This window comes from Sphaeramia orbicularis, chromosome 11 (assembly GCF_902148855.1).
Source record: "Sphaeramia orbicularis chromosome 11, fSphaOr1.1, whole genome shotgun sequence".
Lineage (NCBI taxonomy): Eukaryota > Metazoa > Chordata > Actinopteri > Kurtiformes > Apogonidae > Sphaeramia > Sphaeramia orbicularis.
In genome coordinates, this window is record NC_043967.1 from 2678714 (window position 1) to 2750802 (window position 72089).

General features: G+C 39.8%; 1 protein-coding gene across 1 annotated transcript; it reads left to right on the forward strand.

The window, feature by feature from the left end:
- The first annotated feature begins 8918 nt into the window (after nt 1–8918).
- LOC115427973 (transcriptional repressor scratch 1-like) lies at nt 8919–18472 on the forward strand. The gene is made up of 2 exons (XM_030146734.1): nt 8919–9640; nt 17564–18472. The coding sequence occupies exons 1-2, from the start codon at nt 9517–9519 to the stop codon at nt 18328–18330; spliced, it is 891 nt and encodes a 296-aa protein (XP_030002594.1). The 5' UTR covers nt 8919–9516; the 3' UTR covers nt 18331–18472.
- Nucleotides 18473–72089: the final 53617 nt, after the last annotated feature.

Genomic DNA, 72089 nt, shown 5'->3' on the forward strand with positions numbered 1-72089 from the left:
GATGATATAAACAAGGACACAAACATGATGGTGCATCTGTATTCTGCTTCATGACAAAATGCAGAATTATAACTGGGCCAAACACCTCAAACTGTCCTTCTGTTCATGTTAGATCTTCTCTGGTGACATTAAAATTTGTTAGTCTGTGTATAGATAATAGATAAGTTAATTGTTTATTCAACTTATCCATGATCTATAATTAAAGAAATCAGAAGTAAATAGCAGATGGCTTTTATTCACTTCATTGCAGAGTGAAAAATTCTTTACATCGAGTATTTCATTGGTGTTATATTGGTGTTTCATTGGTATTGTATTGGAATTTCATTGGTGTTTCATTGGCATAGAAACTCAAACTATAATGTTGTTGTTCCTGTTACAGACTTCACTGTTTATATTTAATTATCAAATGTTCTCTTATATGATTAATCACAGATGTCTGTATTGATTTTTAAAAGTGATTAGAAAATGTACTTTTTTCTTTTTTTTGCAAATCCACATGCTTGCATAATTTCAAACTGCAGCATCACAGAAACTCATTGGTGGATAACATTTCTATAACAAACTGTATCTCCATTGTATGTGCAGACAGAAGTGTTTTTGGATTTCTTTACCCACAGATATTTCCTTGTTCAGGGTCACCTGCACACTGGTGGTGATGTAAAGGTCTTCCTCGTGGACATTAGCTCAGTGTGTACTGTCTCCATCTTGTTGACACCATTACCACATCAGTCCAGTTGGTCCACATCACTTAGACTTTTTCTTGTCATAGCTTCTGCTCAATAAAATGGAAATTCCATGAAGTAATGGTCGGGGTGCAGGAGTCTTGGGGAGGGTACCAGGTGCTTTGTGAAGCTTGATCTTAATGAGCCACATGTGACCAGTTAAAAAGGACCCATCTGATGTAACGCTCGCCTCATTACCACCCAATACATATTAATGTCCAGGGTCACATTTTATACATACAACATCCATATTCATAGCACACATGCAGGCTCATATATGTGCTTTAATGACATGGACATGATGGCTTTACTTGGGATCTTCTTTCATGCTCTGCTTTGTTTGACCTGCTCTCCACTTACCTTTTACACTCTCATTGTATTGTGCATTTCTCTCTTTTTTGTCCTGTGTCTGTTAATGCACTGCCTACTACACTTCATCAAACATGTAACAGTCATTTTACCGTCTGATTGGAACTTAATAATCACAACTACAACTGAGCTGTGCACCAGAAAAAAATAACTTTCACTTAGTAAACAGTGTTATGGACGACCACAGGACTTATTAGATGGTCCAAATAAAACACATGAATCTGGAATGACTCCTGGAGGAAAAAAAAGAAGAAAAAAGATGGACTCCACAACTGTCATCTTAGAACCAGTGATGGTGGTCAGCTTTGTTCTGCTGGAGGACATTTCCATACAGACTCCTGGTACAAGTTGTGGTCTTTGCTCATTGGGTCTCCTTCCTGTCCCTACCTGTCCCAGACTTCCTCATCCATAGTTGTCTGTTTGATTCCTAGAAGGATCCATCTTCTGGTTCCATATACTGATCTCGTCCAACTCTCTAAATCTCCAGATGTGGAACTCAGCTCTATTTGACATCACCTTCAACCACCAATATTTCCTCAAAATCCCATCAAAGCTCTGATGCACTTGGATCCACTTCTTCATCATTCATGCATGTAATACTGAAACAGTGCCTTTAATCCTTATCCAGCTCCATAGAATGACCAAACATGACCTTTGACCTGAACTCATTTGAATATCATGGTGGAAAATCCAGTCAAATCAGTAGATTGGAGTTTTCAAATCTAACAGAACATTCTGGTCCACCTTGGAGATTCTATTTGTGTAAATCTGTTCAACACACTATATTTATCCATCAAATATATGAGCTGTAGAATCTATGAGGAGGGACACATGTTCAATTTGAAGGACAACTGAGAAGGTTGAACACTGATCCATTCCATGTAGAAGTGAATGGAACATCTGATCACCTAAGCATGTCTGATTTACTCCTGTTTGTTGTTCTTCTGATCAGATGTTAGAACCAGAGACACAAGACTTGGACCCAAATGCACAACCCACAGACAGGAATACAGTTAATGAGTGTTTATTCAACACGGACAGGAAAAACAGTTCACAAAAAGGCTTTTTGAATGAATCCTCGCTGGTTAGTCTGTGTGGATTCGTCACGACGTCCGAATCCAGTAAAGGGAGCTCTCTGCCCGGGTCGGGAGCACACGAGGGGAACCCGACTAGAAACAAGCAGAGAAGTGTCAGGGGACAGACCAGGTCATACACGGGAAGTCCAAAAAACAGGCAACGGTACATGGGGGAAAAGCAAAAAGCACTAACCGTGAGTCCAGGCAAAAGTCGAAAACCAGTGAGGCAGAATCAGGCAGAGGTACAGGCAGGGATCAGGCAGGCTCAGAAGTCGGGGAACAAACCGGGTCAGGAACGAACAGACAGGCAGACGAACAGGTTCAGAGAAACGCTGGTAAGTATACACAACACAAGGAAGGAATACAAACTGGCACAGGACAGGGGAAAACACAGGGCTTATATACACAGAAGGGAGGGAAGACAATGAGACACAGGTGGAACAAATCAGGGCGGAGACAGGTAATCAACACAGGTGAAACAATCAGGGAGAGGAAGCAAAGACACCAGACATGACACAAGAGGAGGATTAACAAAATAAAACAGGAAATGACACACAAGACAGACAAAACATACAAGAGTCCAAGTACTGATATGACATCAGAAGCATTTGCTGCTTTAATGGAACTCCTTTCCAGCTGAGTCGATCATGTCCCTATGAATCCAACAGAGTTCCAGACTTAGTTTTGCAGACACTATCAGGATAAAGGATCCATTTGGAGATGATGGATCTGCCTGTTTTGAGTCATGCATCACTGAACATGGACCAGAAGGGTTTTCTAGATGCAGTTATGCATTTGAGTCACACACACCTATTTTTAAAATAAATCCAAAGTGGGTCAAACAGACAGGAGACCACAGCATACCTTATCTTTACTAAAGTATGTTCACATTATAGTGAAAGGACAGAAAATAACATTCAAAGTTATATGGTGCCACTGACATGGTACCACATGAAATGGAATGTTCCACTAAGTTAACTTTCTCAACGTGAATATTGTCAGAGACCTCTGGTATTTTATTTCGTTTTATTTTTCGAGCCTTTAGATTCTTAGTCTTATCCCTCCATCCTCCTGAAATGTATTTTCTCTGAAATCCTTGATGCAGTGTGACCTCTTAGTAAATGAAATGTAATATGGAATAAAATGTAAACCTCCACAGTGATCAGATTTGTTTTGTGGTCTGTATTTTGATGGCATTTGTTAAAGGTGCGGGGAACTTTTGTGACGAGTTTTTCATCAAATCTGTCAAACCTCAGTCATATCCTGAGTATCATGAATCCATAAGTCTTTCTGTGATTACTCACCTGAATCTCTTGCATTACTGTGAACAATTTCGAAGTACCATCCACTGGAAACAAACCATGTGTTTACAAACATCTTCGGAATTTTGTCGCAACGTGCATTGTGGGAAGCGGAGGCTCGCGCAGCCGCCTGACAGCAGCAGCTGTAAAGACATGATGCGGAAACGGCAGCAGCTCCCTTCCCTCTGTGCATATTCCTCCAGCCGTTTCTGCGTTTCAGCCGTTTCCATGTCATGTGTGTTTCATCCATATCATATCATATGGTTGCGCTGCTGCTGCTGTCAGGCGGCTGCGCGAGCCTCCGTTTCCAACAATCCACATCACGACAAACTTCCGAAGATGCCCGAGTTCCCTCCCGGCTCTGAATGTAAACACATGGTTTGTTTCTGGTGGATGGAACTAAGAAACTGTTCACTGTAACGCAAGAGATTCAGCTGAGGAATGACAGACCGACGAACAGATTCATGATACTGAGGATGTGACTGAGGTTTGACAGATCTGATGAAAAATTGGTCACAAAAGTTCCCTGCACCTTTAAGTAAAAGTAAAAACTGGGTTAGTTACAGTCACTGACCGGGTCACCTGGGTCAGCCATAACACCAGATGAGTTCTGCTTCTGTTTCCCCAAATAAAAGCCACTTTCACCTTCAGTTTGTCCTTCATAAGTGTTTTATTTCCTTAATTTTCTCTCCTCCTCCATCGTCTCTTTCATCTGGGTGTTGTTTTATACATAAAACCCTTCTATTTGAGTTGATTTGTATGTAAAACCCCATCATTTCACTGGTTGTGTAACAGACAGACGCTTCCTGACCGGACTCACACACTCATCCAAACACACATGCTTACACACCGCCTGTCTGTCCACATGCATCCAGGTCTATTATTATGCTAATGAGTCTCCAGTGTCCACATGTCCCCACAGCTTGTGCACACACACTAACACACACACATTTATCTGAGCTCAGCAGTATAGCTGCTCTCTGTGGTTAGTAGGAAAAGAACTGAAGAGCAGACACTTGGACCGTCATCAGGATGGAGTCAACAGAATGGGTGTATCTGTTAGTGTCGTAGATCTGACAGATGCAGGACACTCAGAGTACAGGTATGTCAGCTCCTTTCATGTATGTATGTATCTTTATTTAAGCGGGACAGTGCACATTAATGAACACATTTATGCATTCCATTTCAGTATAAACATGTAAATATGCCGGAGTTAGCGCCAATGCTAATTTTCAGCAGCAGTCCCCACTTAATAAATAACAGAGATCTGTGCAATACAAAACAAAACAAAACAAAACAAAACAGAGTAATAAGTGCAGTATAGAGCAAGACAGTGCAATACACTGGAAAACAGTACAGTTCAATACACTACAATATAGTACGTGTCAAGAACTAAAATAAACATTTACTACTTAAAGGACAATACACTACGCATCAGAGATTAAAATAAACATTCAGATATCTCTTTAAAGTACTAGTGTTCACATGTTTGGTTGTTTCTTAGCCATACTTTAATCTGGCTTTTCAGTTCCTTTCCTCTGAACGGAGGTTTTTAGTCCCAGGTGCAGGACACAGCGTTATAAAAACAGCTGTGTTCCTGTCGCCGTCACTGAGCTGAAGAAGAAATAGTGATATTGCACTTTATTCACTTATCTTAGTTATTTATCCTATTTCTTTGCTCTATTTATTATTATTGTGACTTCTAATTTTTTAATTTCATGTTCTTATCCTGGTTTTTATCCCAGAGACTGTTTTTATCTTCTTGAAGTTTATATTGTGTTTTATTGCATCTTGTTTTGATTTATTTGATCTTATTTATTTATTTATTTTATCCTTTTACTTATCCATGCTGCTGTACTGTTGAATGGTGGAACACTGAGCACTTTTTATATTGTCTTGGCACTCGATCAAGTACCTGCCGAACAGGTTGAATGTATGTTTTGTTGTAATTCCAAAAGCAATCCCTATGTCTGCAAAAAACAAATCTACACACAGGTACAAATAAAGGAACCTTGAACCTTGAACCAGATTCAGTCAGATCCCCTCACTCTGTTGATCTCCCCCATTGTTCTGTCTCCATTTGGATCTATCTGCATTCAAAAAAAAAAACCATCAAGGCAAAAATATTTATCCTGAAAACCAAACACATGCCCCATGCCAGAAGGATTTTTAACTCTGGTAGTTCTGCTTTTCACTGCTGTATTATATTTGCATTTATTTCATAACTTATTTTTGAAAACTGATGGAATTTTTGAATTTCCCTCCTGGATGAATTATGTATCAATCTTTCTATCTATTTACAAAAAATAAATCTAGACTTTTATATAGGATAATACTTCCCTTCAGGTGCAAAATATGATTGATGTATCTTCTGTAAATATTCACATAAAAGAAACAGTTATTTTCAGATCAGCTGTAACATATGTGGAGTCGCTCTCACACTTTTTGTGATATTCACACAGAAAGTGCTTCATATTCTCTGAACAAGGTGTCTCAGTTGATCCTAAGGAGGTTTCTGCAGTTATTCATTGACCTGCTAAATATAACCACCGTCTGCTCCAGGTTCATCACAGACCTGCTCATCTCTGAACTGGTGCATAAACTCACCTGAAAACACACCGGGTGCAGGGCAGGACCACGTCATTAGTGATACAGCAATGTTAGGTTTTACCCAGGCAGGGTAAAGGTGCAATCCTCTGACAACAGATTCATGTGCACAAGATAGAAATGTGTGCATATTAGTTTATAGTTGTGCAAAAAATAAATATATGTAAACTCTGGAATGAGTGAAATCCAACTGTACGATTGTTCTTTCTCCATCATGAATACACATTCACCAACGTGACTGTACTGTTGTAAATCTGTCCCCACTTCACAGAAGCAGAGGAGCCACAGATTCACAGACTGACCAAGTATCTATCTATCTATCTATCTATCTATCTATCTATCTATCTATCTATCTATCTATCTATCTATCTATCTATCTATCTATCTATCTATCTATCTATCTATCTATCTATCTATCTATCTATCTATCTATCTATCTATCTATCTATCTATCTATCTATCTATCTATCTATCTATCTATCTATCTATCTATCATCCTAAGAGCCAGAATGGTGATGGTCTAGTTTGTCCATGGAGGACATCAGGGCTCTTCCTGAGGCAGTACCAGAGTTTGTTTTCCACATGTTGATTGTAAAGCAGAAGCAGCAGAATGGAGTTGTCTAGGATGTCAGGCTGCCACGACAATTGCACACAGCAGCATTAAAGGTATCAGTTTAGGCTGAACTGAACACATACAAGCAGTGAAGTGCCACTGGTTCCCATACAGGGAACCGCACTGGTCCAGGAGGAGCACTGGTCTGGATAAAGGGAACTCAGGTTGACTGCAGTGGAAAAACAGTGGATTCCAGTGGCAGGTTTCATGGTCGTCAGTCCCTCAAGAACACAAATATTCACAGTTCTTTTCTTTTCTTTTCTTTTCTTTTCTTTTCTTTTCTTTTCTTTTCTCTTGGCATAAAGCCTACAGATTAACATAAGTAATAAATTAACTGGTTTATTTAATTGTGTCATTAGGATGGCCAGTGCTTAGGCCTACATTTAACAGGTAAATGGTCAGTAGCACTGTTCCATCTTGTTATGGCCTCACATTCACCCTTTTACACACACATTCATACACCAGTAGGCGGCTGCTGCCATGCAGGGCGGTGCCAGGCCCTGCTGGGAGACATTTAGAGTTCAGTGTCTTGCCCAAGGACACTTTGACATGTGGACAGTTGGAGGCAGGATTTGAACCCCTAACCCTTTGGTCATTGGAAGAACCACTCTACCAACTGAGCCACAACCGCCCCCACATTTAAGACAGCAAAACAACTGCAGTTTCATAAATTCATAGGTTTTTCTTGTCTCTACATGTGCTGCTATAGTGACTGAATAATATGGTCCCCTGTAGGTAAAATAAAACCTATAAAACAAGAATGTACATTTCTTTAATTGTAGCCTTATCAAAGATATCATTGCTCAATAAATGTCTGATTATGGATTTTCCAAATAGTTGCTTAACCCTTTCATGCATAGTGGTCACTACAGTGGACAGCTATTCAAAGCAGTTCTCTTGTATATTCACAGGTTTTGTTGTTTTAGTTCCATATCAGCCAACACAGTGGACGCTTGTGCATCATTCCATACACAGCAGTTCAAACCATTACTGGAACTTTGCTGTTCTTGATAAACCTGATCTGCACAAACATCTTTGGGTGTAAATCAGTTGCTAATTGTTATTAGACTGTAATTAACAGAGTTTTTTTTGAACAATAAGTTGTTTTTTTGTTGCATATTATCTGCGTAATAACTATTATTATAGTATGTTAAAAATGTGAGAAAACATCAGATTAGCTGCATTTAAGAAATATAGTTTTTACATAGTTTGTCAGTAAATACATGTTTCTTTGCTTCAAAAATTAAACACATGGTGTCCAGCTGTGTGGACAGTTTTGTAACTCCATGAAAAATAGGTTCCTAAAAAAAATTTCAATCATATTGTCTTTTTCATACCTATAAAGAAATAAAAACAGTGAAAAAAAAAAAAAAAAAAAAGACTTGATTAAGGTTCTCATAATTCATGCATGAAAGGGTTAAATAAATAATTGTTAACTGTTCGTCACAGCTCTAATGAAGTAAAGTTAAAAAGCAGGCTTTAATGTCTGCCTTTTCATACAATCACATCACAAAGTGCTTCACGAGCGCAGACAAACAACGTACAAGGTCACATGATCACACAGTGGCGGACAGATCAGAAACGGCTCAAAATGCGACCATAAAAGGCTGATAGTTTAGATGCTCCAGAGTCATGTCTGAGGCTCCTTTGTTAAACCTCACTGGTTCATTATGTAATAAACACAAAGGTTCCAACAGCCCAGGTCTACTCCCATCACCGCTGCTGCTCCAACAACATGCGCCTTTTCCTCCGTCAATAAATTAACCTCTCTCTCTCTCTCTCTCTCTCTCTCTCTCTCTCCCTCTCTCTCTCTCTCTCTCTCTCTCTCTCTCTCTCTCTCTCTCTCTGTATAAAACTGCAACAGCTGATCTCGTGCCTCACAGACCCCCGCAGCTCCACACAGCTCCACCTCACGGAGGACACAACCACAGTGGGTTTGAACCAGGACACACCAGTCCTCCTGAGTCTCGGATCGGTTTTTTGAAGGAGCTCTGATGTTCTGTGGCTTAAATGTGCTCTCCAGGATTAGCCGCTGTCTTTTCAAACCCATTTAAACCAAACTGGGCTTTCTTTGACCGCTACCTTTGAAACTTTGCTGTCCCCAGTCCGTGTGTCCACTGGACTGGACCTCCTGTTCCTGTCCCAGTTTGTCCACTGGACTGGACCTCCTGTTCCTGTCCCAGTTTGTCCACTGGACTGGACCTCCTGTTCCGTCCATGTCTGTTCATGTCCAGTCTCCAGTTCTTCGGTCGCTGTTCTTTTCCTGGTGGTGCTGAACTGAGCGGCGCTGTCCGGTGCTGAAATCCGACACTGCTCCAGGAGCTGTCCGGTACAGGAGACCACCACCGGGATACGGATTTGATGCATCGGAATAAAAACAGCCAACTTAAACGCAGAAGGATACTGTTTTTTTTTTTTTTTTTTTTACAGGATATTGCACGTGCATGTGCAACATCCAAACAGGAACCTCTAACCTAGGGAAAGGCTTTACAGTAATATTTCTTTTGGACCTTTCAGAGCTCCACAGTTCTGCCAGCAGCCCCAGAATTCTCTCAGGACAAACAATCAACCACACAGAAAGTCAAAAACGTGAAGAAAAAAAAAAAAAAAAGCACAAGTAGATGGAAAGTGTTGCGTGTGTCTGACTCTTTAAAGTCATGTCTCCTTTAAATGTCCGAGGATAGTTGATGGGAAGGAAGCAACTTCAGCAGCGGAAAGCAGTGATTTGAAATCAAACGGGTGATTCATCAAGACGATTTAGGTCAGGTTGGGTGTCATAGAAGTGTGTGAGTGTTGTATATGTGTAAGAACACAACTACCGTCCCATCATGCCTCGGTCTTTCTTGGTAAAGAAAGTCAAACTGGATGATTTTTCCGCCGCAGAGCTGGAGAGCTCATACCAGCACAGCCGAAGAGAGGAACTGAGTCTGCGATTCCATCACCATGACAAAGGTTAGTCACCTCCCACGTGTACAAGCACACACACACGCACGCACGCACACACACACACACACACACACACATAGAGCCTGCCTGCCAGGCAGCACCACGGACTTTTATCCACAGATTTAAACCATCAGACATGACTGTTTCAGAAGGAGGAGGAAAAAGGGTTTACAGGGTCACGCTCCGGTCACATAATGGATATCACTGGCACTCATTGAAATTCTATTCACTGAGATGTTCCTTTACTTACAGAAGTGATTACCACACCATCTTGAATCTTTTAATGCAGCATTATGCAGACACGCATCAGAGAGATGAAAGGAAATGATAACAGCCTAGTGAACAGCCTCAGGGCTTCAGAGAAACACATTAAGTAGATCAAATCTAATGAGTGTGTATTACATCCTTCCAAAATATGGTAAAGGTCAGAGAAGAGCGCATAGTTTTCCTCCACAAAAACAGCAGAGGAGGATGGATTCATGAAGGTTCAGTAGTTCACAATATTCAATCCATATGTAAATATGAGAAGGATTATGTAAGACTGAGATTTGCAAGACTCAGCTGTACAGTGTTCGATATGCAAGAACCTTCCAGTATTTTCTGAGTACAAACACATAGTTTATATATTCTAGTATATTCAAGTAAGTTCTCTATGGTTAATGATGTTTGAGTTCAAAACTGAGTGAAAGTACGTCTGTGAATTTTTATATTTTTCATGACAAACAAAAAACAACAGACAATGAAAGAAAGAAAGAAAGAAAGAAAGAAAGAAAGAAAGAAAGAAAGAAAGAAAATGTGACAGTAAATGGTCCCTAGATTTTAAGGAAGTCGTTTTGGGTTTAAACATTTGTTAAAGGTACAAACTGAAATAGTGTCATTCAGCCTTTTTTAAACTGATCTGCACTCTGTCACATCAATGTCCCAAAAGGAATTCGTTACTTCTGCAAAATAATAACTACTTATTCAGTATCATTCAGACAGGATAAGTTCCACAGTGGTCAGAAACATCAGGTGGACACCAGCAGAGCTAGAAGGACAGTAACTGTTCCAGCGGTCATGTGACTGGACACACAACTCTGTTTGGGTCATGTGACAGCTGGATGTTTGTTTCCATCTGTAAAAGAACATTTAGACGTAAAGGTGTTATAGACAAAGTTAGTTTATGTACGTTTTTGAACGGTTGTCAGGTGGTTTTACAGTGTCTCTGCCTCCCTGTGGACAAAAGGAAAACTGTGTCACAAACGTGTCAAACTGGAAACAAACTGGTGTTTTCACATTGAACCAAGGTCAGTGCCCCCCCCTCCACACACACACACACACACACACACACACACACACACACACACACACACACACACACACACACACACACACACACACACACACACACACACAAGCACACACAAAGCTAGAGAGAGAGAGAGAGAGAGAGAGAGATAGATATACATACATACATACACTGTAAAAAATCTGTAATTTAACTGAATTTCACTGTTTATTTTACAGATTTTTCCTGTATTTTTAAGATACAGGAAAATATCAATGAAATGACAAAAACAGACTGTGATTTTACATGTCAAATGTAAAATAACACGAAAAAACTGTAACTGTGAATGACCATTAAATTTCTATTTTTTAAATGAATTTTTTTTCTTTTCCACAGAAAAATACAGTTTAAATACATTTGTAAATGTATCATAATTTCACAAATATTTCTTCTCTATTTATGAGATTAAACTGTTAATTTAAAGTTTAATACTGTAAAAAAAAAAAAAATAAAAAAAATAAAACAAGATAAAATTACTGACAATTAACCGTTAAAGAAGTATTTGTTCTGTAAATTTAACCAGAGTTGTTTGTTAATTGACAAATATCTTGTGTAATTACAGGAGGTTTCACAACAAAAATGTTGAATAAATGTATTTTTGTGAATGTATAACATGTATAAGCACTGATAAACTGTCCAAATACAGTTTTTATCAGTGGATTGGACAACTGAGTCTCACTGAAAATTATATATATATATATATATATATATATATATATATATATATATATATATATATATATATATATATATATATATATATGTACAGGTAATTTGATTGTTTTAATACATGAAAATATTCTTTATTAAACATTAAAAAGTCAAAAAAATATGCAAAATCTCATGTAAAGTTAGGGCAAAAAACTGTATTTTTTTATTATGGAAAATTACCGCATTTTTATGAGATGGTTATTTTCTGTTATTTTACAGTATTTTTTGGCACCCCTGCTGCCGGAATATTACTGTTTTTTTCACTGTTTTTTTTAAAAAATTTTTTAACAGTGTACATACATACATACATAAATACATACATACAGACATACAGTACACCCACCAGTGTGTTTCTGTCCAGTCGGCACATTTGTGCTTTAACAGCTGAGTTCACAACATCACGCACATACTGATGGTGCGTTCACTGACCTACAAATGTCCAGAGAAAACATCAGTGCTTTAGTATCTGCTGATTTAGTTGTGAAATTTAACTGTACCATGTAGAATTGTCTCTTTTTCTGCTTCTTTTCTTTGTAACTGTGTTAGGTTTGTATGCATTAGTTCATCAGAGGCAGATGTTTGGATTTACTTTAATGTTTCATCAGGTCATAGAGCAGCCGTCAGCTGGAAACTAATACAGAGTGAACATATGGAGGCAGAGGACACAGGTTTTATGGTTCAAAACAAGAACAATCTGCACCAGATATGCTGAGGTTCACACTGTGGAATCCAACATGAAATATATTTACATATTTATTTGTCATTGTTTATTTTTCATTGATTTTCTTTGTTTTTTGCCTGAGACCTAGATTTGATATGAAGTCCTCTGGGAAATAAGTGAATTATCAAAGCTCCGAATTTAAAGATCTGAGTTTGACGTCGGTGTTGACAGAGAATAAAAGTGTTCCAAATGAACACTTGGTCCAGCTCAGGTTGTCAGAACACAGACTCAGTCCCTCATTTGAACACAGAGGAACTTATTCACATGTTGTCCTCTGGTTGTGAGTTCAGTCCAGAACTACACACACTGTGATTATTCACATGTTGTCCTCTGGTTGTGAGTTCAGTCCAGAACTACACACACTGTGATTATTCACATGTTGTCCTCTGGTTGTGAGTTCAGTCCAGAACTACACACACTGTGATTATTCACATGTTGTCCTCTGGTGGAATTTTTCTGCAACAAGCTGAAATATTTAACTGTCATAATTCCGTTAATATGCTTCAAACTTATGTGCAAATAAGTGTATCTTCATCATATGGTGCATGTGTCTAATTAAACTATGATTAAACTTCATGGAGGTCACAGGTGACACAAAGCAGACAGAAGATTTAATAATAAACGCCTTAATGACAGAAGACGGTGGGACTCAAATGGTGATGTTCCCTCTGCACGGTGACAATAAATGAATATTCATCCAATATACGGCTTCATCTACTCCATCCTCCTTCTTTCTTTCTTTCTTTCTTTCTTTCTTTCTTTCTTTCTTTCTTTCTTTCTTTCTTTCTTTCTTTCTTTCTTCTTTCTTTCTTTCTTTCTTTCTGTCTTTCTTTCTTCCTTCCTTTCTTTCTTTCTTTCTTTCTTCCTTCCTTTCCTTCCTTTCCTTCCTTTCCTTCTTTCTTTCTTTCTTTCTCCTCTTTGCCTCTTCTTCTCCTTGTGCATTATCGACCCGTTCGGAGCCTTTCTCAGAAGTGCACTATAAAATCATATTAGCAGTATCAGTATCTCCTCTGCTGCCTGTGTGTAAATGCTCAGCCAGTGCTAATTGAAATGGAGACGTATTGATCGCTATAGATCCTCCTGAGTCGTGGCGGTGGGGTTTTACCTACCAGCGTGTCCTTGTGTCTGTTTGCTTATTGAGTGTTGATGCCAATAAAAGAAATAATCAAGCAGCTGAAATCATAACATGGCAACAAATACAAGATTTGATAGAAGTTGTGTGAATATATGTGTGGAAGCTGAGAGGAACAGGTAAATGTGTTTAGAAAGTGAAGAAAATGTAGAAAGGTAATGCTCAAAATATGTTTAACTCATACAGACCCACTGCTACTTTTGTGGCACTTCTCAAAGGTTTTTTTTTTCTCTATTTTAAACCTTTCTTGAGTGATTTATCACCATGTACTCTAATATTATGCTCTGTATTTTGCATTTTTAAGTGAAAATCAGGTATTTTCCTACATTTAATGTAACTGATTATGTAGATGTCCATTAAAACTCAGATTAAAGTTGAGGTTTATTATATCCAAAACAGAGAAAACTACAGAAAATTATGTTTTTTCTGCAAAATATGTTGTAAACTAAAGATGAAATAAGTGTGTCCATCCACTGTCACTGATCCAACTCCATGGGTTTTACTGGTGAATCGATGTTGTAGAAGATGACAGTGTTTCCATGGTAACTACAGAGCCTCTGAACATCCAAATATGGTCACATCTGATGACCATGAAAAGATGAAGAACTGTATTTTACACCAATTATTGACATGGATTGATAGGATTAAAGGATCAACAGGTATTAAACAGTTTAGATCAGTAGATGGTTTAGGTTGAAGGTGGACATTTGGATCTTTAAGGGTTAAAGGTGGATGTTTGGGTCTGTAAGGGTTAAAGGTGGACGTTTGGGTCTGTAAGGGTTAAAGGTGGATGTTTGGGTCTGTAAGGGTTAAAGGTGGACGTTTGGGTCTGTAAGGGTTAAAGGTGGACGTTTGGGTCTGTAAGGGTTAAAGGTGGATGTTTGGGTCTGTAAGGGTTAAAGGTGGATGTTTGGGTCTGTAAGGGTTAAAGGTGGACGTTTGGGTCTGTAAGGGTTAAAGGTGGATGTTTGGGTCTGTAAGGGTTAAAGGTGGATGTTTGGGTCTGTAAGGGTTAAAGGTGGATGTTTGGGTCTGTAAGAATTAAAGGTGGATGTTTGGGTGTTTAGAGTTAAAGGTGGACGTTTGGGTCTGTAAGGGTTAAAGGTGGACGTTGGGTCTGTAAGGGTTAAAGGTGGACGTTGGGTCTGTAAGGGTTAAAGGTGGACGTTGGGTCTGTAAGGGTTAAAGGTGGACGTTGGGTCTGTAAGGGTTAAAGGTGGACGTTTGGGTCTTTATGGTTAAAGGTGGACGTTGGGTCTGTAAGGGTTAAAGGTGGATGTTTGGGTCTGTAAGAATTAAAGGTGGATGTTTGGGTGTTTAGAGTTAAAGGTGGACGTTTGGGTCTGTAAGGGTTAAAGGTGGATGTTTGGGTGTTTAGAGTTAAAGGTGGACGTTTGGGTCTGTAAGGGTTAAAGGTGGACGTTTGGGTCTGTAAGGGTTAAAGGTGGACGTTGGGTCTGTAAGGGTTAAAGGTGGACGTTTGGGTCTTTATGGTTAAAGGTGGACGTTGGGTCTGTAAGGGTTAAAGGTGGATGTTTGGGTCTGTAAGAATTAAAGGTGGATGTTTGGGTGTTTAGAGTTAAAGGTGGACGTTTGGGTCTGTAAGGGTTAAAGGTGGACGTTGGGTCTGTAAGGGTTAAAGGTGGACGTTTCGGTCTTTAGTGTTAAAGGTGGACGTTGGGTCTGTAAGGGTTAAAGGTGGATGTTGGGTCTGTAAGGGTTAAAGGAGGACGTTTGGGTCTGTAAGGGTTAAAGGTGGATGTTTCGGTCTTTAGGGTTAAAGGAGGACGTTTGGGTCTGTAAGGGTTAAAGGTGGATGTTTCGGTCTTTAGGGTTAAAGGTGGATGTTTCGGTCTTTAGGGTTAAAGGTGGACGTTTGGGTCTGTAAGGGTTAAAGGTGGATGTTTCGGTCTTTAGGGTTAAAGGAGGACGTTTGGGTCTGTAAGGGTTAAAGGTGGATGTTTCGGTCTTTAGGGTTAAAGGTGGATGTTTCGGTCTTTAGGGTTAAAGGTGGACGTTGGGTCTTTATGGTTAAAGGTGGACGTTGGGTCTGTAAGGGTTAAAGGTGGATGTTTCGGTCTTTAGGGTTAAAGGTGGACGTTTGGGTCTTTCGGGTTAAATCACAGTCAATAACCTGAAAGTAAAGTATCAGATCCTCACAATGTTGAACAGAGATGCTGTGTTTGACATCAATAGCAGCTTCAGGAACTGGAGATCTGTTGGAAAAAGCGCAGCTGATGAACAGCATGTGTGAACCCTGCACTGAAAAATAAAAACGTCCCTCTGTGAGCAAAGTAAAAACATGACCAGTGTAACAGTCAAAATGGTCGAACCCTTAAAGACCCAAACATCCACTGTGCACCTAAACCATCTACTGATCTAAACAGTTTAATACCTGTTCATCCACTAATCCTACCAATACATGTAAGTAAGTGGTGTAAAATACAGTTGTTCATCTTTTCCTGGTCATCAGATATGACCATATTTGGACGTTCAGAGGCTCTGTTCGGTACTTCATGGTACTAAACAGAGCAGTTACACTCACTGTTCATGCAGAGGTGGACCTTGTAGACCACATTTGACCTGAGATTGTTGCTTGACTGTCCTCACTGTAACTGTTGATGTCACTGACTTGTAATTTGTAAATTACCAAAAATAGTCACTTGTCCAATGAAGGGTTAATGAGAGATTTGACTGAAAAAGTCACGTTTTCTTTAGTTTTCTCTATTTCTGATATAATAACCCTCAACTTTAACCTGAGCTTTAAACATCTACATGATCAATAAATTAAATATAGGAAAACACGTGGTTTTCAGCCCAAAAAAGGCAAAATGCAGAGGATAATATTATAATAAATGATGATGCATCACTTGAGAAAGGTTAACCCTATAACGCCAGATGTATCATATTTGATACATGAGTTTTGAAGCCCTCTACATGATCAGAGGGATTTTTTTTCTCGTAAAACCTGATGTGTACAATTAGATACATGCAATACACAGATAATCCACCAGGGGGAGGAGTTCATTCACCAGAGGCCTTTCCAGTGACACTACAAGACTGTCATTAATGAGGAAGGAGGAAGAACTGGGACCATTTACAAAAGGAGTTAACTATTTGTTAGACATGTTTGTGTTGTATGAAGTTTTTGTTTGTTCTCTTTGTTCTACTGTAAAAAAGTAAAATTACTTCAAAATATTTCCATTTATAAATTATGCTTTTACACAAAATGTAGACAAAGAGAGCAGCTTTAACCCTTAAAGACCCAAACATCCACCAACGACCAAAATCATTCACTGATATAAAATGGTAAATACTTGTTGATCCACTAATCCTATCAATCCATGTCAATAATTGGTGTAAAATACAGTTCTTCATCTTTTCATGGTCATCAGATATGACCCATGTGGATGTTCAGAGGCTCTGTAGTTACTGTGGAAACATCATCTTCTACAACACTGATTCAGCATGACAGTGGATGGACACACTTATTTTATGTTTAGTTTACAATGTATTTTGCAGAAAAAAAAACATAATTTTCTTTAGTTTTCTCTGTTTTGATTATAATAAACCTTAACTTTAATCTGAGTTTTAATGGACATCTACATAATCACTTATATTAAATGTAGGAAAATACCTGATTTTCACTTAAAATGCAAAATACAGAGCATAATATTAGAGCAAATGGTGATAAATCACTCAAGAAAGGTTTAAGATAGAGAAAAAAGTCATTTGAGAAGTGCCACAAAAGCATCACTGGGTGTTCATGGGTTAAAAAGAGCCGCTCGAGTATTTGATACATTTGGTTGGTTCTTCTTCTTTCGGTTCTTCTCTGTGTTGACTTCATATTCTTTTTAGAATCGATTTTTAAGGTTTTAATAATGCCTTACAGCCTCCTCTCTGGCTGTTCTAAAGTCATGTCTCATTCATTTTATTAATTTAATCCATTATTTGACTTAAACTGTACTTTGCCTCTCTTGTTTTGCAGTTGTATCTTTCTCCCACTGTTACCTGATTGTTTGGGTTTCTTCTCTCCAGGCTTCGTCAACGATTATCTGAGTCCATCTCCTTATGGTGATGTGGTGCGAAGTGACTCATCCGTCATTTCCAAAGTAGCGTCTCCGGGGCATCCCTCCATCATTTACAGCCACATCGATGACACTTACACCGGCGACATCCACGGTGACTCAGATCAGCCCGACAGCCCACGGTCCGAAATTTCATCGTCGGCCGGAGGGTACATCAACGGGGACGCAGCCGTCAGCGAAGGGTACACCGTGGATGCGTTTTTCATCATGGACGGGCGATCGAGAAGGAAAACGACAGAAAACCCCAGAGGCAGCGTCCAGAGACACACCTGCAGCGAATGTGGCAAAACCTACGCCACATCCTCCAACCTCAGCCGGCATAAACAGACGCACAGGAGCATAGACAGTAAAATGGCCAAGAAATGTCCCACGTGCGGTAAAGTCTATGTTTCCATGCCTGCGATGGCCATGCATCTGCTGACCCACGACCTCAAGCACAAGTGCGATGTTTGCGGGAAAGCGTTCAGTCGACCGTGGCTGCTGCAAGGCCACAAACGCTCACACACGGGGGAGAAACCGTTCGGCTGCACACACTGTGGGAAAGCCTTCGCCGACCGCTCCAACCTACGCGCTCATATGCAGACACACTCGGCCTTTAAGCACTACAAATGTAAACGCTGTAACAAGACATTTGCACTCAAGAGTTACCTGAACAAGCATTATGAGTCAGCCTGCTTCAAGGGGACCTTCTCCCCCCTGAGTTCACTGGGGGAATGACGGACTGGAAAGGACTGACTGGAGTTTGTGTTCTTTAGTTCGGTCTGATTTTACATGATTCATTACCTACTTCCTTATGGGGTAAGGAAGCTGTCCAAATATTCATGTGCATAAGACATATATGTGCGCATAACAGCCTATAGTTGTGCAAAAACAAATATAGTTGTGCAAAAAACATAAACATAAATCTGTGTAAACTCTTGAATGAGTTCAATCGTACATAAATTGTATTGTGTGTATTTTATCAGAATATGAATGAATAAGTTTAGACAAGAATTACAAACACACAACTGTACGATTGTTCTTTTTCCATCACAAATACGAATTCACCAACATGACTCTACTGCTGTAAATCTGTCCCCACTTCACAGACATTATTTCTGGAGTAGAGGATCCATGGATTCACAGACTGAACATGAGTTCAGCTCAAGGTTATCGTTAACGAAAACTAATGAAATGATGAAAACTAGAATTGAAAACACATTTTTGTTAACTGAAATAAATAAAAACTATAATTAAAAGAAAAAAACGATAACTAACTGAAACTGTATTGAGTGTTTACAAAACTAACTAAAACAGATAAAAATTATGGATAAAATTAACTTCGCTTTCGTTTTTGTCAACGTCGGATTGATATGAAATAGATTTATTTCACTCTAGCAATTTTAGCTAGCGGCACCATACGACACTTCAGGGTCCGTCACTTGTGTTCACTTGTGGTTTCCAGTCGTCTTCTGGTCCCCACTCTACCTGGAAACATGGAGACTATAGTTGGGAGAAAGCAGCAGAGTCCTGTCTGGGACTGATTTGAATACGACGACAGAGAAGAAGAGAAAAGAGACGACTAAACTAAAATTAATACTAAAACTAAACTGAAACTAAGCATTTAGAAAAAAAACCCTAAAACTAACAAAAACTATTAAACCTGCTCCAAAAATGAATGAAAACAAACTGAATTAGAGAAAAAAAAGTCAAAACTAAATAAAACTAAACTATAATGAAAAATCCAAAACTATTAGAACCTTGGTTCAGGTTCCAGATCAGGTCCAGATCAGATCCAGATCAGATCCAGATCAGGCAGGATCACTGTCCCAGATGGACGACCAAGTCCCAGAACCAAACCAGGTCCAATCCAGTCATTAGTCCAGTGTTCTGTTCAACTGTAGAAGGACCTGGACTCATGTTCAGTCTGTGAATCCATGGATCCTCTGCTCCAGACATAATGTCTGTGAAGTGGGGACGCATTTACAACAGTAGAGTCACGTTGGTGAATTCGTATTTGTGATGGAGAAAGCACATCGTGAAGTTACATTTTGTGTTTGTAATTCTTGATGCGAATGAAAGTTGTTCATTCATATTTTGATAAAACACATTCATTCATTTTATGTACGACTGAACTCATACAAGAGTTTACACAGATTTATTGTTTGCACATCTATAAACTAATATGCACACATATCTGTCTAATGCACATGAATATTTTGACACCAACCTTACCCCATACTTCTCCTTCTTTCTGGCAAGAAGGACAATAAGATTTTTCCTTCCAGGATCATGATGCAAAAGACAGACAAAAATAGATGAAAGACACCTTCATTTTGACTAAGACACCTCCAGTCTGTCTGTTTTCTCCACCTTAGTCACCTGGAAGTGGAGTGAAATATCATGTATGATGCCTAAATTAGACTGTCACCTGCTTCGATAAGACATGTCTCTGTCCTTCTGAGGCTGTTTTCAGTATCTGAAGATAAATAAAGCACAAGCATATCCAGCCTTTCCTATTTCCAACACACTCAGATCTTTTTACATCCATATCTGTTTTCATGGTTCACTTTTTTTCGCCCAGCGATCACTCTGTCTTTTTGTGACAGACATTATCACAGACATTTAAAGCAAAGCACTGGCCGCATTTTCAGTTTTCCTGCAGAGACTTTCCATTTACTTATTTAATTCTTTTTATGAGCAGAGGTATGGAAACATAAACTATGATGTAAAGAAGGAGACATCTGCATTCTGCATTTAGGAAACATGAACTTGGACTGAACTCGCTTAAGGAAGAGAAACTAAAGAAAGCAAGCAAAGCACATATATTTTCACCGCAAGAAAAAAAAAAAAAACACCACATTTACTTCCACTAGTGACTGTAACTGTATTTGTTTTTCTAAGGCCATGAAAACACTGACCTGGTGACTGTAAAGATCTGCTGTTACAGGAGAACACCGGGACCCTAACGTACACTGTTAATGTGTTTTCTTTACTCCAGCTTCTATAATGGACACAGATGATGAAGCAGAGGTTCAAGTATTAGTGCTTTACTTGACAGTAAATAGACAGAGGTTTAACACGTGTCAGATCAGTGTCCTGACATGGACTTCCAGGTTGGAATCAGAGATACTGAGGTTCCCCTTCAGAAACAGTGTTTTCCCATAAACGCATTCTGACATCATTTAGTTATACTTTTCCATGTCAAATGAGGATGAAGGCATAGAAATATCTGTTGTTGTTAAAGGTCGAACCTTTTTCAAGTGTTGTAAAATAGCATTACTGGGGAAACTTATTTATTTATTTATTTATTTATTTATTTATTTATTTGAGTGCTTTTGTAAACTTCTTAACTGTTGCTTTTTTTTTTTTTTTTTTTTAATCAATTTTGCCTTTATTACAAATATGCCAAAGCATTTGACACTTTTGATTTATAAATATCTTCCTTTATGTTTTCAGCCACTTTAATTATAAAATCTACTGCATGCAAAAAAAATTAATAATAATAACAGTAGCCTAATAATGGAATCTATGCCAATTTTATGAGTCTTTGGGATATTTTGCCAAACCTCTTCTACACAGTATGATTACACTGAGCTCATTTCTGTCTTGGGCAATATTTCATTCATATCCAATAGAGCAATAATGCATGATATTTTTGAAAGACATGCATCATAACGCTTGTAACATCATCAAGTACCAGTATTCTACGTAGTTGTGAGAAATATGATATCAGGGAGATAGCAAACCAATTTAGTGTTAAGTACTGGGGGGTGGGTTTGGGTTCTGTGTTTCTAGAGGGACTGTGGCACTGCTGTGATCCCTTGAGGCCAACTTTTTGGTTTGTATTAAGGGATTTTTCAGTTCTTTTCACTTTGACAAATTTATTTTGCAATACTTAAAATAATTGGCTTCTATTTATAGTTCTGTCTTAGCATTAGCTCATTAGCTTATTGACAAATATGTCGGAATCTATAAGGGCTTCCAAGGATTCCCAGCGATGGCACAAATCCCTGAGTTGGAGGCTGTGGGTGGGGTCGTTTTCTACATGGTTTATGCACTGCCTGCCTTGTATTATTATTCTAAGACACTGTAGAAAGTAGAAGGTATTACTGTGGGCCTCTGGTACTGAAACATGGACAAAGACTAATGAGAAATGCAACTGTGCACCAGTGAAGTGGAAGTGAAGGTGGACACTCATCCCTGTCAGGTTTTAATGAGTGACATTAAGACATCCCCTTCTTTGAGTTGGTAAATATCAGTTTCACTCCTTCAACTGCATATGAGGCAGTAGTTCAGGTGTTATCGCTCTGTCAGCTGAGGCCGTTGTATAATCCCAGTGTCATTTGGAAAGTGTTGTTGAGTGCAATGAGAGGAAATTCTGTCAATATTTCAGCATCAGACTGCACCACCGAACACTTAGATTCTACTCTGAATTACTGTAGCCTACTATAGCCACACGCTAGTTTACCTCTTCTTATATAAAAGCACTTCCTCTTGTGAATTATATCTTTTCATTCATTCTTTCAAAGATAGTAGCACAATGAAAGAGTTTAGATTCAGGTAGAAAATGCCTTGTATGTAGAATAAACAACTTATTTCTCTTTTTTGTACTATGACAAATACAAGGTGAAAAAAAAGTAAAAAAAAAAAAAAAGAAAAGAAAAAAGGTGCCATGCCACACTAACTTAGACTGTGTTCTCCCTAAATGACACATGAAGACATGTTTTAAAATGACAAAAAGTGTAAATCAAGATCTGTATTACATATGGTGTCATTTTAACATTAATGTGTGAGCATCTCTACACACTGTTTATTTAATTTAATTAATTAATTTATTTTTTAAGCAAAAATGAAAACTCGAATATTTTGCAGCATGAGGCCTTGTAAACAAGTGCTAATGTAATTTTGGATGTGATATTTATACAGATCCATATAGAATGACAGTGTTAAAGATGATGAAGATGATGATGATGATGATGATGATGATGGTGATGATGATGATGATGGTGACTTTTACAGGAGCTTCCTACTTTGATTTCAGTTTTTCCTCTGGGTTTTTCCCTTTGGACCTCATGTGCCCATTTGAAACAATGTAAAGCACAAACACAGGGCATTTGACTCACTTCCTAAATAAAACCTTGTATTAAAACATGTTGTGTTGAAATGTTCTCATGTACAAAGATCAGTGGTGTGACATATTCACATCTTTCACTTAAGTAAAAATACTGATACCTCATTAAAAAAACCCAAAAAATAGTACTGCTAATGTTCTACATTAAGACCTCACTTAAGTAAGCATAAGGAAAATGCATTTAACATGCATGAATTTTGAGAACCTTAGTCAAGATTTTTTCTTGAGTGTTTTTATTCCTCCTTAGGCATGAAAAAAACAATGTAATAGATTTTTTTTTTTCATGGAGTTGCAAAAATGTCCACTCAGCTACACCATGCAATTCATTTTTGAAGTAAAAAAAACAAAACAAAACATGTATTTAAAACCCAATATCAGAAGGTGATATGAAAACAATGAAATTAAAATGTTTTTAATGCTGCTAATCTGATGTTTTCACACATTTTAACATACTCTAATACTAGTTATTACTCACTTAATGGAGATAATATGCAAAAAAAAAAACAAAAAACATTTTGTTTAAAAAAAAACAAACAAACAAAAAAACTGTTAATTACTGTCTAACAATTAACAATTGATTTACACTAAAACATGTTACTGCAGGTTTACCAGGTTTATGAAGAACAGATGAGTTACAGTAATGGTATGAATTGAAGTGTATAGGATGATGCATAAGCGTCCACATATCTGTGTTGGCTGATATTGAACTAAAACAACAAAATCCATAAATGTACAAGAGAACAGCTTTGAAAAACTGTCCACTATAGTGACCACTGTGCATGAAAGGGTTAAGGTTGAACTTATTTATGCTTTTAACCAGTTTGGTAACCATGGGTGTTGTTAGTTTACTGGAGTCAACCACTAAACTGTAGTGTGGTTGTATATGATGGACTGAGGGGAGTTTAGGACTTTAAACTAACTTGTAGATGGTAATGTGTATTCTATGAGCTCATATTCAACCACCACTGTCCTTCACATAACCCTGAAAAGTAAATGTGTTTGGGGATATTTTCTTAAATAAACCAATCAAACTACAGAACTAACTCACAGGTGTCAAACATACGGCCCACGGGCCAAAACCGGCCCACTAACGGGTCCAATCTGGCCCATGGGAAAAGTTTGTGAAATGTAAAAATGACACTGAAGATATTAACATTCAAGGATGTGAATATCATATTAGGTTCCACACAAACTAATTCAATCTCAAGTGGGATGGACCAGTAAAATACTATCATAATGACCAATAAATAATGACAACTACACATTTTTCTCTTTGTTTTAGTGAAAAAAAAAAGTAAAATTACATGAAAATGGTGACATTTATAAACTATCTTTTCACAAAAAATGTGAATAACCTGAACAATTATGAACAACCTACAATGTCTTAAGAGAAGTATGTAGAATTTTAACAATATTCTTCCTGTTACTAAATCTTTTGTGTATTTGTAGATCCACTATGATCTGTAAATTGTAATGTAAATGATAAACTAAAGTAAACTGATAAAATTGCACTTATTTTTCTTCAGACATTTCTTGTTGTTCATGTTATTCAGATTTATAAGGTAACTTTGTAGATGTAAACTTTTTCACAATGGGATTTTACTTTGTTCTTTGTTATTTCACTGGTCTGAGATCATACTGGGCTGTAAATGGCTCCTGAACTAAACTGAGTTTGACCGCCCAGAACTAACTAAACCCAGGCTTTGGATGCATACTACTGTAAAGCACAGCATAGACGGTGTCTGTAAATTAGTGTCATTAAGCTTTTATTTCTATTTTACTTTATTCATTAAGCTCTTATTCCAATATCAGAAAGACAATCAGACACAATCAGTCCTGAGGTAAAACAGAAAATCCTGCACTGTATTTTCAGTACTTTTTATTTTAAAAGTATTCATGTGTATTAAATCCTTTTACAACACTAACTAAATCCAAACCTTCAGTGAGTATCTTTGATGTGAAGGCCTGGTCGTAGGTGGATACCAGCTCATCTGTATCTTTAATCCAACACTCTCAGTCTTCAAACAAATCCCATTAGTATGTGTTTCCGTGACGGTTAAACTTGGACTCCTATTGATTATATGGAATATTCTATTGACTGTGACTGGTCCACATCCACCAGTGCTTTACACCTACAGATAAAACACGTTCTATTATTAGGTGATTGATTTTATCCTATTGCTCCCAATGATATAGATTTTCTTATGCTGCCTTTTCCCATTAATGATACTAATTCACTCATTGACTGAAGCTGAAACAAGCTTTCTACTGTTACAGCTACAGTTAATGACGATTGGTGTATTCAGAGTGGAATCATTTTACCTTTTCATTTTCTAAACCAAGTGTAATCATGTGGAAACAGTATTCAGACTGAGTATCTCCACTGTCTCCTATTGGATTATGTGATTAACCAGGATTAACAACAAAAAGAGACTAAAACTAGCAGCGAAAATCTCATTATATTCACTGAAATGTAAAGGCCATGCCCAGCTTCTCCCAATTCCAAAGATTTTAGGACACTATTTAAAGGTGGGGTAGGAGATGTTTTCCTGGAGCATTTTTTACTATATTGCTTAAAATCCCCTTCACACCCCATTTACAACTCATTAATTAAATGCTCTAACACAAAAATTAAAAAAAAAATGTACTCACCTGTGGAACGGACAGGACTGAAAAAATACCATCCAATCATTTTGAGCGCCCAATTGAAATGATTGAACGGTGATATGTCTATCAAACTCAACTGCCATTTGTCCCTCCCCCCTCTGTGCGTACCCCTCTTCATGTATGAATTGAGTGGTCTCAGAAGTATGGAGCACTGGTCCAGGAAATGAAGCCAGAGCCAGAGCTTGGCTATTATTAGTTATATTAGGATGGAAAGTTCACCGGCAAACTGTTTTCTCACTAACATAAATCAGCAGTAAATGTACCGTTAGTCACATAGGTACGAACTGGGGCTGTTCTGTATGAGCGGGGGGGTTGGAGGAGACTGAATGAGGTGTGCATGGATCAGAGCCGGGGCCAGAGCCAGAGCCAGAGCCAGAAGAAGGGAATATAACAAGAGAGAAGAAGGTGGCAAAGACAACAACCATGGAAACAGTTATGATGGTGACAATATCTACAACCAGAACTGAGTAAACTGGGCAGAAGAGAGAGAAACAAAACTACAAATAACAAAACAAAACACAACAATGAAATACATAAGACCTATGAAATGAAGAATATAAGAAAGCATGAACAAAATATCATATACCACGTTCGCACAAATAATACCTATAACAAATAATACCTATAACAAATAATACCAGAAACAAATCCACACCACATCAGTTGTTCACATTCATCTGCTGTGACAGAGTGAACCAGGCAACCAGACTGAGGTGAAGAACACACACATGCAACCACAACCACACTCCCCCCAAGGATCAGGGACCGACCAAGAGGGCCCCAAGGTCCAGCCAACCAGCAGACACCACAGAGAGGGGGGATCCAGTCCGCCCCCCTGAGAGGCAACAGTGTGCCTGCCCCGAAGTTGGTCGAGGGAGGCCCCCACCAGAGGCCCCACAGCAGCCGAGCACAGGCCCCAGGAGGCCAGGGACGCCAGCCGCCACCCCCCCGCCGGGGGCTGGCCACCCAGGGGCAGTCAAGGCGCCAGTCCCTGAGCCCCACAAGCCCAGGAGCCACCCGTCTCCCCGGGCAGGGTCCCACCCAGCACACCGGGCGGCCACCCGCTGTGGGCCAGTGTGCACCCCGATGCCACAGCCAAGCGCCCTGGGGGCCCGGAGGCCCACCTCCCCATCCCACCAAGCCCAACCCCCAAACCCCACACATCCTCCAGTCCCCCACTCACCCACTTTTTCTTTCTTTTATATCTTATTCTTCCTCTGGGAAATGTTATTGTACTTTTAGAATGTGAACCCCTTTTTATGTACTTGGTTGTAACCGCTCAGTCTGAGCAGACTTTCCTATATCTGTCATGTTTAACAGTTTTCCTCCAGTAAACAGCTGAAACACGGAAATGGCGGGAGGGAAGCGGAGCAAGCAGAGCTCCGCCTGGCAGCAGCAGCTGCAAGAAACACGACACGGAAGCAGCTGTAGCTCTGCTTCCTTTCAGCTGTTTCTGCGTTTCGGCCATTTCCGCGTCGTGTTTGTTTCATCCATATAATGTCATATGGTTGTACTGCCGCTGCTGCTGCAGGTGGTGGGGCAAGCCTTCACTTCCCACAATGCACGTCGCAACAAAATTCCAAAGATATCCGAGTTACCTCCCAGCCCTGTTTGTAAACACATGGTTTGTTTATGGTGGATGGCGCTTCAGGTGAGATTCAGGTGAGTAATGACAGACAGACTTACAGATTCATGATGCTGAGGATATGACTGAGGTTTGACAGATCTGATGAAAAACTGGTGATGAAAGTCTCCCGCAGCTTTAATCCTATATCATTTGATCACATTTGATAATGTGTTCTGGATCGCATTTCTGCGGTTTGCGGTTGATAGCCACAAAAGATGCCCAAAGCCCATGGAACAGAGACGGCTCCAGCTGCTGACGGCATGAGGAATACTGTCGCATCAGTTTATAGTGGCATCGACGACCGCTGATGACGTAACAGGTCTGGAAGGGTTGTCTCATTTGATAGGGGAATGTTTCAACCCCTACCCCTTTCAACTCTGTTTCAAGGGGTAGTGCCAAGTTCAGTGGGTAAGGGGGAGGGGCCAAGGGGGAGGGCCAAGGGGTGAATTAGGATTAGGACAAAGTCATACGCAGTTGGCCTTTTTCTTTGATTTCTGCTGATACCTTTAGGAAAAGGGGTTCAGTGTAGTCCGTGGACATTTCAGGAATTCAGCTCATGTTCCTATATTTCAGGAACTGGGGTTTGTAGTTTGTGATTTAAATAAAATGAAAATAAAAACTACAATGAACAATACAATGTCAGCAAAACTGAAAAAAAAATTACATCATTTCTGTTTTCCCCACTTTTAATAGTTCATGGTGTTCAAGGATAAAATGACTTAACATAATACCAAACCTTTGAATAAACATTTGATTTGTACTTTTTATGAACTAACGTCAGATAATGACAGTCATAGCAGTAGCAGTGAAGTCTGGCTTGTGTAGGTAGTCGTTTGTCTGGTCCAAAGATGCAGCAGGAAACACAATGAACATAAAAAACTGCATTTATTCCCAAATAAAATAGACTTTAAATGTATGCAGAAGGCAGACAGACACATGGAGAATATTTTATTTATCGTCCCCAAGTATTTAAATATGGTAATTCCTGTTCCCCATGATGCGTGACCTTCTACCCTTATGCTAGTGATGGTTTAAATAGTTTATACACTGTTCCCACATAGTTTTCATATTAAATCATTCATAAAGTGAGACGCCTGTAAGACTGAATACTACAAAGGAAGTGCCATAACTCCCCTGTAAGTTTTGTAATTGACAGCCACAATAATAAGCTAAACATGAAGCCAAACAAAGAGGATCCCACACTTGAATGCTTTCCAACAGAAAACCCTCCCAGTGTCTGTCCTCTGTGTCCAACTCCATCCAGTCCAGGCAGATGTTTAAGGCTTTTCTTCTGTTCAAGACTATTTGCCTCTGATGTTATCTTTGACTCGTTCCAGGTGGATTTGTTTGGTTTCCTCTTCATATCATATTTTTAACCTTTAGGCCCTTCAATTTTACTACCCTCTGGATACCTGTGGCAAAAATATACACAGAAAAAAAAAAAAAAACTGCTGTGAAATTTTCATACATCAGGTTTTTTTTTCATTCAGACAGGTAGGACAGTAGACAGGTAGGACAGTAGACAGGTAGGACAGCAGACAGGTAGAACAGCAGACAGGTAGGACAGTAGACAGGTAGGACAGTAGACAGGTAGGAGAGTAGACAGTTAGGAAAGTAGACAGGTAGGAGAGTAGACAGTTAGGACAACAGACAGGTAGGACAGCAGACAGGTAGGACAGCAGACAGGTAGGACAGTAGACAGGTAGGAGAGTAGACAGGTAGGAAAGTAGACAGGTAGGAGAGTAGACAGTTAGGACAACAGACAGGTAGGACAGCAGACAGGTAGGAAAGTAGACAGGTAGAACAGTAGACAGTTAGGACAGCAGACAGGTAGGACAGTAGACAGGTAGAACAGCAGACAGGTAGGACAGTAGACAGGTAGGAGAGTAGACAGGTAGGAAAGTAGACAGGTAGGACAGCAGACAGGTAGGACAGTAGACAGTTAGGACAGCAGACAGGTAGGACAGCAGACAGTTAGGACAGCAGACAGGTAGGACAGTAGACAGGTAGAACAGTAGACAGTTAGGACAGCAGACAGGTAGGACAGTAGACAGGTAGAACAGTAGACAGTTAGGACAGCAGACAGGTAGGACAGTAGACAGGTAGAACAGCAGACAGGTAGGACAGTAGACAGTTAGGACAACAGACAGGTAGGACAGCAGACAGGTAGGACAGTAGACAGTTAGGACAGCAGACAGGTAGGACAGTAGACAGGTAGAACAGTAGACAGGTAGAACAGCAGACAGGTAGGACAGCAGACAGGTAGGAGAGTAGACAGTTAGGACAACAGACAGGTAGGACAGTAGACAGGTAGAACAGTAGACAGTTAGGACAGCAGACAGGTAGGACAGTAGACAGGTAGGAGAGTAGACAGGTAGGATAGTAGACAGGTAGGACAGTAGACAGTTAGGACAGTAGACAGGTAGAACAGTAGACAGGTAGGACAGTAGACAGGTAGGAGAGTAGACAGGTAGAACAGTAGACAGTTAGGACAGCAGACAGGTAGGACAGCAGACAGGTAGAACAGTAGACAGTTAGGACAGCAGACAGGTAGGACAGCAGACAGGTAGAACAGTAGACAGTTAGGACAGCAGACAGGTAGGACAGCAGACAGGTAGGAGAGTAGACAGGTAGGATAGTAGACAGGTAGGACAGTAGACAGTTAGGACAGTAGACAGGTAGAACAGTAGACAGGTAGGACAGCAGACAGGTAGGACAGTAGACAGGTAGAACAGTAGACAGTTAGGACAGCAGACAGGTAGGACAGTAGACAGGTAGGAGAGTAGACAGGTAGGATAGTAGACAGGTAGGACAGTAGACAGTTAGGACAGTAGACAGGTAGAACAGTAGACAGGTAGGACAGTAGACAGGTAGGAGAGTAGACAGGTAGAACAGTAGACAGTTAGGACAGCAGACAGGTAGGACAGCAGACAGGTAGAACAGTAGACAGTTAGGACAGCAGACAGGTAGGACAGCAGACAGGTAGAACAGTAGACAGTTAGGACAGCAGACAGGTAGGACAGCAGACAGGTAGGAGAGTAGACAGGTAGGATAGTAGACAGGTAGGACAGTAGACAGTTAGGACAGTAGACAGGTAGAACAGTAGACAGGTAGGACAGCAGACAGGTAGGACAGTAGACAGGTAGGACAGTAGACAGTTAGGACAGTAGACAGGTAGAACAGTAGACAGGTAGGAGAGTAGACAGGTAGAACAGTAGACAGTTAGGACAGCCGACAGGTAGGACAGCAGACAGGTAGAACAGTAGACAGTTAGGACAGCAGACAGGTAGGACAGCAGACAGGTAGGAGAGTAGACAGGTAGGATAGTAGACAGGTAGGACAGTAGACAGTTAGGACAGTAGACAGGTAGGACAGCAGACAGGTAGGACAGTAGACAGGTAGGACAGTAGACAGGTAGAACAGTAGACAGGTAGGAGAGTAGACAGGTAGGAGAGTAGACAGGTAGGACAGTAGACAGTTAGGACAACAGACAGGTAGGACAGCAGACAGGTAGGATAGTAGACAGTAAGGACAGCAGACAGGTAGAACAGTAGACAGTTAGGACAGTAGACAGTTAGGACAACAGACAGGTAGGACTGCAGACAGGTAGGACAGTAGACAGGTAGGACTGCAGACAGGTAGGACAGTAGACAGGTAGGACAGTAGACAGGTAGGACTGCAGACAGGTAGGACAGTAGACAGGTAGGACTGCAGACAGGTAGAACAGTAGACAGTTAGGACAGTAGACAGTTAGGACAACAGACAGGTAGGACTGCAGACAGGTAGGACAGTAGACAGGTAGGACAGTAGACAGGTAGGACAGCAGACAGACTTAATGAGACATAGATGGAGAACAGATGGTGGAAGTCAGAGACGAGGAAAGAAGTGTCCAGACACAATGAAGAAACTCAACCTGAGCTCTGAAAGGCTCCTTAACAAGAGGCTGAGACTGCAAAATGAAATTATACACACACACACACACACACACACATACACACACACACGCACACACACTTGTACATGCACACACACACACACTCACATATACACACACACATGCATTCATAGTAGAGCTGTCAAAATTATCCATCATCATGATTAATCTGATTAAACATTTTAACACCATTAATCCACCTGCAGCACTGAATGACTCTGAATGTGGGTCAGTTTGTCCCAGTAGAGTTAGAGTTAACGCACATGAACACATGGTCAGGTGACAGGTCAGGTGACAGGCACCAGAACCAGCCCATACAGATGGCAGAGCAGGAACAGCATGTTGGTTCTCTGGACACACAGAAGGTATCAGACACACTCTGCAGGAAGGAGCTTTAGTTTCACCAAAGCACTTACAGTTTCAGATGTAAATGGACTGAACTTCTGCATTTTCTACACCTTAGTGGTGCCCAAAGCGCTTTACACATTCACCCATTCACACCCACCATGTGGACAGTCGGAGCCAGGATTCAAACCGCCAACCCTTCGGTCAAAGGATGACCCACTCTACCAACTGAGCCACAGACGCCCACACATTAATGTGAGGCATACGTTAGTCGAGGATTGTGCTCGTACTTTGGCTAACGCGGTGCTCAGTTTGCGACAGACGGGTTTAGAGCAGGTATTTTCCCTTCTTTCTTGAGTCTGTTTGTTCAAGCAAAATGAAACACCATTAATATAGATTAAACATGAATGATATTTCATTGTGATTAATCGAAATTAATCCACAGCCACCCTGTGATTAATCTGATTAAAAATTTGAATTGTTTGACAGCACTGATTCACACATGCACACACACTCACAACAATGCACACACACACATACACATACACACATGCACAGACACATACACTCTCAAGTTCAGACCACCTAAATTCAAGGAAAGACACAAGAACACACAGGAGTCAGGTATCTCTTGCTCGCGAGGAGAGTAGTTGACAGAACACTGCTCAGTTACAATGTCCCAGCTCACTCTGAGGGTCCTGCCCTCGCTCTCCTCATTTATTTCTTTTGGGTGTTCCCTAGTCACATGGGTGTGATTAGTCTGAGGGTTTACATATTGATCACATTGTTAGTACATGGGTGCATGATTATTTTCCTCTTATTAAATGTCAAAACTGAATCGTCCAGACGCATCTGTGTAGCCTTTGTGTGAACTTCTGCTTTCGATCAGACGACATGGGTCAACTGGTCTCCGAGGCATGGTCCCCATCCTCCGAGGTGCTTTCACTTCTGCAAAACCTGTAAAAGAACTCTCAGAGCACTTTGCCCTCATTCAACATAGCATATAATAACATGATAAGGATGGCATGAATGTGATAACTTATGTACAATTATTCTAACATGCACTCACACATACACACACACATATGCATTCATACATGCACTCATACACTCACACATACATGCATACACACACACACACACTCACACATGCACACACACACTCGCACACTTCCACGTGCACACACACATGCACTCCCACGTGCACATGCACACATATCCAGAGGCATATGCAGCTCTGACAGGTTCCTGTTGTGTTCATGTAAACAGACAAATGGAGTTGTTTATGACTCACACGTCTGTCTTTATGATGCAGGTTAAACTGCTCACATGCACTCCTTCAGCTGCAGTTTGTTACATGCAGACTGGTCCATCCTTACCTGAGAACAACACTCACACACTTGTATTTCACACATATACTCTTTATTATCGTCTGTGGCCAAAGGCAGTGGGTGCATGGTGCACACATGCACGGCACATCCCTGAAACATCCATTTAGTTTCACACATGGTGATAGGTGTGTTAAAGGAGCGCTTCACACCTCATCGCATTTCAATTAGTAGGAAGGACGCACACACACACACACACACACACACACTCACACACACACACACACACACACACACACACACACCTACCCTCACACGCACACACACACACACACACACACACACACCTACCCTCACACGCACACACACACACACACACACACACACACACACACAGAGCTCAACAGTCTGTCTGTTGAGTGAAGACGAGTCATTTGGATTCTCATCTCTTTCCACTTCCTTTCAGTATATGCCCTTTCTTTTCACCCCCCCCCCCCCCCCCCCCCACACACACACACACACACACACACACACACACACATCTTTCTCTCCACATAAATGTGAGTGTCAGTGGTTTGACCTCCTGTTTGTCAGGGGAGGATGAGTCCATGGGAATGAGTCTGAGTCTGAGTTCCAAAAGAAGAGGAAACCTGCACTTACACCTGCCATCCAACAGACACTGGAGAAAATAACACTGCAGAGTATGGAATAACACTGCAGAGTACTGAATAACACCACAGAGTACGGAATAACACTGCAGAGTACTGAATAACACCCCAGAGTACAGAATAACACTGCAGAGTACTGAATAACACCCCAGAGTACATAGTAACACCCCAGAGTACAGAGTAACACCACAGAGTACAGACTAACACTGCAGGGTACAGAATAACACCCCAGAGTACAGAATAACACCTCAGAGTACAGAATAACACCACAGAGTACAGAATAATACCCCAGAGTACACAATAACACCACAGAGTACAGAATAACACCACAGAGTACAGAATAACACCCCAGAGTACAGAATAACACCACAGAGTACAGAATAATACCCCAGAGTACACAATAACACCACAGAGTACAGAATAACACCCCAGAGTACAGAATAACACCATAGAGTACACAGTAACACCATAGAGTACAGAATAACACTGCAGAGTACAGAATAACACCACAGAGTACAGAATAACACCACAGAATAACACCACAGAGTGCAGTACATATGTCGATAACACTGTATTTATTACTGCTAGTCATGGACTTACCATGTGCCTGATCCTTGTTCTCTTCTCAAATTGTATATGTTTTCATATGGATAGATCAACTTTTGTTACAGGAAACAAACTGATCTTGCATCTTTACAAACAAACAAACAAACATACACAAATAAGTAAATAATCCAAATCAGCCTAAAATGCTTCAAAAGCTCTTTGCATTTTTAAGATTTTCAGGCTGGTGCATCATGTGAAACATAGCTCTGTTGCATCTCACACTGGTTTATTGTGGGGTTTTTCTTTTTTCTTTGTTAAAATAAATAAACAGTAGATTGAGTTTGTTCTGTAATCTCTCTTCCTCTAATGGGTCTTTTATTGCACCAGTACAGGACAAAACCCTGAAGTGCTCCACACATACAATATCATCCACGCTTCACTGACAGTCTCTCACATGGTACAATAAGAGTTGATTTTACAATAAAGTGTCAGTCTGTCGTCACTGCTGTGCTGTTATCCACATATCTGTTGCATCCTTGTGCTGTCTCCTTTTTGTACCATAGATGCACTAGTACTGTACATTACACTGTCCATACTTTTACACACTCCTCGCTAATGAAGTTGGTCCTGCTAGAACGTAATACAGTAATGATGAGTGACTCTAAACCTGTGATGAGATGATGGGATTTATGACTTAGCGATGCTCTGACACACATGTTCATGCTGCTCTAAAAATATCACATCACTAACAATGTAAATAACAATAACACGTCTTAAATCTGTCTTCAACACAGTGTGGAGGACAGGGACAGTACCTTTGGATCGGCAGACTGGGGCGGTGGTTCACCTTTTACAGGAGGGGGAGCAGAGGGTCTGTTCCAACCACAGGTGTTACGCCCTAGTCTAGGGGTACAAAAGGCATAACAAAATGACTCCCACTCGAATCCCACCCCCAGAGAAGACCATGACAGCAGATGGTAAATCAAAACTAAGCAGCAATTTATTTATTTTAGGGTGAGCAGTGGAAAAATAACAAACAAAACCAACTCAAACACTCTAAACTTCCCTAGTCAAACTAAAGAAACCAAAATACACAGGTCAGGTTTATGTTGTCAGTGATTTTAAGGAAGAGTAAATAATATTACTGCCTAAACATGTACATGTTGTAGTTCATAACGTTGCACTGAAACATTTGGCAAATAGTGTTAGCATTAGCACTGGTCATGCTTTTGTCATTGCCAGAGTTTGTGGGTAAATACTCATTTGTCCTGCAGTGGTTTTCAACTGGACCCTTTTACACTAAAGACAAAAGTCAGATGTTAGTTGAAGTTTTATCCAGTTTGATATTTTTGATATTAATAGATCAAAATGTTGGTAGCAGACACTGGGTGACACAAGTAGCACAGTCATTAGCACTGATGCCCCAGAGCAGGAGTGTCCGACTCATTTTAGTTCAAGGGCCACATACAGCCCATAGAATGTCAAGGAGGCCTGACCAGTAAAATAATATCAGTGGAAAAGTCCAATTAAATTATGAAAATGTTTATAAATGTTTCCTTTAAATTGTGAATAACATAAACAAAGTGAAATGTGTTTAGAAAAATAAGTGCAGTTTTAACAGTATTCTGCCTCAGTTTATCATTTACACATGTGCATTACAGTTTACAGATCACAGTGGATCTACAAATACACACAACACTTAAGAACAGGCAGAATATTGTAAGAATTTCACTGATTTCTCATAAAACGGGTTTTTCATATTTACTTAGGTTATTCACATTTTTTGTGAAATAACAGTTTGCAAATAAAACAATTTCATGTAATTATTTTTTAACAGTAAAACAAAGAGAGGAGTTGGAGTTGTCATTAATTATAGGTTATAATAGTATTTTACTGGTCTGACCCACTTCAGATCATATTGGTCTGTATGTGAAAACTGAACTAAACTGATTCTGACACCTTTAATTGATAATATTGCCAGTGTAATTTTTGCATCTCACAAATTCCTCCCATGGACCAAACTGGACCCTTTGGGAGGCCGGTTTTGGCCCACAGGCCGTATGGTTTACACCTGTGCCTTATAGTGAATTCAACTCCCAGTCGGACCTTTAGGCCTCTGATTTCATTATGGGTGGAGCAGTAAACGAAAGTAAGTTCAAGAAGAAGCACCCGTCTACAAAATGGGGATGCCTGTGGTTAAAGCCGGCTAGAAATGACAATAAGTTTAAAAAACCTGTTTGTCCCTCCATCTTCATTGCATTTCAATACGTTTTGCACATTGGCTCTGCTGGTAAAATGGGAAAAATGGTACTTGTAAAATCAATCTCAAAGATTTGATTTTGCAAGAGAAATACACCATGGTCAATTGAAACTGAAGTTGAATTGGGGAAAAAAAAAATCAAATGAGACTTATTAGATTATTAGACTTTCAAATTATATTTCACATTCATTAATGAAATCATTCAAGATTCTTTATTGTCATTCAACATATGAAATGTAGAAGGAAATTCTGATCCACAGCATTGATAGTGAAGGCATATTTAAATACACACAAACAAAGTAAGTAGAATGTCACACACACCCAAACAGTAATATTAACAAAGCAGTGATTCACTTAAAATGTTTATGTTTCAAAAATACAATCAATCAGTCAATGAGTCAAATAGTATTTATATTGCACCAAATCCTAATAAAAGTTTTCTCATGACACTTTACATTTAGAGCTGTTGAAACCAGACTCTCAGTAAACTAATGGGACCAAATGTGAACACTTTATCTATGCACTGACTTAATAAGTCCAATTCCGCTCAGATGTTTTCCAACACATTACACTCAAGGTGACTCTGTCCAAAATGTTCGTCTGTGATAAAAAGAGCAGAGAAAGACAGAACAGAGGAAAAGAGAGGAAGGCAGAGAGAGAAAGAGAGAATGAGGGTGTGCATGTGACAAACTAGAGGACAGACTGAAGTCATTCAAGCTTTTCTTCCCCTGAATAATCCCACTTTTGTCCAAATTTAGTCGAAGGGCAGCGTCCAGTCCTTGACATCAGACAAGTCACACAACGGCTTTCAGAGTCACACTGGTGGATCAGCTGTTCCGAAAACTATTGTACTGTGATCATACATTTGAAAGCACGTTTTGTCAAAATAGAATATAGACATATTAGGAAATATTAGATGCAGTATATAGAATGTATAAATACACGCACACACACACACACAAATAAATACATATAAATATATGTATTTATTTGTGTGTGTGTGTGTGTGTGTGTGTGTGTGTGTGTGTGTGTGTGTGTGTGAAGTGAAAGGAGGGAGGCCGAGGACTAGTGAGAGTCAGAGCTACTGTCCAGCTGGGCTGTCAAACTCATGTTAGTTCAGTTCCACATTCAGCCCAGTTTGATCTCCAGTGGGCCGGACCAGTAAAATAATACCAGTGAAAAAAGTAAAATTATATTATGATATCGTTTACATCTGCAACATTTCCTTAAAAATCTGAATAGTGTGATCAACTTGAAATGTCTTAAGTAAACAAGGGCAGTTTCAACAATATTCTGCCTCAGTTTATCAGTTTATCATTTACACAGGTGCGTTACAACTTACATTACGATTACAAACACACAAAACATTTAGTAACAGGCAGAATATTGATAAAATTGCGTTTACTTTTCTCAAGACATTTCACGTTGTTCATATTTGTTCAGGTTATTCACATTTTTTGTAAAAGGAGAGTTTGTTAATATAAACATTTTCATGTAATTTCATTTTTTTACACTAACAAAAGATCAAATCTGCAGTTGTCATTATTTATAGGTTATTATGACAGTATTTTTCTGGTCTGACCCAGCTGAGATGTAATTGGTGTATATGTGTATGTAAAATGATTTTTACACTATTGATTGTTAATATTTTCAGTGTAATTTTTGCATTTCACAAATTCATCCTACGGGCCAGATTGGACCCTTTTGCGGGCCGGATTTGGCCCCCGGGCCGCATGTTTGACACCTGTGGCTTAAAGCATTTATAAAACATAAGCCTTTCAAGGTCAATTCCTCTACTTTCATATCCACAGCATGAAAATCACCCAGAAAAGTGCTTCTCTTTGTGTGAGCAGAGTGGAAAGGCAAGGCAGGTTTATTTCTATAGCACATTTCATGTACAGGACAATTCAAAGTGCTTTACATAAAACATTAAAAGCATTACAGCAGAAGACATGAGAAAAACAAACAAACAAACAAAAATCAGGTAAATAGATAAAACAGATAAAACAGACAAGCATATAAAACAGATAAAAACTTTTAGCTTAAAAGGAACAGTGCAGATGTGAACTGATGAATACAAACTCTATTCAAATGCAGCTGAGAACAGGTGGGTCTGGAACCTGGATTTAAATAAACTGAGTATTTCAGCTGATCTGAGGTTTTCTGGGAGTTTGTTCCAGACGTGGAGCACAGAAGCTGAACGCAGCTTCTCTGTGTCTGGTTGTGGTATTTGTAGCTAGTTTTCAGTATTTTGGGGGAGCAGAGAAGGTCATTTGGTCTGATAGCAGGTTATAGGACTATATTTATGGCTCTGTGCTTTTAGAAAAACTGTTTAAAACATTGCAATTCAAGCATATCCATCACCTACTGTATATGTCGTAATGCAATAAAAATATTTTGCTATGCTGAGCCGTAAACTTTCAGACTCAGAACATTGACATAAATTTCTCATACAATAAAAAGTTAATAGTCTCACGTTTGTCTTCCACTTTCTTTCACCATCCCTGATATTTGAGATGTAACATCAGAGATTAACTGGAAATTTAACCAAATGATCCTCAGTCATTCAGCCAAAATATGACACGGTGTTAACGCTCACATTTTAACATTCATGAGACAGAAACAAAGGAACTGGAGCCACTAAGTACGAGAAGAATAAAGAAATGACACTAATGAAGACGTATGTTCCAGTACACACCCATGTGACCTGTGTGTGTGTGTGTGTGTGTGTGTGTGTGCAGCCTACAGTGTATGTGTCAATGGTTGTGATTATGATTCTATCTGTGTGAATACTGGGCATCAATAGACATCAATGGGATTTAAATGGCCTCTAAAACTGTCTAATAGATGCAAGCAAAAGAAAATTAATTGCACTTGTCACTTCCAATTTATTCAAAGTGTAAAACCTTTATTGCTCTATTCATCCATGTCATGTCTGTGAATCTATGTGCCATCATCACATCCTACTGATGTGAACTGCTCTGCATTCACTCACATGTGCCACTGGAGGTTTAAGCACTGAACAACTGAGCGATGTTCGATACCACAGATTCCCTTTCCGATCCGATACCTAGTAAAATTCAGGCTGGTAGCAGTGATACCAATCCAATATCAATACTTTGTGCAAATTCACTTAACATCTGGAAAATCCCCCCAAAAAATTATAATCTGATGTAGATTCCATGATGTATGTAGTCTCTCTGAATAGCCTACAAAAAGGGGGTACAAACACTTGCTGTTTTATCATACTAGGTGACTCCAATTTAAATTGCCAGTAAAATATTTAATTAAATAAATAAGTGCCACAAAAGTTGCACAAGTTTGTCAATACCTACATTTTATATTTTAACTAGAAAAGCACTCAGAGAGCGCAGACCTCCGCCAAGGCTGATCAGTGGCCCCCCCCGTGGGCCCCCCCACGCCAAGGAGGTTATGTTTTTGCCAGGGTTTGTTTGTTTGTTTGTTTGTCTGTCTGTCTGTCTGTTTGTCTGTCCGTTAGTGTGCAACATAACTCAAAAAGTTATGGACAGATTTGGATGAAATTTTCTGGTCTGCGCCCCCCCCCCGTGGGCCCCCCCACCCCCGATCACCACCAAAATTTAATAATTTCTTCCTTATCCCATTTCCAACAAACCCTGAAAATTTCATCCAAATCTGTCCATAACTTTTTGAGTTATGTTGCACACTAACGGACAGACAAACAAACAAACAGACAAACAAACAAACCCTGGCAAAAACATAACCTCCTTGGCGGAGGTAATAATTATATTCACTTCTTCAGGAAACCTTACTTGAATAAATCCAGACTTTTTTGCCTTTGTGAGATTATCTCAGTGAGGCACGTATTTCTCCAAACTCAAGTCATGCAGTTATTTGTTGAAGCATGTATTCATTTTGTTACTTATTTCATAACCGTGTTTATTCATTTGAACAATTCCATTAGCAACAGTGCTAAGTGCTGCTTAAAGCTCCACATCTTTTCCCTCTGTACCTGCAGCGTACCTGTCTGCAGCACCGAAGGACTCCACCAGAGATGTCTGCTTTGCCCCAGCAGCAGCACCTGACACAGTGACCCCCCCCCCCCTCCCCCCTTTTGTCCAGCTCACCATAAACGCTTCATATTCTGCGTTGTGATATAGCTCGCGGTGTTTAACCTCCTAAGACCCAGGAAATGTCAGCAAAGTACCAGCTTTTTTTGTTTTTTATTAAATTAGTGCCTATATTGGAAACATCATGATGCAACAGTTTTTTCAGATGCAGTTTTTAAAATTTGATGGAATGTCCTTTGTGGTGGACAGTTTTCTTTTTTTTGTGTAAAGTTGTGAAACTCTTGTCCACAAATGCGGACAGAAAACCCACAGCTGGGTCTGAGGAGGTTAATGAGGTTTGTTGTTTTGCCACACCTCCTCACTGTTTTCCCACAAATATCACAAGCACATATCAGCTGTTTGTGGAGCTATTTGACTGTTTTTCCGTTCTGTTGCTTTTTTTTTACAGACTGAGTGAGTCAGAGTTCACTGACGCAGTACACACTGACCCAGGCGGAAGAAGAAGTAGTTCCCACCAATCGCATATTATTTGGACAATATCCCACTAGTTTATCTACTTTCCTCTGTGTTCCTGATATGTTACCTCAAATGACCGAAGTATCAAAAGTATTGATATTTTGATTTATGAATCGATTCTAGAGTATAAAGATCTGGTATTGGGGAAATCAGTATTTCAGTATTGATCTGCACATCACTATCTGCACCTCTATTTTATTTCAGTTTTAGTTTTAGTTCAATTAAGATGAGTTTATAATTAATTTCTACGGCGCTAATCCTCATACAGAGGCACTTTAATATAAGGCCATTTTCTGGCGTTCAGTCCAAACCACATTCGTATGTGTGGGATGAGGCTGCTGCTTCAGAAACTCTCTATTGTACTTGTTTTCATGGACACACATAGACTGAAGGATCCAAAAACCTGTAGATTCGCTTCAGTTTAATAAAAATACCTGTGACGGACACAGCATGCTGTTAACATGTTGATAAGAGGTTTAAATGTAGTGTGGGCGGGGCCTTAGATCTAACACTGTGATTCACCAATAACCTCAAACACCATAGAACACAATTATCAACAATAAATGAATTAATAAATAAACTTCGCTTTTATGACTTTCATGCCTAAGTTTCTTGCCTGAAAGACTCTGCATAGAACAGCATACAACAGCAGGAAGGGTGGAAAAGTAGAAAGTAGGTCTGTGGTTCTGCAATACCTTTAAAGAAACAAACAAAAAACAGCTGATGAGGCAGAAACACACTGGTCTGATCCATATTCATATTTCCATCCATTTTACTGAGGAACCTATAACTGTTGATTCACTTTGAAGAACTGCTCATTTATTTTCACAAAAATATGCATCTGTTCCCTTTCCATAATTCTGCTCCTTTCCATGGTTTTTCTGTGGGAGTCTGAACGTCTGTCTGTGGTGGGTACAGTCTGTGTTTCCTACACCAGCCTTTGCATTAACCTTTATGTGTCTGGGTTTAACCAGCCAAGCTAATCAGCTGTTTTTCATTATTTTCTGTTCACACCTTTGCTTTGGGAAAAGAACATGTAAAACATACTTAATTCAAAAGGATTTCATTTACATTCCCTGGTTGGCAATTCTAACTTTACAAGATAAAGTGAAATTCTACTTCATGATTCAAACTACTGATATCAGTCCTGTTTTTCTAGCTCACAGCCAACATGTGACTTGTGACTGTCACACCACTTGTAATTGGCGTGTTATCTGTACACATTATACAGTCGCAGAAAAATTATTAGACCATCATAAGCCATCAGAAACAGTGGTTCTGCAATCCAGTACTAACTCCTGTGTGTATCATGTGACTAAAACAGACAGAAAAGAAAACAGGGAATGTCTAAAAGCACTGTTTTTGTCAGTACAATGTCAGAGAGACTGATGTAAGAACTGAAGTGATTTTGGTTTTCATCAAGAAAACATGTTAAATGGATAGATATCAGCTCTGAAATGAGCTATTTTTGTTGTTATCATGACATTTGTCCAAACAAATGAACCTTTAGTTGGACCAGACATTAAAATGAAAAAGAAACTGAAGAAAACAAGGGTGGTCTAATAATTATTTCTGTGACTAAGGTATGTTCATGCCACGTCAAACACCACACACTGAGGGTTAGGGTTATATGGACCGGAGATGTTGGTGTAAATTGACATGCGATCAAATGGCATTAAATAACACGTTAAGGGTCAAACATGCATACGTATAGGACGCCAAATGATATAAGAACTGGCATGACATATATATATATATATATATATATATATATATATATATATATATATACTTTTTTTTTTTCATTATCTGAACCCACTTTATCGTCACTAGGGTCACGGGGGTCACTTGGAGCCTATCCCAGCTACTTATGGGCAAAGGTGGGGTGCACCCTGGACATTTCACCAGTTCGTCACAGGGCTGAACATATAGAGACAAACAATCACTCTCACATTCACACCTATGGGCAATTTAGATTAACCAATTAACCTATCAGTGCATGTGTTTGGATGGTGGGAGGAAGCCAGAGTACCAGAGAGAACCCACGCAGACACGAGGAGAACATGCAAACTCCACACAGAAAGGTCCCACCCCCATCGACTGGTGTTGGAATTGAACCCAGGACCTTCTGTCTGTGAGGCACCAGTGCTAACCACTGCACCACCGTGTCACTATACATATATATATATATATATATATATTTATATGTTTTATGTTTTGTGTGTGTGTTTGTGTGTGTGTGTGTGTGTGTGTGTGTGTGTGTGTGTCTGATCCAGGGGATGTAGCAGTAGTTTCAATTGCAGCGACTGCAGGGTCTCTCCTCTGTTCGGTCTTTTGTCATGTTCTATTTTAGAGCCTTTTTCCTCTTTCTTCTGTTTCTCTTCTTTCTCATTTCAAATATAACACTCTCAGAAGTTGGTTATAAATCCAAAAAGTCCTGCTTGTTTGTTTCATATTAATGTTGTCGTGATTTTCAACTTGAATTCTCAAGTTGGTGAATTTTATTAAAACACAAATGTTAGGATGTTGGGACCAGTTCAGTGTGATGATTTAGTGAAGATAAGTGGAGATGACGAAAATGAACAGACGTGGACGGATGAATCTTCTGGCAGGTGAGCAGGACAGGCAATGAGAAGAGTACAGATTCAGGAAGAAACTAGACATGGAATATTCAGGTGAACACAGATCTGAAGAATCCTAAGGGAAAAGGGTAAGGAGGGTTTAAAGAATACTGAGACATTTTCTTGAACAAATTTAAACTAAAACATGAGGCCTGGTGAAAGTTGTGCTAGAAGTGAACACAACACACAAACAGAGAACAAAGCAAATATAGCAGCTAGTTATTTAACAGAAGGAAACATTCACACATTACAATTAAAACAGTGGCGGCTGCTCGTCTTTCAGAGGGGAAGCTCATTGTCGGCTTACATCAAAAAAAATTGTCAAGTTATTTAAACATGAATTCGGCCCTCTGTTCCTTTTTAAGAAAATGGTCAGTGACCTTATTGTACCAAGTAGGCGTCTTTTCCAGGGACTGGACCAGTGTCCTCTCAAAGGCCAGCAGAGCTGGGCTGCTTAGACGGCCTTGGCCCATTGGGCTGTGGATGTAAGACTGGAGCCTTTTGAAACAAGTGAAGCTCCTTTCTACACCTGCCCATGGAGCTCCAACTGTTGCCACGAGTGACAACAGTTTGAAAAGCTGAGGCATTGCACTGTCCAATTCCATATGTTTTAGAAAAATCAAGAAATCACACAGTTTTCCCGTTACCCTGTAAGTCCACATTGGAATACAGGACTTGAAGCTCAGACTCAGTCAGACCTAGCCAACAGTATGATTGACTGAACTATCTACAAAACGATATTAAACTTGAACAAGAAATGATTAAATTATGTAACTGAAACAAGAAAATGCTGAAATTATGTTAAATTGAAACAAGGAAGTACAATGAGTGTGTTTTATTTACAGTGCAAGAAATGAACGAGTCATTTCGTAGTGGTTTCCCTCTCGATTTCACAGCAGAATGTGTGACGGTATTAAACTGAACTGTCAGTGAAGGAGGAGATCTGAAAAAAGCTGTCAATCAAACGGGATTCAGCCTTTTGATCGATCCTCCAATCAGCACGTGGAAGCTCAGCATCCAGCCCGGCCGAGCTCCGCCCACAGCTCCATTCACCCCCAGAGATGCTGAGCGTCCGGGGGCGGGACAACATCATGACATTTATCCAATTACCGTCCAGTTTTGAGGCGATGAAAAAAGCAGTTCCACTCAGTCCCACTGAAGTGTATGGACGCTGAGCGTCTACGGACAAATGCACTGAGCAGAGATTGAATGAGAAAACAGAGACACGGGAATGGAGGAGAAGTGAACAACATCCAGTCTGATGATTTGTGATAAAGCTGATTCTGAACGAACTCATCTGTGAGATGAACGTGTTCTAACACATTTGGAGTCAATGAAATGTCAACACAACCGAACAGATTTAACCATTTAATTTGAGTCATTTTTGGGGAAGCTGAGCTTCCCTGGCAGTCTGTGAGAAATGGCCTCTGAATTAAAACAAACTGAAAACTATTTTAGTCATTATTAAATGACCACAAGGTGCCCCTTTAGACACTGTACATCTGCAAAGACTAAAAGAAGAAAGTGACAGCAGCTGTAACAACTATAAAGCATGATAAGAAAAAACAAACACAGCAGAAGCATGCAGGTCCACAGCCACAGTGAGTCCACCTGAGGTAAACCTCCACACAATTTCCTGTGTAATGATTTTTCAGCATGTCCTCATCTCAGAGGTAGCTAACAAAGTGTTCCCAAGATGAGTAAGAAACTGTAACTCTGCCTTAACTGACACAAAACAGCTGACACAACTGAACACACATGCACATACACGCACGCACGTACGTACGCACGCACGCACGCACACACACACACACACACACACACACACACACACGCATGCATGCAGGCACGCACACACACACACACACACACACACACACACACACACACACACACACACACAGTGCTGTATTACTGGTCCACCAGGGAGTTAAACTGCTTACAGGACACACTGGTATGAGCCCTTAATGACCAAAGGGGTGTGTGTGTGTGTGTGTGTGTGTGTGTGTGTGTGTGTGTGTAGGCGTGCGTGTGTGTGTGTGTGTGTGTGTGTGTGTGTCTATGCGTATGAGAGAAAAACAAATAGAATGTGTGTACATAAACAGTTTGTGTGTCTGAAATTGCATGTCACACACCTTGTGGGTGTTGGTCACATGGTGTGAGTCCCTCTGAGCTTTATCACATGCAGGGTTAGTGTGTGTGTGTGTGTGTGTGTGTGTGTGTGTGTCTGATGTATGTACACTGTATACCATCATTAAAGGCAGACATGGTTGTAAAACACTAACTGAGCTGTTGTGACAGTTGGAGCAGGTTCAAAAACACTGTTGTGTCATTTACTTGAACAGCAGAACTGTGGCCTTTATTTCCTAATATCTCATACAAACACATTCAAATTTTGTACAGTTATCAATGATAAAACTACAGTTGAAACAAGTACAATGGAGGACCCAAGAGCAGAACCACAGGGTTAGAGTCTTTAACTGTCTTTAGTAGCAGGCAAACAAGCAACAGGCAAGAGACAGACAGCAGGTGAGTCAGGGACAGGCGATGGGTGGGGAACAGGGGCATCCAAACGGGACCAGAGGGGTGAAGACAGGAGACGTGGTCGGGGACGGAAGGCAGGTCGGTCATCCAGGGTTCAGGCAGAGAGACGTGGTCAAACAGAGGCAGGTGGTTTACCGGGGAAGCGGACGGGAAGACGTAGTTGGACCGACAGGCAGGTAGGTAAGAAATCCAGGCGGCAGGCGGGTCAGGTGGGAACGAGCAGAGTCAGGATCAGAGGTACAGGCAGGAGAAAAACACAGGAGAGTAACACATGAATGTAGAAACAATCTGACAAATGACAAAGAGGAGAGGGGTGAATATATACGGCCAGTCTAATGAGCTGCAGCTAAAGACACAGGTGGGCGGAGTTAGGATGATTGGAAGGTGTGGCAGAGAGAGAGAGAGAGAGAGCGAGAGAGAGAGAGATGAGGAGGTGTGGCTGAGAGTGAGAGAGAGAGAGAAAGAAAGAGAGAGATGAGAAAAAAAGCAGAACAGACAGGGATGTGACAGTAGTTCCTATTAAACATCTAATCAGTTCAGGTTGTAAAAAACTAATCAGATAAGTTACAGATGTGCTTTTTTCCTGTTGCAGGTTGAAGCTCCAATGCTTCATAGTTTTTTGGGCAAAATTTCCATCTTTCCTTTCAGTATATTTTCAGCTCATCCAACTGAGCTGAAAGGACTAAATACTTTGGCATCTACTCCCTGCCTGTGTTTTTTTGGGCTTTTGAATGTTTAACATACACCAGTGGTATGATTCTGTCGATACAGAAGTGGCTTCACTCTTCCATAAGGACATGAAATGACATTAAGTGTTGGTTTATTTCTGTCTTTTGATTTGGATGAATGACAGAGAGCTGATGACAGAAGGTGTGTATTATCACATTCTTCACCTGGGTTTGGGCTAGTGCACTTTTAACTGCTTATTCCATTTTCATGTATTTCTGGTACAGACTGAGGATCAGCAAATATTCCAGTCAGTCAGACTATTTCCCAGGGCAGGGCGTCTAAGTCCCATTCAGCTCATCTTCATCTTCCTCCAGTTCCAGCCTCAGATGCTTCAATCACATATGAGCTGTCGGACTTTGGAGGTCTACTTTACTCTGCTCTCATGTCATGTCTGTCTCTATTGTACATCTGTTGTCTAGTCCCAGTTTAATTCTCCAAAGGCATCATATCCTCAATTCCATTTTCTAAATAATCCTTCTGTGTACTAATGTGATACTATAAATACATTTACTGATGAAAGGGTTGGAATATAAAACTTTTATGTGTAGTGGATTATTTTTACATAATTATTCTTACAAAAATGAAAGATGTTGGTATGCCATATCGGTTTACATTTCACTTTATCTTGTCTACAGAAACAAAAATGATGTATTGAATTGGACTTAAAATAGACATTTGTCAGTTTATAAAAGATGCATTTACTGATAAATCCTCTAACAGGAGTTAAATATTGTCAAGTTCACTAAAATCTTTCACACAAGGGTTAGGGATTAACTAATAAAAACATTTTCAACCATAATTTAAGTTTTAATTCAGGGGAGTTCATCATGTGTGCTGGGCTCCACCACTCCCCCCCCACCCCCCCACCCCATAGCCATATTAATTTAAATTAATTCATATAAACTCAAAACAGATAATAACTGATACAAATACATTATCACAAATATTATTTAACTCAGTGTTGTATTGTGACTACTTCCGCCGCCACCGCCGCCACAATAATACTAGCAAATTAGACTACTGGTATTATTATTATTATATATTATATATATTATTACTATAATTATTATTTTCCCCTTCACTCCCCCCTCTCTCTCTCTCACTTTCATTCACACCCCCCTCTTCCCCTTTTCCCTATTGCCCCCTAACCAAGCTATAGTGTTTAGTTGCTCTTTACATTTATGATCTTTTTCACTGTAATATGATGTTGTTGTTGTTGTTGTTGTTGTTTTGTTTGTTTATTTGTTTGATTTTCCCTTTGGTTATGTGTTGTTGTTTTTCTGTCCACATTGTCTTTTTAACTATCACTCATAAAAAAACAAAAAAACATACAAAAACAAAAAACAAAGGGGAGTTCAACAAATGGACACAAACTGACACCTGAGGAATGTTCATCCATGTGTGTGTGTGTGTGTGTGTATATATCTATATATCTATATCTATATCTATCTATCTATCTATCTATCTATCTATCTATCTATCTATCTATCTATCTATCTATCTATCTATCTATCTATCTATCTATCTATCTATCTATCTATCTATCTATCTATCTATATATATATGAGACTGGAGAAAGAAGAAATATTTCATGGTGACAGCTTCTTGGACAGAAAGGAGGAATGATGTAACAACATGAAATCCCATCTGAGGATAGATGGTGAGTCCACACTCAGCTCTGCTGCCTCCTGTTCTTCTGGTGGGTTTATTCAGGCTGATCTTAGTCATGCTCGTCTTTTTGCATGAGGGTGAATCATCAGCCATGGACGGTGGTTTATTAAGAGAAAACCATGAACTGTGTTTTTAACTCAGTGAGCCCCTTTATATGACCATAATAATCCGATAACTGGGAGTAATCCGATAATTTCTGTAATCAGATGCAACACATTTACATGCTCTTCAGAAATGCGATAATAAAAAAACCCTGGTTTACATGTTTCAGTCCATTATTTGATTTCTTTTGAAGTACGTACGTTGTGATGTAAGACGTACACTTCCTGTCATTTTCAAAACATCTGCTCTTGTCTTGTTGCCCATGGCAACGCCTACAGCAGTGTTTTTCAACTTAGGGTCGGGACCCCACATGGGGTCACCTGAAATTTCTAGTAACTGATAAAAATAAAGACAAAATTACAAAAAAAAAAAAAAAAAAAAAAAAAAAAATATATATATATATATATATGGTGAGTTGAGAGACAATTACATACATAACAGACATGACAAACTGTGGTTGTGAAATTGCAGCACTGTGGTTCTGTTTATCTGTCAGATGTTCATTGTGGTCAGTTTCAGATGCTGCAGCTCTTTCATAATTCATAGTTTCAGTTCTTGTTTGTTCAGTATTAATTGTCCTCCTTGTAAATCACAGCTTGACTGACTGTACATATCCTGACCAAGGAAAATAAAATTCTCCCTTTGTGCAGTAAGTCCAGTCTACACCTGGATTTACTGCCTTTGTCCATAATAACATATGTTATATAGACTAAATGTCCTCTAAAATTAATGTTTTTTTGGAACAGAGGATAGAAAACTATTACAGGATCAAAAACTAATTAATTTTAGCAAAAAAAAAAAGTCTTTATTTTGAATGTCTGGGGTCGCCAGAAATTTGTGATGTTAAAATGGGGTCACAAACCAAAAAAGGTTGGAACCACTGATCTGCAGTTTCAGCGTTAGTTGTAGTATCATAGGAGGAGCTAATAAGACTACAACAGAGGTCACATGTTGCTGCCATCCTTCATTTCATTTCATTGATTGTTTACCTTTTTCCTTAGACACACAGTGTTGCTGTGAAACTTCCGTTAATATCAATTTATTTTGCACTCGCACAGATGTAAAAAAATGAAATAAATCAGATGAATCTGTATACATGTGTGAAGACATTGGAGTATTGGGGAGATATCCAGGTGTGTTAATCTGATTTCTCATAATCAGATAACTGCCGTTATCGGATAAAGCCGATCAGATTATCCTGTTTACATGATCACTGGAATAATCTGAGAACTCCAGAAATCAGATAATGATGGGAGTATTGGTGTGGATGTAAACAGGCTCACCATTTCTACCCCTTCACTCTACTTTTAAAGGGCTCATATTTGTCTGAACCCACTTTTCTTAGTCTGTGCTTCATTTCTTTGTGTGTTTGGACCCTAATAGTTCAGACAGTTTGAATTGGAACCCTCCAGCTGATGCAAAACTAGCTTTATATTCATTTGGACAAAAATCCAGTGGATTTCTACAACCTGTTTGAATTCCTTCTTAATTTGTCAGATCTATAACTAGTTACGTCATGACATGTACACATATAAGGTCAAAACTTCCAACGAACATTTCTCTGAGTACGACATAATTATTTGTCAGCAACAGTGGTTGGAGTCCAGACTGAAAATATGTCCAAACTTGGAGCCCATTATCTCAAATGTTCAGGTGTTGGTTGTATTAAAGAACTCAAGTGGTTGAACAGGACAAAAAGCTCAGGCAACAACCTAGAGGGGGCAGGGCCTGAAGTGGCTCATGTGCATTTAAAGGGCCAGCACTCCAAACCACCTTTCTGGTGTCATTACTCAGAAATAGGGTTGAAGATGGACCTGTGGAGTTGAATGAGTGAAGAATTCAGACCCAAGCAGAGCATTTACAGTTTATGGAGACCACAGGGAAATGTGGGAAAATAAGGAATTCCATTTGAAAAAAGCTAAATATCACTCCTTTAACCCTTAGATGCAGGAGTGTGCAAATGCCTCCATAAATAGGTAAAAAAAAAAAAAAAGTTAAAATCAATGTGTTTTTATGCCACTTTTAGCATTTTGTCATATTAAAAAATGATTATTTGTATTACATGTTGAACCACAATTTTTTTTTTTCATGTTTGACATATTTAGATTTTTCTTTACTTTTTAATAATTTAAAAATGTTTCTTAAAATATTTTGAAAAATTTGAAAAGCAAAGTATAATACATAGCATATAACAGCAACAGAACAATGTCAACATCCATTTGGTCAAGGTCAAATTTATTGCAATAGTGCATTTAAAACAACGCAAAATGCCCAAAAATACAAGATACGATAAAACTAGTAAAAAATAAGAATATCTATCTATCTATCTATCTATCTATCTATCTATCTATCTATCTATCTATCTATCTATCTATCTATCTATCTATCTATCTATCTATCTATCTATCTATCTATCTATCTATACTAGAACTGATAAAAACAGATACACAATAATAGAATAAACAACATCTAAAACACAATCAGAAGATAAAACAAATAAAAGTCAAACACTTGTATTAAAGCCAGTGCAAATAGGTGCATCTTTAAAAGAGAATTAAAGGCTCAGTGGAATGTGCACATGTGACATGTTGGAGCAGAGTGTTCCACAGCCTTGGACCTGAACAGAAAAGGCTTTAGTCGTCTTTAGTCTTTAGACAGGTTTTTGGTACATCTAAAATCAAATGATTTGAGGATCATGTTTCTCTGGCTGGAATGTGCACAGGTAAAAGCTCTGAAAGGTATAGGGGGTGCCAAACCATCCAGGCACTTAAAAACATACAATAAAATCTTAAACTGGATCCTGTAAGTGACAGGAAACCAGTGAAGCGAAGCCAGTGTGGGGGTGATGTGGTCTCATCTTCTGGTTCCAGATGCTGCATTTTGGACCATCTGCAGCTGCTGGATAGAGGACTTTCATTTAGTACTAGCCTAGTTAGAACAGGGTGTGGGAGAAGAATCAGTTATGTTTTTCATTAAAACACATGTTTTTCCAGTTCCCGCATAGTTTTGCAACTTCACACTTTTTTTTTTTCCAGCACATAAAATCACATAAAACCCCTGCATATTCCATCACATAATCAAGGATTTTTACCTGCATTCTTCTGGAGGGACTGACTATAGTTTATCTTTTACATTATACATGTGTACATTTGCACAAATACAAATATACAGTACCTCCTGAAAACTGATCCTCACCTTTAGATAGTTTATGGTACAAATAATGCACACATTGTCCACATTTTTCCTTCACTTTTTTTAATTATAGGACACAGAAGGGCTTCAGCTATGGGGAAGTGTAACTCTGTGGACGGGGTTTGATGTCCTGACCCACAGGGACATCCTCATCTTACCAAAATATAACTCATTAAACTTTATTCAACTGGAAGCATTTCATATTTCTCCAGTCCCCAAGAAAGAAAGCTGGGTTCTGAACATCTGTGCACATAATTTAAATGTAGGAAAAGTCAGTACAGCCTCAGAGGAACTAGCATTTTTTAAAAAGCAAAGGCAAGAACAAATAAAAAAACAAGATTTATTTCTGTTAGAGGGGTTAATCTTTGGAATGGCCTGGAAGATCAATTCAAAGTCTAAAACAATTAAAACTTTTAAAAAGATGTACAAATGAACTGTTGTTCAAAGACATAGAGCTGAGGCTTGACTAAAGAAAATACTGGTTTAAAAGACTAGGATTAATATTAGTAGTTGAGATAAGGACATGAGTTATCTGAATTAAATTAAATATGTATTCTCTTCTGTTGTATATTTAGCAATGATTACACTGAAATTTTTTGTTTGTTTGTTTTCATGTGGAAATACTGTGTTAATTGTAAATAGGGTTAGACAAAATAAGTCTTAACTTCAGCCTAAACCCTTTCGGCCGCATTGTATATGGAACAATAGATATGATGTTTTTCTTTGTTGTATGAAGTGATTGACGACTGAATAAACTACTACTACTACTACTACTACTACTACTACTACTACTAATCTCAGAGACAGAAATTGAATAAATAGATAAGGAGAGTAAAGCTGAAAATGACATGAGGGGAAATGAGATTTTCCTGAATGTCTAACTAAAAGGTCCTTTTTTTCAGTGATCATCGGATGCTTCTAGGTCAGCTTCAGCTTTAATGCACCAGGTGAAGGGAACGGCTCAGGTTTAGGTGAACACCAAACAGAAACACCCAGAGTTTGAAGGAGACTCCAAAGTGGAAGTCTCTTTAAGTGTAATACCACCCACAGCCACTATATGCAGGATCTAAAAAGTCTGGATCCATCAATTAAAGCTGCACTTCACTTTACACCAGTGCTTCTCAATGTTCTTCTGTGGACCCCTTTGGAGGGTGAAAAGTCTCCAGTCCCCCCTCAACCCCAACAACATTGTAACAGTGATTCAATTATAACTTTTATTGAAAGAAACATCAAGATCATATCAATACTTTTTGCTTTTCCTTGAATAAATTGTCGTTCAAATTAAAAATTACTTCAATTTTTGCCTGATTAATACAAATAAACTCAACCAGACTGCTCCTTGAGATGATATTTTTCCAAATAAAAATAGGAAATGTGCAATTATCTACAACTATGACAAAAAAAGTTACTTTTTTTTTAGAACAATAAATGAACTTTGGTTCCACAGATGAACATGTGACCAATATCAGTGGGTCCATGAGCTCATTTCCATTGGACATCTGTGAACATTCAAGTCCAAACTGTCCAAACTGGTCCAAAACACAAACCTGTGCGTCCATGTGTCTTTTCCAGTCCAGTCCTTGTCCATTGTGCAAACCTAAACTCTTTGTCTAGTCTAGTGACAGATCACCATGGTAACAGATTGGTTACGTGGACGTCCACAAAATGAGTCCAGGGTGCTCCAGCCATCAAACATTAGTTCCACCTGATAAATGTTCTAGCCTGAAGAACAAAAAAACACCCAGGACTGATCCCATGACCCCCCTGGCAAGCCTTCGCACCCCCCCTAGGAGGCCCGCCCCACAGTTTGACAAACACTGGTCTACAGATACTAGTATTATTGTCTTTATTTGTACAATCTAATATGGGTTTGAGTTGTCCCATTGCAAATTCTTCATCCATTAAGATTTCAGGGACAGAAGGAGGTCACTGACACTAAGGCTCCATTCAGACTGTAGGTAAATGTGGCCCAAATCCTTTTTTTGCCCATATGTGACCTGTATCTGATCTGTTAAAGACAGTTTGAACAGCACTAATCCGACCCAGACCACTTTCATATGTGGTCCTAAATCCGACATGTATCTGATATTTTGCAATTTGACTTCAGTTGGAACAGCTGGGTCGCATTTATCTGACCTATACATCCTTGAAATGCAACAAACGTCACAATTCTGCACTGAGACAAGATGCCTCCTTATTTAGTTCCATAAACACAGTGTGTGTCTGCATGGTCATGTATTCCATCAGGACCTCTTTAGTGCATGTGGGTCACTTCAGGGTCACATTCAGTTCAGACTCAAAACTGATAGAAGTTGCATTTAAAGGTCTCGTATTATGCTATTTTTCAGTCACGTCATATAGGTCTCAGAAGCCCAAAAACATAGTATTTAAGTTTGTTCGCCCCAAAATCATCCTTTTTTCGGAGTTTCAGCGGTCGAAAAAGTCTCTCTCACCAGCCCTCCTAAGAACAGGCCGTTTCTGGGCCTGCTTCCGGGTACGCAAATGAACGCATCTGTCCACGCCCACTCCCCCTCCCCTCTCTGGGAGAGGACGCGGCTTCCGCTAGCGGTACTACGCGCTAATGTTGACTGTGAAGCCATGGCTCTCTCGTCTACAATACACATGTCTCAGACAGAACGTCTTTCCAAACACTGGCTTTCTTTGCCTTGAGGCGTGATTGAGCCCCGACGGAAAACGGCGGTGTTGTGTTGGGTTCGTGGACCTGACACGGAAAGACGCCTGCCACCACTAATGCAGGCAGCTGCTAACAAGCTTGATGCTAACTATACTGATGCCAACCACAAAAGGCCCGTGTTCAAAGTAGTTCTGTTGAATGTCTCTTGATATTATCAGCTCTTGCATGTTAACGGGGACGCAAACGTTAGCAGCAGTAACCGAGCTATGTTAGCTGCCATGCTAACGTTAGACGTACACATCAACACCCACCAGCTTATCCGTAATGTAGGGTTATGCAGTAAAGATACAAAAAAATGATAAGAACTTACATCTCCCACACTTGTACTTGGGTCACGAAGTGTTGGTACTGCGTCCTTCTGGATTCGGAGTCTTTGTGCTAAGCCGGAGCTGTATGGGCCCATGTTCGAAAAACACTCGTCCGTGAAATGCCGGGCACACACATACAAGCGTTTGGGAATGTTGTTTGGTCCATGAGCATCACAGATAGAATCCAGACACTTTTTACGGAGAGGCTCGGAAGTGGGGAGCAAAAATAAACTATGGTGTTGGTGTGTGCAGCCAACAACACCACAACTTGTGTGTCTCGCCTTCGCCATGTTTGTTGTCCAAGAGGTACTTTGCCAGGGCGGGGCTCGCTTTGCGAGGGTGGGGGCACAGTCAGGGGGAGGAGTTAAATCCGCTTATGTCGTCATAAACGGAGCCAACTCAAACTCGGCCGTTTGAGCAGGCATTTTCACAAACTGTGGTGTAGCAAGGCAGGGAGGAAACAGACAGTTTTCAAATTCTAACCTCATAATGTGGCTACTGCAACACACACTACTATAAGAAAACTGTCACAAAGTCAGATTTGCATAATACGGGACCTTTAATGTGTAATATTTTCATTTCATTTTATTTATTTATTTAGACAGGGACAATGCACAATATACATGAACCTTAAACAGGACAGATGCAGTGTGCCAGGTTGTAGCATTAGTGCTAATTTCCACCTGTAGTCCCTGGGCAGGCTGATGTTATCATTAAAAAAAAACAGACAATAAAAACTAAAACATACAAAAAGCAGTAAAAAATGCATATTTATAACTCCATTTATATAAAAAAAATCATTTCCATCCAACCATTCACTGTTGTTGGTCCACTGCCGTCTGTCACACACACTCTAAACATGTTTACATTACATTACATTATATCTACAGCTTTGGTTTGACAGCAGCTGCTTTTTCACCATGTGGGAGAATGTGTGATAGTTTGGAATTGTTCATAGTTCTGTTGGTCATGTGTTCCACTGTCACATGGCCACACATGAAAACGTTGAATTTGTGAATGCTGTTTTGTGTCTCAGAATCCTGCACTCGCCACGTGCTGTTGATCAAGTAGTTCGAGATGTTTTTCCAGAACTCAATGAGATAAACCTTTTGAAGGAGGAGCAGCAGAATTATGGATAACCTTAAACAACAGACACACATTTGTATATTTCAAAGCTTCAGAGTTTATATTTGGACAAAATTGGGTGGTGATGGAATGTGTGTCTTTTCTTGTCATGAATCTTGAGAGAATATTTACACAATGACTGTAGAGGCCTTAGAGCAGATTTACAAGCCTGTGACCAACTGGTCATACAGTAAAGAACATGTGGAACTATCATTGCGTTTAGATCCATGTTTGACGCTTCAATGGACCGTGAGTTTCTGACAGATCTGAAATCAGCACAGTTAAATTTTATTGTATTTGTCATCTTTTTAATGTGCTTTTTAAGGCTTAGATTTGGGTCAAGTGTAACATCTAAATATTTAAATTCAGTTACATTCTTCATTTTTTGTCCTTCTATCAGGATGTGAGAAAAGTTCTTGGGTTTGTGAAAAACATCAACACAGTTTTCTCAACATTCAAAGTTAGACAAGAGTTCCTCAGCCAAATTATAATCTTTTTCATTTTCTGTGGGAATTTTTGAGTGACCTCTTCCATAGATTTTCCATGGGTATATACCACAGTGTCATCAGCATACATAATTATATTTGCATTACACACAGACGGGAGATCATTAATTTACAATGTAAACAGCAGAGGCCCTAAAATAGAGCCCTGTGGTATACCCATGCTGCATGCTTTTAAAGGAGATGTTGCATTGTTTAGTTACACACTGCCTTCTGTCACTGACGTAGGACTTTATCCAGTTTTGTGTATTTGTATTAACAGAATATTGTGTTAATTTGTTAAAAAGCAACTCATGGTTGACTGTGTCAAAAACCTTCGCAGGTCAAGAAGGACTGTCTCCACTACTCCTCCCCTATCCAGGCTGAATTTGATCTCCTCTAACAGGTAGCAGCATTGCAGCGTTTCAGTCAAGTATCCTTTCCTGAAGCCAAACTTAACCTCCTAAGACCCAGGAAATGTCAGCAAAGTACCAGCTTTTTTTGTTTTTTTAATTAAATAAGTGCCTATATTGGAAACATCATGATGCAACAGTTTTTTCAGATGCAGTTTTTAAAATTTTTATGGAATGTCCTTTGTGGTGGATGGTTTTCTTGTCTTTTTGTTTGTATAAAGTTGTGAAACTCTTGTCCACAAATGTGGACAGAAAACCCATAGCTGGATCTGAGGAGGTTAATAAATGCTGCAACGGAGTCAAGATGGTCCACAAGCTGCTGTGCTACAGCTTTCTCAAAGACTTTAGAGATGGTTGGGAGGATATGAACAAGCACACAAAAAAAAATCGGATTCAACCCAAAAAATCTGAATTGTGCATGAGGACCTGCTGTGTGAACATAATGTGAGCGCTGTTCGCATTAGAGGTGTTCATCATTACTTCATCGTTGTTCGCATTAGAGGTGTTCATCATTACTTCATCGTTGTTCGCATTAGAGGTGTTCATCATTACTTCATCGTTGTTCGCATTAGAGGTGTTCATCATTACTTCATCGTTGCTCACCTTCACCGGTGTCTGTTTGAAGCTGAGGGCAGGAGACTGATGCTGTTAAAAATGCACATCTGCTCTGTCAAACAAACTGCTGCTGCTGCTGTATGACACACAAAGTGGGTCAGTATAGACACACAACACACACAACACACACAACACAGGTACACATAAACACAAGCCAACACAGACATACGACAGGATCACACACCTGCACTGATAGGTGCTCTTAATAAGACCCTGTCTGTCTGTCTGTCTGTCTGTCTGTCTGTCTGTCTCTCTCTCTCACACACACACACACACACACACACACACACACACACACACACACACTGACCAACAGCCTGAACAGACAGTGTTTCTGTTGTGTTTGGTCATATTTGTGGAGCTCTGGCTGTTTGTGCACGTACAGTCTGTGGTGATGAGAGCAAAACTGTACAAGACAAAACCAGACCCATGACACAGCTGAAAGAAACAACAGGAGTCAGAATGAAAAGAAGATACGAGACCAAGAATCAGAAAAGGAAAGGAAAGGAAACCCAAAAGGAAAGGAAATGACAGAGAAAAAAAAAGAAAATAGTAGAAAAAAGAAAACATGATAATGGACAAACAGAGGAGAAGCAAATAGAATTATTTCCACCATGGTTCCATGTGTTCAAAGGCACACACTGATTATCTGGTAAATGAGCCTCTTGATTAACTTAACATTGTGGAACTAAAAGGGCTGTTGGCAGTTTCAGAATGTCATGTCCACTTTTTAATTAGATTGCAAAGATGCTAAAGCTTTAGCGCCCTAAGAGTGTTTATTAGACCATAAAAGCTAGTGTTGCATCATCAGAAGAACTACAGCGCTCTAAATACTACACACAAATACACAACACACACACACACACACACACACACACACACACACACACACACACACTGTTTGTGAGTTGATCAAACAGTGTGAGTCATAGAAGAAACAACAACTGAGGGTACCCTCTGGACAAGACAATGTACACACACACACACACACACACACACACACACACACACACACACATGCACACACACACACATTTGAAAAGTTCACTGATGAAACTCTTTGAAACCATTTGATGCTTTTTGACACTAGTATTTAGTCTGTGACACTGAATCTATTCACTGGATATGAAACCAGAATGAAGCTCCGCTGTTCACGATAAACCTGTGGATCTCAGAGTTCACTACATTCATTTATTATGGATTTCCTTTTGTGTAGATTCATATTCAGGGGTGATTGTAAAAAAAAAAAAAAAAAAATCTCAAGCCTGTAAATTTTTCTTTGGGTCAGGTCATGTGGGATGGGTCGTTGGTGGGCCTGCATCCAGAAATTCACAGGTCTGCATAGGAGCCCATTCAGACATCATAGACCCCTGAGCAGTAAGGTCTGGTGGCCCCTCAACTACCTGACTCACACTGAATACACATCAGGTAAAGGGAGGTTCGGGGGCCCCTCTCCCAAGAAAATGTTGAAAATTACAGCACCTTAAATCCATTTTCATGCAGTTTCATATGGAAACAACTTGTTTGAGTATTGCACACATACAATGCAGTTGTGCTCATGAATCTGCCAGTGGATCTGCATTAGGAAGGATGAGCTGAGCTGTAGACGCTGATGGAATAAGGCTTGGTATAGGCTTTCACTGCCCCAGAAATAAGAGGTCGGAGCCAAAACAACATTAATACATGTAATCTTATTTTTTCACTGCTGTTTAATTCACATTGGACAACTAACTCTATATCTAGAATAATTTGGAACAAATTTAACACATTTTAAAAATGTGCAAGACCAGTTTCATGTGGCTTCATCAATATTTAATGAGAAGGGGCAGTTGTGCAGCTTGTCTGCCCCCTGTTTCTAAAACTGGGGTGTGATGCCATGTCTAATAAAACAACTGGAGGCCTGTCAGAAGAATGACAGATGAGAAAACACATTTTTTTCTTGTGCAAATTTTTTGCAGAGGCTCACAGTGGGCAGGGACAGAGTGAATATCAAACCATGTTCTGCTAAGAATGAACAGACGCAAACTTGATGTTCGACAACACTATTGGTCATCAAAGACGGGATATATAATGTGGTGGCTGTCGCTCTCAGTAAGCAGGTAACATGTTGTGACACATGCCAGAGTCCCACATGGGTCCACTTTTCCAAACCTGCACCCACCTGTACCTGCGTACATTAGGGACTGTGCCAGATAGATGGTCTCCTGCATCTACTGTACGTTCACAGACTTTAGTGGTTTCTCCATCTAAGGTTTCTGTTAACAACATCATCTGGTCCATGTCATCAGTGTCTAAGGATTTACATGTGACATGGTCTGATGTGCACATTCACCCATTTGGTTTTTTTATGTCTCCTCAAAACTCAAACAGGTCAGAGTGAAAACACATTTCTACAAAGTAATGTCAATTAATTAAAGATTATATGATATAAACGAACTCATGTCATAAGTAAATGTTAGCCAGACAGTGTCCCAAAGCATCCCATTAAAGATACACAGAAGTGATTTAAAGACAAGGTTGATGTTTTGGAGTGGATAAGTCTGAGCTGACACCCCCGTCCGACAGATACTGAGCTCTGGCTAAACTTGAAAAATTCTGTTGGGTTGAGAATGCAAACATCCAGTGGAGGCTCGACAGTAGAGGGCGCTAGGGTGCTGCCCCACCTGTCAAACGTGAAGAAGGCGATAGGAATTGCCTAAAATAATTTTACAAAACATTAATGTTTAAATAAATGAGCTATACAAGATACAGCCTGTGAGTACTGAGTATAATCTGGATTCAAGTGGAGTTGTGGTCATATAATGAGTACATGTTTTCTGTTTTTCTGAACTCCATAGACTGGTTATCAATGGCGTGTGCACAGTAGACCCCTCCAATACAAGAGACAGGAGAGCCTCAGGGCGTCCAAGCACCACCCACAGGAGTAAACGTCACATCCCAAAAGAATCAAGACCTTCCTCAGGAATGGAATCAGTGAATCAGTCTGGAGGTCATACTGCAGAGCTGGAAGGAAAGAACCGGATAGCTCAGTGGTTATCATTATGGATTTTGGTGTGGGGAGGCATGGGATCTTTTCTGGTATGAGTGGCATTAAAGATAGGTTTTAACCCTTACGTTGATTTTCTATTTTTTTAGTGCCATGTGATCTACCTGTACTACCTCCACCCTGGGTCTAAATGCATTGTCCTTACTATCAGTGTTAAAGACACTTGTCAGGGACATGTCTGACTTTAACAACAGAGTCCTAGAAAAATTAACATGTTTGAAGGATAGACAGTGAAATTTACATATAAAAATAAATGACTGAAAACACATACTGTGTATTTCTATATTAATTTAAACAAGTGTTCAGAGAACGCAAACCTCCACCAAGCACCCTGAACAGTGTGCATGTGTGGATCGACTGTTTCTGTTTAAATTCAACAGTTTCCAGGTTGTTTCATACAGCAGAAAAAGTTGAAGCTTAGTACCAGTCATGTGTCTGTCAAATTATATTCAATTCACATCAATATTTGTTGAGTTCTAATTTTAAATGTGTGGTAAATGGGATTTTCAATGTTAAATGTAAATGTCCACAGAGTCCACATTCCACAGTGGATGTGGACAATTTTGTGCCAGATACAAGATATTGTTCTAAGCTACGGGTGGATCCAATTGGAGGCTAATCGGAGTTGTTTAGAATTTTTTATGAATTTTGGAAAAATGCTCATGATGACAGATAGGAAAATTGTAGATGTTGTGACCTTGCTGTGACCTTGAACTTTGGCCTACTCGGCCCAAAATTGAATGGGTTGGTCCCAGGGCCTAGGCCTATCTGTGGGGAAGATTTAGTAAAGATGATTGGAATAGTTTTCCTGTAAAGTTTCTAAAAAACAAACACACACACACTCACACACACACACACACACACTCACACTCACACACACACACACACACACACAAACAAACAAACAAACAAACAAACAAACAAACAAACAAACACACAAAGCAAAGTGATCACAATACCTCCTGTCAGAGGGAATTAATATTTTAAAATAGTGGTGCATGTACTTCGGCATATCCTGGTGATATGTGGTTATCGTGCAGCTGAAAACTGACTTGCATTCTGCACCACCAAAGCTGACTTCAGCAGCTGCCACTGCAAACATCATATGTTTACAGAAACCCAGAACAGTGAATGGACCAAACCATCTATCGCTGATGCACCATGACCGCAGTACGTCTGGGTCTGAGACAAAGGTTAACTCGACTGCTCTGACGTCTTTCCTTTTGCCTTCATGTCTCCAGAAAAGATGATCTGATGTCCTTTCCTGACTTTGACTTACATTTATGTCCAATTACAAACAACTGGTGTCCCATCTATGCAACTTCACCTCCTGCTCTGCCTTCATGTCCTCATCTCTCAGTCAGCTCTCTACAAATCTTTTCTTTCTTTCTCTTTATTTTTGTACTTCCTTCATCATTATATCTCAGTTTTCATTGTCCCTCCCCTCCTTTCCCCCACCACCCCTCTGTCATCTGATCAGTAGAATTAATAGCTTTATTTCCATCATATCACCAGGGTGATGGATCGTGTCATTAATCAGGATTTCTTTCTTTTCCTTTTTTCTTTTTTTTTTTTTTTGGCAAACGCAGCATGTTAAAGAAAGCACACCCACACAGTGGTGATTAGCAATTAATACAAACTCACACATCACAGTTGAAACACACACATATGCACACACTGAGGAGTCCTACAGAGCTGGAGTGAAGCCCGACAGCAGTGTGACTTAATCACTGTGGGTTTAATCAAACTGTCACTGTTCAGAGCAAACACACACACATGCACATTAAGTCCATTCAACACACACACACACACACCAAGAGGGAGTGAAAGGACTGAGGGAGAATCCAAATGGATTTCACATCCAGGCACAAACCAAAGATCTCAACCTAAGAAAACAAAATCTGAGACTGAGTCAAAACAGAGAAACACGAGGAAGGAGGTGATTTCTGGAACACATAATACTGACACCATGACAAAAGTCTCTCCAGAAGAATAGATTTTTAAGTTTTCCTGAAAATTTTGTACCAGTGGGATCCAAAAAGTATAAAAACTGAGCATTCTTATCTTTCTGTCATATCCAGTAACATCCTGATGCTGCTATTATGACTCATCTTTGACAGAAAAACTAAAAGTGACAGAAGGAGATCTGACCAAAGCCTTCTGTGACTGGACTCACAAAAACTGAACAAACTGAACCCTCAAGACAAAGACAGGGTGGTGGATTTCCAGACGTGGACAATGAGATGGTGCTGATATACAAATATCTTTGTGCACATCTGGCTGGTAATAAATCAAATGAAATTTTATTCAAATAGCACTAAATCATAACAAAAGTTATTGCATGAAACTTTCCGGACTCTTAAGCCATTTCACAAACACCAACAGAATCCTCCAGAGTAAACACTTGGTGACAGTGGAAGGAAAAACGACCTTTAACAGGTACAAACCTGGAGCAGACCCTGACTGTGGAGGAAGGACCACTGACATGAGCAGTTAAAGGCTGTTGTCACCAGTATAAGTACAAATACCCATAGCTGTTAACAGTAATACTACTACACCAAAGTACTAACAGTGAATATACAACTACTACAGTTGTCTGTAACCAACAGAGACCTCTATTATCTATGTAACTATATAAAAAATATTATCACAACTATATGAATATATTAATACTGATGATGGAGGCAGGACAGAAGCAGGAGCACAGCAGCAGGTCCAGAGATGATCCAGGGAAAACCTGTGAGGACATAAAGGACAGAGACTCCAGGGAAGAAGGAGAGTCAGTAACATGGATTTGCTGGGACATGAATAGAGGAGAAGAGGAGCAGAGAGGAGGTCAGACAGGAGGAGGAGCAGAGGGGAGGTCAGACAGAAGGAGGTGGAGAGAGGAGGTCAGAGAGGAGGAGGAGCAGAGAGGAGGTCAGACAGGAGGAGGTGGAGAGAGGAGGTCAGAGAGGAGGAGGAGCAGAGAGGAGGTCAGACAGAAGGAGGTGGAGAGAGGAGGTCAGACAGGAGGAGGTGGAGAGAGGAGGTCAGACAGGAGGAGGAGCAGAGAGGAGGTCAGACAGAAGGAGGAGCAGAGAGGAGGTCATACAGGAGGAGGTGGAGAGAGGAGGTCAGACAGGAGGAGAAGCAGATTTATAAGATAAAAAATATGAAAAAGTGAAAGTGTATTTACCTTTGTACGGGAGCAATAAGTAGAAATTAAAATAATTGAAATTAAAATTGCATTGTTCTTCCCGTCAGAGGGGCTCTATTGTTAGGAAGTGGCAGATCCACAAAAAATGAAAAGGGGGGGGGGGGGGGGGGGCTACATATATACATGATATCCTTCTCCGAATTGTCCTATTCCTGCTCAACAGGACTGCTTGTTGTGTTTACAGAACATATTGTGGATCACAGTCATATTTTACACACAATATACACTTTAATCTTAATTAACCCTGAAACTAACGTCAGAGCCTAAAAAGTACTAAGACTGTCATCAGCCAACGGAGATTTGGCTCAACAACATTTAACACTTCAGACTGCAATGTGGAAAACCAGGGTTCGAATCCCAGAGTAGCTTTTTTTCTGCAGATTTTCAAATGGGGGGGCTGTGCTGTCAGATGAATGGAGAAGGAATGCAAGAAGAAGATTAGAGAAGTGACAGATAAGTGTCCAAATAATTTTTCCCATCCAACTGGCCCAAAGTCCAGATTGACATGAGCTGGCCCATCGGGAATCCTCCCGAATCTCCCGATTAGCCACTCTGCCATTTCCTGGACCTGCTACTGTAGTCCTGCTTCTCTCCTGCCTCCATCATCATCGTTCATTCATCCGTATAGTTGTGATAGTGTTTATTATGTAGTTTATATAGATGGTAGAGGTCTGTATTGTTGGTTTGTAACAGCTGTAGTAGTATTCAGTGGCGGCTGCTCGTCTTTCAGACAGGGGAAGCTCATTGTCAGCTTACATCAAAGAAAATAGTTAAGTTATTTAAACATAAATTCGGCCCTCTGTTCCTTTTTAAGAAAATGGTCAGTGACCTTATCGTACCAACTAAACAAGAAAACGTTGAAATTATGTTAAATTGGAACAAGGAAGTACAATGAGTGTGTTTTATTTACAGTGCAAGAAATGAACGAGTCATTTCGTAGTGGTTTCTCTCTCGATTTCACAGCAGAATGTGCGACGGTATTAAACTGAACTGTGTCAGTGAAGGAGTAGATCTGAAAACAGCTTTCAATCAAATGGGATTCAGCCTTTCGACTGATCCTCCAATCAGCACGTGGAAGCTCAGCATCCAGCCCGGCCGAGCTCCGCCCACAGCTCCATTCACCCCCATGTTGTCCGGGGGCGGGACAACATGGTGGCATTTATCCAGTTACCGTCCAGTTTTGAGATAATGAAAAAAACTGTTCCACTCAGTCCCATTGAAGTGCATGGACGCTGAGCATCTACGGACAAATGCACTGAACAGAGATGGAGGAGAAAACACAGACACGGGAATGGAGGAGAAGTGAACAACATCCAGTCTGTTGGTTTGTGATAAAGCTGATTCTGAACAAACTCGTCTTTGAGATGAACGTCTTCTAACACATTTGTAGTCAATGAAATGTCAACACAACCGAACAGATTTAACCATTTAATTTGAGTCATTTTAGGGGAAGCTGAGCTTCCCTTGCAGTCTGTGAGAAATCCCCTCTGGCAGTAGTATATCCATTGCTAGTACCTGGAGTAGTAGTATTAACAGGTAACAGTAATGGGTATTTCTACTTATACTAGTAACAGCAGTTGTAGTTCACCCCCCCTTCCCACCTCCAATATCAGCTTGTTGAGTGTGTTGTCATCATCAACCCACAGCCTGCTTTCCCAGCATGCAACAGCATAGAGCATGTCACTGGCCAGAACAGACTAATAGAAGATCTTGAGCATTGTCCAGCAGATGTTGAATGACCTCAGAGTCCTCAGGAAGTAGAGACGGCTTTGGCCCTTCTTGTAGAATGATGTGTTTTTAGCCCAGTCCAGTTTATTGTCAGTGGGTACTCCAAAGTACTTGTAAGTCTCCACTATATCCACATCAACCCCTTTGATGGAAACAGGAGTCACAGGTGTCTTGGACCTCCTGAAGTCCACAGTCAGCTCCTTGGTCTTCATCACATTGAGCCGCAGATGGTTCTGCTCACACCACATGATGAAGGAGTCCACAGCAGCCTGGTACTCCATCTCCTCACCCCCACTGATGCATCCAACCACTGCAGAGTCATTAGTAACCTTCTGAAGGTGGCAGGTCTCAGTGCAGTAGCTGAAGTCTGTGGTGTAGAGGCTGAAGAGGAAAGGACACAGGGCAGTTCCTTGTGTGACCCCGGTGTTGCTGACCACCCTGTCTGACGCAAAATACCATGGTCTTCCAGTCAGGTAATCCACAGTCCAGGACACAGGAGAGCAGGGGTGTCAAACATGCGTCCCGGGGGCCAAATGAGGCCCGCCGAAGGTTCCAGTCCGGCCCATGGGATGAATTTGCAAAATGCAAAAAAATTCTGCAATCAAAGCTGTGGAACTCATTTTAGTTATGGTTCCACATCCAGACCAATCTGATCTACAGTCAAATAATAACAGCAGAAGAACCGACAAAAAAGAATGACTCCAGATTTTCTTCTCGGTTTGATGTGAAAAAAATAATATTGCATTATGTCCATAAATAATAACAACTTCAAATTTGTTTTTGTTTTTGTATAAAAAAACCCCATTAAATTATGAAAATATTTACATTTGTAAGCTATCCTGTAACAATAAAATGTGAACAACCTGAACAAATATGAACAACCTGAAAAGTCTAAAAAAAAATTCAGCCCAATTTGAACTCTTTTCTTCCTGTTCCTCAGTGTTTAGTGTCTTTGTAGATCTGATCCATAATGCACATGGAGAAATGAGAAGTTGAGGCAGAGTATTGTTACAATTGCATTAATTTTTCTTAAGAAATCTCGTTTTTTTCAGGTTATTCACATCTTTTTTATTTGGATAGTTTATAAAAGTAAGTATTTTCATAATTTGATGGGGTTTTTTTTGCACTAAAACAAAGACAAAAATTTGGAGTTGTCATTATTTATAGGTTATTCTGTTATTATTTTACTGATCCGACCCACTGGAGATCAAATCAGGCTGAATGTGGAACCTGAAAGAACATGAGTCTGAGACCTCTGCAGGAGAGGCATCCACCTGCACCGTTGTCATCTTCTCACCCAGAGTGGTCAGCCTGATAGTACTGAATGCACTGGAAAAGTCAAAGTACATGACCCTCACAGTGCTCAGTCCAAGTGGGTAGATGGTCCATGATAAAGCAGGTAGATGATTTGAGAGGTGTTAATGTGTTTTCTTTCATAACAGGGGGACTATCTGTGTTTAATTTAATTGTATTCTATGGCGTTATATTGGATTCTTTAGTAAAGAGAGCAAAGATACAGGAATCCAGAGCACAAAACATCAAAACAGAGAGATCTTATAGTGTTCAAATAGTTAACGTGAGCACCAAAAACTATAATGGAGCACAAATTCCATGCCTTCGTTGTGAATCCGACCGCTCACTTGAATTAACTAACGCTCGCTGTTTAACCTTTCCTTGCTATTGATGTATTTTTCCACCTTTATTGATCATTTTGAATGTCTGAGTGCATTTTAAAATATTGTTAAAAAACAAAAAACAAAAACCTGATTCTCATATTAATTTGTTTGGGGAGAAAGTTGATTAATGTTCTGCTACATATATTTCACTTTTAGAAATTGAATTGATTGCCACTTTGGGGACCACCAGTGAGTGCCATGCATAACATAGGTTGAACATTTGGAAGCAAAATATCTGGTGTCTATACAATGTATTGTAAGTAGGACAGAACTGAATCAAAACATGGCTTAAAGACTTGCCAGTTGCACATTTTAGACTTCGTGACACTACATTTAATCTTTATATGAATAAAATAGAAGCACTCGGAGAGCGCAGACCTTCGCCAAGGCAGATCAGTGCCCCCCATCACCACCCAAATTTAATCATTTGTTCCTTGTGCCAGTATCAACATTTCCTGAAATTTTCATCCAAATCTGTCCAAACCTTTTTGAGTTATCCTGCACACAGACTGACAAACAAACAAACAAACAAACAAACAAACAAACAAACAACCGCATTGACAGTGAAGTACTCCGATGATAAAAATAATTCCACGTCAGTGCTTCCAAACAACCGTGTCCTTCTCAACCCCACCATCTGAAGACATTTCAAATGAAAATGTCCATGGAACAGACCGATACTTTTCTCCATGTTTATGTCCATACCAGTTTATTTCTGCTTGTGAGTGATTGACAGGAATCTTAAGCCCACTAAGTACTAATACTAATAAACCCAATAAAATGTGATGTTCAGTTGTTCAAAGCAAGCAAAGGGGGCCCTCTAGTGGTCGGAATAAGTTGCACTATGTTTTGTTTTTGCGGTGTTCCCGTAGTGAGTTCGGACATATGAAGGAACTAACAGACACGTTTCTTTCACTCTGTTTGTATGGCCCCAGAAACGTTTGTATTTTATGTTCAGTTGTTGTAAGAATGAATATTATCAAATATCTCTAATGTGAACCTTTGTTGCTGGATAAAAAGACGTTGTAAATCTTAAGTTAATATGTAAATGCTAATCGTTAGCGTGTCTATGGATTTTCCCATTCGAGTTAGCATCGAGCTAAATTGACTGCTAATACAACAATCACATGGTAAATAAGTAAAGGTTAGTTCAAAGGCTGGCATATTAAACACAACCGATGAATTTACATAAACTTAGCATGAGCATGCATGAAGAATTAGCAACCTATCTGCAACTGTTAGCATAAACGAATTAGCTTAAACATGTTAATAACACATTGTAATAAACACATCCAAAATAACGTCATAAACATGTTTCTAACGGCATGTTTGTATGTGAAATTATTTAGCAAACAACAGAATGATTGATACATACAGGCGTTGAACTGCAGGAGTTAAACAAAGTTTGATTCAGCATTACTTGGAAAGTTCGCTCTTTTCTCCTCTCAGCCACAGTACACACAGCACCAGCCCTTGGTGTGTGTGGAGCGCCAAAATAAAAACATGAGTTTCAAAATAAGAGTCCGTATGTATAAATGAACTAAGACTTGCCTGAAAGTCAGAACAATAATAAAATGGCATTAACGTGAGATAAAAAAAAAAATTGTCGGCGTTATTTAATGAAGGTGTTAACACGGTAATAACGCGTTAACTTGCCCAGCCCTAGTTTTAATAGTTTTGGATTTTTCATTATAGTTTAGTTTTATTTAGTTTTGACCTTTTTTTCTCTAGTTCAGTTAGTTTTAATTTGTTTTTAGAGCAGGTTTGCTAGTTTTTAGTTTCCGTTTTTTTCTAAATGCTTAGTTTTAGTTTAGTTTTAGTTTTGTCGTCTCTTTTCTGTTCTCCGTCGTATTCAAATAAATCCCAGACAGGACTCTGCTGCTTTCTCCCAACTTTAGTCTCCATGTTTCCAGGTAGAGTGGGGACCAGAAGACGACTGGAAACCACAAGTGAACACAAGTGACGGACCCTTAAATATCATATGGTGACAGCAGAGAAAATTGCTAGAGCGAAATAAATTGATTTTGTATCAATCCAACATTGACAAAGACAAAAACGAAGGGAATTTTATCCATAATTTTTATATTTTAGTTAGTTTTATAAACACACAATACAGTTTCAGTTAGTTATCGTTTTTTCTTTTAATTATAGTTTTTATTTATTTCAGTTCACGAAAATGTTTTTACAATTCTAGTTTTCGTCATTTCATTAGTGTTTGTTAACGATAATAACCTTGGTATTAAGTGCAAGTATAGCTTTAACACAAAAACTGTTGTTGAGTCTGTTTGTTCAGGTTAACATACACACAACACACACACACACACTCACACAACAAACACACACACACACACACACACACACACACACACACACACACACACACACACACACACACACACACACACAGCTGTTCCATCTTGTCCTGATAAGTGGACTCTTAAGCCCCCTGTGGTATCAGCAGACCTGATGGTGATGCTGGAGTGAGTGGAGGTGCAGTTTATGTGTAGAGGGTGTAGAGTGGGGGGGGCTCCCTACACAGCCCTGGGGGGCTCAGTATTAAGAAGTGGTAGGATTTATTTTTAAAGCAGAATATGCTGCCAACTTTATTCAGGTCACAAAGGTATCGTGAAATATCTCACAAGGCTCATTAGACTGAGTCCAGGTGCCCACTGGACAGATGCGTGGCTTATTTGGCTTCACCAGATGTGTCTTATGAATCCACGTCAGCAGAGTGTTTCCTGCTGTGAGGAGTGCATCCTGTCCCTCTTTAATTGCACCAGACCTCATATGGGGGGTCCCAGTCATTATCAGACACATATGAAACGTTCATCAGAGGATGGCAAACAGGAAAACCAGCAGAACTGTCACTAATCAAATCCAACATGCAAGTGTGTCTGGACAGTTTGGGGACAGAGTACGTGTCAAAGGGGATTTGAGGATTCTCTGGTCTGGGAAACTCAAACCAAAGTAAAGTGGCCTAAGCTTGAATTCCACAGGAAATAGTCACCTCAAACTTTGTTCGTCTGTATTGAAATTCTACATCCATTATGTTTTATCTTCTGAACCTGCTTTATCCTCACTAGGTCACTGGAGCCTATCCCAGACACTTATGGGCGAAGGCGGGGTTCACCCTGGACATGTGACCAGTTCATCACAGACTGAACATATAAAGACACAATCACTGTCACATTCACACCTATGGACAAGTGAGATTAACCAGTGAACCTATCAGTGCATATCTTTGGATGGTGGGAGGAGCCAGAGTACCCTGAGAGAGCCCACGCACACACCACAGAGGAGGATCTCTGGTTGGAATTGAACCCAGGACCTTCTTGCAGTGCTATCCACTGCACCACTGTGTCACCCCTGATGATGTTTTATTTCATCAAAATTATTATGTTCAAGGTGGCAAAAATTTTGGCATTTTTTAGGAATCTTTCAGGACTAGGGATGGGAATCGATAAGAATTTAACAATTCCGATTCCATTATTGATTTTGCTTATCGATCCAATTCCTTATCAATTCTCTTATCGATTCTCATTGGGTGAGGGAAAAAAAAAAAAAGAGTACAAACAGGTGTGTTTGCATGAACTGTCTTTTATATTTCCATCTGCACAGAAAATAGATGTACAAATAATAATATATATGTACAAATAATAATAACAGATGATGCTGGTGTTCTGTCAAGTTGACACCGGGCCCGGTTTTGGAAGGGGGGGGGGGCATGCAGTGAAAGTGAAACTACAGACTCTTTACTATTTCCTCTATTGCCGCATTTCCACTACATGGAACCACTTCGACTCTGCTCGTCTCCTGTTGTTGTGCACTTCATTTCCTTTCCCCTACCTTCAGAAACTTGTATTTGAGGGGGTACGATGTTTGTTGCCCGCACCAGAACTGGAACTGGGCCCAGATGACGGCCCGGTGTTCACTCTGCCGCTAGACTCACAAGCGCCGCTAAGAATCGAATCAAATGAATCACATGCTGTGGACAAATGTTGGAACATATTGGAGGGATTCCACCGTTTAGAAGAAATGGAAACTTTGACAGTGTTTCAGTGGACCTAATATGGTCTGTTTGGACCTGGTGTGGTCTGTTTGGACCTGGTGGGGTCTGTTTGGACCTGGTGGGGTCTGTTTGGACCTGGTGTGGTCTGTTTAGACCGTTTCTGCCTCAACACCATGTTGGCTACATTCTGACCAAAACAATGCAGCGTACGCGTGACGTCATCGCGCATGCGCAACGACGGCAGAATCGATAAGCAGAATCATTAAGCAGGCAAACGATTCCAAGGAATCGAGCTGCTGGGATCCAGTTCTCAAAAAGAACCGGTTCTCGATTCCCATCCCTATTCAGGACATTTGTTTTCTGCCAGTTCAATCCATGAACACTAGCAGGCACATGCACACACATTTTGGGGGCAGATGCTCAAGCCAAAAAGCTATAAAACTGACAACACAGTACACACATATTTTTTAGTGTCTTCTGACAGAGTTGAAGCATAAACATTACACCGGTAATTTACCACAATGTACCTCACCAGGCTGTCATGTAGCTGAACTTAAGACCTACCTTCATTTCAATTATTATAATTTCAAATGAAACAAAACTAGTGAACTGGTCTAATTTGTAGAACAGTAAAACTGTCTTTAAATTCTCTGCTTCCATGACCTTATCTTTCTCCCTCTCTCTCTTCATTAAACATGACAAACACCAGTAAACAGCTGAACATGCTTTGAAATCACAGATTTTGTGAGGTTTTGTTTGGTTTTTTGTTTGTTTTTTAGGAAACGTCGGGCCAGTAGTGACATAATGCTTTCAGCGGCGCTAATGTTATGGTTAATTTAGCACCAAACAATGACATGGGATTGCACAAACACCGTCATTACCTGCACTGGCGCCTGCAGCCGTACGTCTGGACAGCTTGTGCATACCTGAAGCATAGAGAGTGAAGTTTGAGAGAGAGAGAGAGCGGTACGATACAGTACTTTCTGAAAACCCCCCCGGTCTTACAAACTATTCCTTCCTCCTTGAGCACCACTAGGGGTCTATCTGTGCATGTGCATTAGTCATTGTCACCACAGAACAGTTCAAAATTTTTTTGTTAGGTGTTGACAGCACTCTGAGGTCTTTGAAAAACTATCAGGGCTTGGTCCTACACAGGGAAAAGGTGTGAAAAATAACTTACAGTATTTATTATTCATCTTTAAATCAAACTACAATGTTTTCCAAACCACCTCCTGTCTGTTATAGAAAGGAAAAAATGACTGGTTGTA

Coding starts and splice junctions, on each gene's coding strand:
- LOC115427973 (XM_030146734.1), top strand. CDS start 9,517: ATGCCTCGGTCTTTCTTGGTAAAGAAAGTCAAACTGGATGATTTTTCC. Junction 9,641..17,563: donor ATTCCATCACCATGACAAAG/GTTAGTCACCTC, acceptor TCTTCTCTCCAG/GCTTCGTCAACGATTATCTG.